The sequence below is a fragment of the Bos grunniens genome, chromosome 13 (genome assembly GCF_055505025.1).
Source record: "Bos grunniens cultivar Pamir isolate PY7600 chromosome 13, Bosgru_T2T1.0, whole genome shotgun sequence".
NCBI lineage: Eukaryota > Metazoa > Chordata > Mammalia > Artiodactyla > Bovidae > Bos > Bos grunniens.
In genome coordinates, this window is record NC_141177.1 from 41,664,300 (window position 1) to 41,735,461 (window position 71,162).

Here is a 71,162-nt window from a genome sequence, read left to right on the forward strand (position 1 = left end):
CTTTGGGGGCTGGGTCCTCACCATCCACCCAGAGTGCCGAGAGTCATGGGTGCCCGTGGGTAGGGGGAGCCAAAGGGGGAGGGTCCAGTCCCCTCCCTTCTCTGGGGAGACGGATGTGTGGTCTGCAGGTCTCCTGAGGGTTCCAGCTGGAGTCCCAGGTCACCTGCTCAATTTAGTGTCACCCAGTGCTGCCCGCTTCCTTGGCCTTGTCTCACTCCTCCCCTCTCAAATAAACTGCATATCCCAAATGTTTGTCTGGGCTCTACTTCTTGGGGACCCCAACTGGTGACAGTCTCAGTGAGCAGAACACACTGTCATCACAGGAAAAGAACTCTTCAAGGGCCTCTGTGAGTCGCTGTGCGGAAGGAGGTCAGCCGTGGCCTGGATGGATTCTGGGCTCAGACCTCCCACCCTTCCGGTAACCCTGAGCTGAGGAAAAACAGGCGCACAAGTCTCGGCCTGTGAGGTCAAAGACATTTTCATCTTTTCCTTTATGATGCTTTCTGCGAAGCTGCCACATCACAACACAGCATTTGCACTACAAAACCCTGAAAACTGCCAAATTTCACCCAATTGAGTTTAACGTTCTCAAGGAGGGAGCTTGGCATTGTGTTAGAAACTCAGACATTCCCACGGCCCAGTTCCTATTTTAAAATTGCCTATCTATTTAAAGTTCACGATGAGGGGACACAAGAGAAAAAAGACTCTCAAAGCCAAAGGGAACATGAACGCGCAAAAGGAGAGTCCAGTTTGCTTCTAAAAAAGGCTGAAAATTATAACCGTCGTGTCTCAAGTCTGAGGATTTTTTTTCTTTTCCTCTTCTGGTTGTTTGCAAACCAAAGTGGAATTTTATTATGGGTTATGAAGTGAGTTTCTCAAGTTCCTGGCCCCCTCCAAATCTCTACTCACTCCGCGGCGTGCCCTCACATGGAAGGAGGAGGGACCCCCAAATAAAGGCGCTGGTGCATGCAAGCCACAAACGTCTCCCCACCCCCATCGCCGCTGCATTTCCTTAGCCCGCACCCAGCGACGTTGCCTGGCTCCTTTTATGCACAACAAAACCGTGATGAAGGCTGCAGGAGTCAGAAGCTATTCAGCACAGGAAGCCCCTGTATCCGGTGAGGAATAAGAAGTGCAGCGGCAGGATGCGCCTTGGGTCAGGGGGCCGCGGAAAGCCTTCAGCCTTTGTGTCCTTCTCTGTGACGGAGCGTCCACGTCTGAGCCCTCGGCTCCCCTCGGAGCTCAGCTTGGGCTGCCGCTGTCACCGCCGGGGCGTCAGCCTCCCACCCAGAGGGACACAGAGGCCACGATGGCCAGTTCCGCTGGCCTGCTGCTGCTGCTGCTGCTGCTGTCGATCCAGTCCCGGGCAGAGAACACCACTGACTGGGAGGCCGTGGTCTGCGCAGGGTCTGCCTGCTACACGGCCCACAGGCACAAGCTGAGTGCGGAGGATGCCCAGCTCCATTGCAGCAAGAAAGGGGGCAATCTGGCCACGGTGAAGAGTGAGGAGGAGGCCTGGCACATCCAGGGTGCCCTGACCCAGCTCCTGCTGCTGGGGCCGCCCCTGCAAGAACGCCCGAAATTCTGGATTGGGCTCCAGCGAGAGAAAGGCACTTGCTCGGACAGCAGCCTACCTCTGAAGGGCTTCAGCTGGCTGGGCGATGGGGAGGACTCACAGTACAACAACTGGTACAAAGAAGTTAGGAGCACCTGTACCCACAGGCGCTGCGTGTCCCTGATTCTGGACCTGTCTGTGCCGGGCTTGGCCAGCAGCCTCTCCAAGTGGGTCGATGGTCCTTGTGGGCACTCCGGGTTTCCTGGGATGAACATCGAGGGCTTTGTGTGCAAGTTCAGCTTCAAAGGCATGTGCCGGCCGCTGACCCTGGGGGGCCCAGGTCAGGTGAACTACACGACCCCTTTCCAGGCTACCAGCTCCTCCCTGCAGGCCGTGCCCTTTGCCTCGATGGCCACCGTGGCCTGTGAGGACGGGAATGAGGGCAGGCAGCACTACTTCCTGTGCAAGGAGAAGGCCCCCAGCGAGTTTGACTGGGACAGCTCAGGGCCCCTCTGTGTGAGCCCCAAGTTCGGCTGCGACTTCAACAATGGAGGCTGCCAGCAGGACTGCTTCGAGGGCGGGGATGGCTCCTTCCGATGCGGCTGCCGGCCGGGGTTCCGGCTGCTGGACGACCTGGTCAGTTGCGCCTCTCGGAACCCTTGCAGCTCCAGCCCGTGCGGAGGGGAGGCCACGTGCTTCCCCGGGTCCCTCGGAACAGACTTTACGTGCCACTGTCCCCCAGGCTACCAGCTGGACTCGACTCAGCGGGACTGTGTGGACGTGGATGAGTGCCGGGACAACCCCTGTGCCCAGGACTGTGTCAACACCCCTGGGAGCTTCCGCTGTGAGTGCTGGGTGGGCTTTGAGCCTGGCGGCCCTGAAGAGGGGGCCTGCGTGGATGTGGACGAGTGTGCCCCTGGCCACTCGCCCTGCGCCCAGAGCTGCACCAACACCGAGGGCTCCTTCTATTGCTCCTGCGAGGAGGGCTACGAGCTGGCTGAGGAGGACGGCACCCAGTGCCTGGACGTGGACGAGTGTGAGGTCCAGCAGGGGGGCCTCTGCGACAGCCTGTGCTTCAACACGGAGGGGTCCTTCCGCTGTGGCTGCCTGCCGGGCTGGGAGCTGGACCCCAACGGCGTCTCCTGCACTGGGGGGCACACGTCATTGGGACCACCGACCGGGTTTCCCCTTAGGGAAGACACGGGAAATGGAGAAGGGAAGCTCCAGTCTTCTGCCACTGTGTCCAGTCGCAGCGGGGACAACCCTGAGGGTACCTCCACAGTGGTGCCCTCCAACAGGAGACTCTCCCTCCCAGCTAGGGTCCCCACCTCCCTGCCCCCATCGGAGATGCTGGCCCCCAGTGCGACGCCTGGGGTCTGGATGGAGCCCAGCACCCATTACCCCACAGCCACCACCGGCCACAGGGAGTCTGCAGGCGAGGATTTCACAGCCAAGCAGAGCGAGCAGGGCACAGACGGACAGCAGCTGCTCTTATTTTACATTCTTGGCACTGTGGTGGCCATCCTGCTCCTGCTAGCTCTGGCCTTAGGGCTGCTGGTCTGTCGCAAGCGCAGGGCCAAGAAGGAGGAGAAGAAGCAGCAGCCGCAGAGCGCAGCGGACAGCTACGCCTGGGTCCCCGAGCGGGCTGAGAGCAGAGCCATGGAGAACCCCTACAGGTGAAGGAGGCTGGGTTGCCCGGGGGGAGTGTGGCAGGCACGGGGGCGGGGTAGGGGCGGCAGTGACCATGGCACGCAGCAGGCAGAGATGAGGGGTAGGCTCGGGCCCCCCTGGGATCACCTCGAGGCCCACATGTGCCCTCTGGGGGTGCCACCCTGCCCCGTGTCCCCACGCCCAGGGTCCAGATGACATGGCCCCGGGGCAGCAGCTTCCAATGTGTTGCCCTTTGTTCCCATAGTCCGACGCCGGGGACAGACTGCTGATGCTGATGAGGCCCCTGGACACTGGCAGCGACCACCATCCTCAGAGCCAGGAGACCATTGAAAGCAGGACCCCCACCCTCCTGGAAGACTGGACTGGAATCTTAGCAAGTAGTTGTCAACCTTCTCTTTAAATGCCTGGCAGCTTGAACCGTGCAGGTATCACACATGTGTAGTGTGGAAGCGGGGGAGGGTCAGGTGTCAGTTTAGGAATTTCGTGCGTGTTAACAATTCTCCTTCCCTCTCCTGCTGAAATTCAAATGTGACTGAGTTCATATCACCCCTGATCCTGGATCGCACTTGACATGTCAGGTGCTAACAGGCTCCCTTTGAACTGCTTCTCTGCCTGCATACACCTCTAATAACAGGACACAAATCAGGGCAAATTTGGACTGAAATGATTTGTGCCTTCTGGTGTGATGAAGCCTGAGTCTATCTGTTGTCTGATTATGTAAGAAGCTCTGTTTCTGATGGAGGGAACGTGTTCAGGCTGGAGGCATATTTTTTCCATTCTTGCGTTTCCATCCACTTAGGTGGCAGAGGCAGGGCGTTTAGAAATCACATCTCTCTAGCTCTTCGGGTTCTAATTGTCTTCAGTTTATTTGCAAATGAAATCTGAACAACGTGGGGAAAATCGTACCAAGCGAGTAAACAGTGACTCTGGAAACTAAGGTTAGAAGGCAGGGTTTGTTTCAAAACTACGTGAGTCAATTTGTCTCAATAAATGTTCCCATGTTCCACCCTGTGTTTGACTGGTGAGACCGACATTCGTGAGGTCAAAGGTTAAAGACCACTGGTCTCCGGGGCCAAGTGGCCCCACGCCCTCGATGCCATCCTGCCGTCTCTGCGCTCTGCCTGGGCTTGGACGCTCTGGTGGTTTCTGGATGATGTGAGGGGCTGAGTTTAAAAGGTGCTATAACAGCATTTAGCACAGTTCACGGTGGTGGAGGCCTCCTGAGAGCTGAGCCCATCTTGTGGACACCGCACAACCAAGTCAGGACTCGTCCCCTGGGTGCTGGCCCAGTACTGCGTACAGCACAGGTGTCCTCTGGCCCTTTTCCTTAAAAAAAGAAGACAAGAGGAGATGGAGAGAGAATGAGAGTATAACTAAGATCTTGTGCAACAGCAGACACTTCTCAGAGCCGTTTTAATTTATAACCTTGTCTGTAAGTGCCCACTAGCCAGATTTCCCACAACTAAGACTGCTGTGGTCGGTGGTGCTTGGTCCCCATCACTTCAGCCTGGGTCCCTGGAAAGCAGCCCAGAATTCACTGTGGGGCAGAGCCCTTAGAAGCTGCCTGAGCAGCACAGGAGGCCTGGGCACCTGGAGAAGGTGGGACTGGGAGTGAACCCCTTGGCGCACCCCTCCCTGATGCTCCCCTTCCCCTGCAGGACAGACCGAGGAAACCATTTCCGGGATCCAAACTCTGCCCCAGAGGTCAGCACCCCACATGCTTGGCCTTCAGAGCCAAGTAGATGCCTTTTGCCAATTTCGAAATGAAGGTGCTATAGCTCACATTGAAAAAAAAGAAAAAAAGGAAAAGTGGAAGGGGTTGGGGGAAGGAAGGAAGGAAGGAATGATGGAGGTCTGAGACTGTCTCCTCAAACAGGCCTGCTCCTGAATTTCAGGAACAGTCTCTACAATCACTGCTCTTCTCTCTTGCTGGCCATTGGGAGGGGCTGAAGCAGGAGGACAGTCCCCTGGGAAACTGGAGTGTAGACAGCCAAGGATGGGCCATTCTCCAAATTTGCCTTGGGCGTGGAGAACCTGGGGAGTGTCCTTTGCATGATGAACTCACGACTGCTTGGCTGGGTGGCCTTGAGGCAGAAGTAACCTTGCTGGTGTCACTTTGGTGCCTGTCCCCTGTCCCCAGAGGCACTTAGGGTGAACCCACCAGCTCTGGCCTGAAGCCGGGAGGAACTCAGCCTGTGGTGACCACCAGGCCTGGCAAGGCCATCTCAGGCTTGAGTGCCTGTCGCCAATAGACTAGCAGCCTCTCCAAAAGGTTAGTCTTCACATCTTTCCCCAGGCTCAGGTGAAAAGTGAAATAAAAATCTAAACCTGTATGTGAGTGTGCTTCCGTGCAGCCTTCAAGAGGAGCAGAGTTGGGAGTGAAACTCTCTCCCACACACGCATGTGTAGCTGTGTCTTTTATGTTCTGGTTGTGAGCTTTGTTTGAGCACATTGTGCAGGGCCTAGATGTGGATTTGATCGTTAGCTACTTTTATTCCTACTGTCTTTCCCATATAGATTTCTATAAAAACTAAGAACAGAGATGAGATTTGACTCTGAAAAAGGTACCAAATTAAAAATGATGCAGTTTTTTAAAAAACAAATAGAGGAAAGCCTTTTCCTATTGTTTTTCTTCTTAGTTTCTCCATTGTCTAAATCAGGAAAACAGGAAAGCACTGCTTTCCAGCAGCTGCAAAATGGTGTAATGTCCCCTACACATTTCCACCGTTGAAAACAATAGGGTTAGCATGGAAATCAGAGACAGAAAATCCCTGAAAACATCTGTCCCTCTCTGGCTGCAAAACCCAAGGCTTAAATCTGTGTGGTTTGTGGAGCCTGTCAACCAAAAGAAAGAGGATGATCAAACTCTCCATGGGTTCAGTAATCAAGTCCCTTAGTTTGTTCCAGATTCCGGGAGTAAAACTCACTGAAATGCTTTTTTTTTTTTTAAACAAAATGAAGTGTGTTTTGGTCTGTTCATGGAGATAACACCCACTCGTTTTAGAAAGAAACTCTGGAATTCCTTTCTCTCATTGTTCCTCTTATCTGCAAGGGGGCAAGTGTTTCCTTTCAGCAGAATTTGCCCACCATTCCCCTGGCCTAAAGCTCTTTTTGCATATTTGGCTTAAGCTAGAATTAGATCATAGGTGAGGTCTTGCATGAGGATACAATTCAATGCGATTGTAAACATCAACAGTCCCTCCCTGAGTGCTAGAAGAGAACACCTAAGTCTCTTTGAATGTGTGTATTTGAAGTTTGTTTCACTGATGCTGGAATCACAGGCTTTCTAGACAGGGTCATTTCATCCCAGGGTCGGGGAGGGAGGGCTGGACACTGAGCTGCCCTCAGGCCTCTGAAAAGCTGAGTGGCACCTCCGGGCAACCTCGGAAGTGGGTTGTCATCCTTTGTGCTTTGTTACCCACATATCCTAATAAACTCCGGAATACATTGCTGTCAATCTGTTTTAATATTTTAATATGCTTCACAACAGCTCAAAATACACAGCAGGAACTACATTCAAAAGTACCTGTGCCCGTTGTCAAAGATACATCGACAACCTGCGTCTTTACTCACTGGAGATGGCACTGGCCTCAGGGCACCGAGGTGGGGGGAGGACATTGTAGGGAGGCCCCCAGGCCCAGATCCGCGCTTCTAGACTCTGCCCTCTGACCCTGAGCCCTGCTGCACGCCTCCATCTCCACTGTCTTATCGCCTGCATTGTTTTAGTTGTGTGGGAGACGCCTGGTGCAGGATTAAATGTGTCTAACGGGTGCAATTTGCAAACACCATTCTGTAATGATCACAGGAGCATTTTCGACCACTTGGGCACCAAACCTTTTCCAGTATATTTAACTAATTGGACAGGCCGACAGCTCGCTCAGTGTTCTGCCACATAAACCTCACCGTGACTGGAGGCCGGAACAGCAGATGGTGGTTGATTCCCAGTCGACTTGCTTTCCAGACTGTGGACTTTGTAAAAACAGGGCTTATGGGGAATCAGGGGCTCTCCAGTGATGCTAATGGCCTGGACACTTGTGATAACCAGTCATTACCAGGGCTCAATAAAACTTATTCTTGAGCTGTCTAGTCACTAACAAAACCCATTTGGAAATAATATCTTAATATGAAGAACTGTGGCTGCCTCCTCCCCAACATACACACACACACAGAGACACGCAACACAGGCACACACACACACAGAAAAGCACCTTTCACACAGAGAGACACAAAGAGACACACAAATACATACAATCTAACACCCTCTGTTTCATATTGAAAAACCTTGAGGCCAGGGTTTCCTGATTTATAGGAAAAGCCCATGAACAAACATGCCACACTTTAGCAGCAATTCCTCTTAGAGACTTAGAGTGATGTAAATGCTAGCAAATCTTTCAAATATGACTGATTCACACACACAAAAATGTATAGAGAATTAAACCTATTGTGCAAAACAAGTACATCTGTGACAGAAAACCCATAGATTAACGTGAAAGAGCCACATACACGTCATGTACCTTCCACGGCTTTAACATGGACTGAAAAAGTCCATCCTGATTGAGCTGACTCCTCAATCTATTCCGTATGAGGAGGAAGAGACAATAAACCCCAAACCAAAAAGCCTCCGCTCAACAGTGTCTCATCTCTTTTACACCCTGGATCATTGTTTTCAGAGGATATAAAGGCCAGGAGTGGTGAAAACTGAAGAAAGAGAGGAGTGAAAGGTCAAGTTGGAGGATAAGCCCTGGGGTCAACAGTCTCTCCCATGAACTTGACCTGAGGCTCTTCTCTTCATAGCAGGGACCACATTCTGCCTGAGCCTCCAGGAGCCGGCAGCCAGAGCTCCCCAAGAGCTGCTGCCCCGGGTCCTATTTGCTGGGCTTTTTATTTGAGTTTTATCACCATTGATGCTGGTCCTCCCTTGTGGTTAAAATCCATAGATTTCAGCTGCCTGGAGGGAAGGATGGGAGCGGTGGAGCATAAACAGAGAGGAAAGAAGGGAAGGAGAGAGAGGGAGGGAAAAGGGTGGGGGATGCTGGATGAAGGTCAAAGTGAAGGTCGCTGGGCCTCAACAGCACATCTCGGCTTTCAGTTGGAGACCATGCAGGGCTGTTTTCTCTCCATGCCATCTCTAACCTCCCGGGTCACACGGCGGAACAGCCAGGCTCTTTCCTGCTGACCCCCATGGAGGACCAACACCCTCCTCATCAGGCTCTTGTCACCTTTCCCTGCAAAGCACTGTTACCTCGTCCCCTCTGCGTTTCACGCTTGTCCTGGTATCATAAAGGCTTAAGCTGGGTCCATGACATCTGCTCTCTTGAGCTCCTTCTGTGTTCAAATATCCAGTGAAAATAATGAGACTTATGAGGTGGAAAGAAATAATTGTACCTTTTACCTTCTTTCTCCAGAGTCTTCCTTTCCGAAAAAGATTAAGTCCCAAACCTAAATGTTCACTTCCTTGTCAAACCTGTCATCTCTGAACCAGGGCATGGTGCCCTGTGTGTCCCAGTACCCACCCTCATGGTCACGGTTAAGGTGTTGGTGTGTGCACTGGGGGGTGGGGGTGCAGTCCTGTACACCCATCATACCAGCTAGCCCATCCTCTTTCTCATCATCTCCCATGGGGATCAGCTTTGTCACTCCTTGTATTTCTATCAGTTCTGTCTTCTCCTTGATGGCTTAGTCACTCAGTTGTGTCTGACTCTTATGGCCCCACGGACTATAGCCCGCCAGGCTCCTCTGACCATGCGATTTCCCAGGCAAGAATACTGGAGTGGGTTGCCATGCCCTCCTCCAGGGGATCTTCCCGACCCAGGGATTGAACCCAGCTCTCCTGCATTGCAGGCAGATTCTTTACCAGCTGAGCCACCAGCAAAGCTGCACGATTGGGTGATTGATGTGCATTTGGCATTATCCCTTTCTTTACCAATATGAAATGCAACCTTCTGGACATCTTCACCTCCAATTACATTCTGTCTAAATCTCCAAACTGATACACTGCACTAATTTGTGGCGTTTTATGAATACAAATGATTTCTATTAGAATATCTCTGTTTTCAGCCTTCTTTATGTTCGTCTCACTGTGTTCCCATCCTGCCTTGCTCTGGGGCTGCTCTCTCCATCTCAGGGGCCTGGAGCCCCCACAGGGCCTCTGCCCAGAGTGGGCAAGTCTGGGTTGGAGACTGTGAGACTCTGCATTTCTAGCAGGTTTCTGGGGGAGACTGCTGCTGCTGGTCTGGGGGCTCCCCCGGAGGAGCTCTGCTTTATCTGTTTGGGGGTGGTTCTCTTGTGTCATTATTGGGAGTAGGCCCTCCTGGCCACTCTCTTGACTCTCTTATTCTAGAAGTGATTTTGGATGGGGCTCCTTCCGAGTCTCCTGACTTTCCCCTGCTCTTCTCCTTTCTTGTCTCCTGAGGTGGCTGTGAAAACTCACTTTCTCTCTAGCCCCCACCCCAGAGACCCCTGTCCTGCCCAAAGCACTACTCACCTTCTAACATGGTGTATCATTTCTTCCTGTGGTTAAGATTTATTGACTTATTGCCTGTACTTACATATATGTAAGCACCTCTAGGGCAATTTTTGTTGTTGTTGTCTGGTCCCTGGTCCCTGATGCTCCCTGGGCCTGGCACACAGTGGCGCTCAATAACTCTGTGTCTGATGCTTGGCTGCCCTGGGGTCTTGGAGCAGAATGGCAGGCAGGGGGACACAATGGGGGTCCTATTTGAATCTCTGATGCTGTCTGTGGCCTTCATCTTTTACGGGCTCCTCACCCCAGGCCGCTCCCTCCACACAGGGCAGTGCCCACACTCAGGATGTCCCTATTGCTCTTGAACCAATGCTGTCTTGTCCATCTGTTCTCCAGGCTCCTTTTGCTCCAGAAGCAGACCTGGAGACAAGGATTCCAGTGAAGTAGTTTAACGGGAAAGATGGACATTAACGGTAGGGTCATGTGGAGGCGATGCAACTGTGGAAACACTAGGAAATGTCATTCCACCAGAGGGCTGAGGGAGCCGGGGTATTGATAGACTGACTTCCATCCATCGTGGATGGGGCTGCTGCAGGGGGATGGGTAATTCCCGGTACTTCCAAAGGGGCTCCACTCTGGGATGGGGGAAGCCTTCAGGTACAGAGATGCAGACGTGGGAGGATGGAAGTTGACCCGAGCACAGACACAGTCTCTGGTGAACAGTCTGGCTGAATCCCCGCCTGTCCTCATCGTCCCCCACACCGAGCAGAAACAGCCCTTCCTTCCTCAAGTCACAGCTGATTTCCTCAGGAGGCAGCTGGGACCTTGGGGAGAGAGCTATCTTTCCAGATTTCTTTAATGGCCCACACCCCTCTGTTCTTGATGTGATAGCTCAGTGGCTCCGCGTCTGTCTTCCTGTGAGGCTGGGAGGCACTCAAGGGAAAGGTGAGCCTCACACACAGTTTTACACACAACTTGATCTCAAATGTGGCCAACAGAAGGCCACCTGAATAGTTCAGTTCTTGGGACACCTTATTAAAGCAACGTGACAGGAAAATTTACCAAACTTTTACTACTATCAGATAAAAAGTGCAACTGATTTATTGGGAAACAGGCAGAATTACTCTCCCCACTTGATAGGTAAGGAAGTGGAAACACAGACAAACTGGGAAATTTGCTCACGGCCCCAGCTGACAAGTGGTGAAGTAGGGCTGTGAAACCCTGCGGCCTCACCTGGATTGCTAGGTCTCACCACCTCCAGCTAACTTCAGGGTGTCAAACAGTAGACTCCTGAGGAGACAAGCTGGCTTTCATCCTGTGTGAGACAGGAAGGTTGAACACTGAGCAATGATGGGTATTTCTAACAATAACTTATGTCCAACCGAGCACCTCTGTATTCTTGCACTTGAGTATTCCCCCAGGCACACATGTGTGCATGTACACCACACACACACCCACACACACACACACATAAACACACACAAGTACCACTCAAAAGCTCTCTGCCATCCCCTGAGAACTTGTGTACCCGAGGCCCACCGTGATCTGAGGGTGGGGTGTGCCTGCGGCCTCACTGACCCCACAGGGGCTTTCCTGCCTCTGTCTTGGTCACAGTGGCGCCTCTGTGCGTCCTGGAGGTGGAGGTGTGACTGCACCCTGCTGGCAGAGACCACTGCTCCACTGCACCCCTTGTGCACAGTGCCGGGACTGCCAGAGGTGCCGCTTTGTCAAAGACAGTGGGCTAGTTTCTAAAAAGCTAAACATACACACACATGACCTGGCAATTCTGCTTTTAGACATCTACTCAAGGGCAATGAAACCATGATGCTCACAGTCTTGGCCACAGGTATTCACAGGAGGTTTATTTGTGAGCATGCGCCTGGACACAACTTCTGTTCCCAGTCTTCTCTCTACCTCCCTCCAGGGCAGCTCAGGAATCATGAATCCCATTCATTTTCCTGGCCTCCATCAGAAGGGGCACATACCTCACTAAGAAGTGGTCTTTGCCAGCCCCCGCTTGCACCACCCCAACTCCCGCCGCCCACATCTTGCTGAGTGTTCTCTTTTCACAGTGTCCTGTTTCTTCTTTTATCCCCTTGCCTTCGAGCTATCTAACTGCATTTCTCTCTGAGCAATGGCCACAGTCAAACCCTATCCTTTGTCTTCAGGTCCTGCCCTTTTAGGGAAGCATCTTTTACTATAGAAACAATCTTTGGTGTTATTTTAATTCATAAGTAAAAACAACCTTGGAAAAGCTCCTGGGCACTGCAGGTGCTGGTGTCAGCAGTAATGTCATGGCCTTTCTTTAAGAGGCTTCTTCTGACCAGATGCCCAGAATGGCTTTGATGCTTGGAGACTGGATTTGGTGCTTACTGATTTGTGGCTGAAATGAAAAGCTGTTAAGTTCAGTTATGTGCCAAGTGATCTTCAACATGAGGCTTTTTTTTTTTTTTTTTTTTTGAGCATAGGAAAAGATGATTCATTTGGGCCTTGTTATTTCAAAAGTTGGAGTCACACAGTCTGGAATCAACTCACGCATTAACTTAACAAACAAGAAAACAAACCAGAATGAATGAATGAATAAAGTTTTGCTGGGGAAATGAGGTTCATACGAGATTTTTAGCTGAGCTATGTAGCCTACCAAATTAATCTTCAGGGGCTTATCGCAGTGTTTACATCCATTTGTGTGGAATAGACAGGAACTAGAAATGATTCTCACATGAATGCAAATGAATTGGTGTTTTTCAATATCTATTCTGGGTATTTTATTCTCCTTCTGCTTTTATGTTAAGTGAACTGGTAGTATTCAGTGGTGAATTCGTCTACCTGAAATAATGCCTGATTAACATAATGTTTATTTTCTCATATGATGAAGGGTCCAGAGATGGGAAATCTCAGGCTGCCTTCTGTCTTTTTGGTCCTTCATCACCAGCCTGTGACTTTCATCCTCATGCTTACCACATACAAAAAAAAAAAAAAAAAATTCTTTTATTTTTCTCATTCATAGGCAGAGAAAGGCACCAATCCCAACTCGACAATTTGCTGAGTTGTGATAAGAGTACAGACCCCATGACTAGCACTTCAATCAGGAAGACCTTCCACTGCCCAGCGGGTCTCCTATGTTCCTCCCAGTCTGTTCCCACCCTGTCGATCAACACTGCTTCACTTCTTATCCATATTCAGTCCTTTCACCTGTTCTAGGAATTTAAACAGACGAAATCAGAGTTTATAAGGGTCAAGCCTCTTAAGTTACTTGCTTTCTGCCTTGCCCACTTCTTTTTTTACATCTGATGCCTTTTTCTTGTTTTATTTTGGATCAATCAAGTATTATTTTTCATTATTGGATTTTTTGAGCAATTTTAGGTTTGCAAAAGAATTGAGTTGAAAGTACAGAGAGTTCCCCTATAACCTCTCAACATTTTTAGTTCAGTTCAGTTCAGTTCAGTTGCTCAGTCATGTCTGACTCTTCGCAACCCCATGAACCACAGCATGCCAGGCCTCCCTGTCCATCACCAACTCCCGGAGTCTACCCAAACCCAGGTCCATTGAGTCAGTGATGCCATCCAGCCATCTCATCCTCTGTCGTCCCCTTCTCCTCCTGCCCTCAATTTTTCCCAGCATCAGGGTCTTTTCCAATGAGTCAGCTCTTTGCATGAGGTGGCCAAAGTATTGGAATTTCAGCTTCAACATCAGTCCTTCCAATGAACACTCAGGACTGATCTCCTCCAGGATGGACTGGTTGGATCATCCTGCAGTCCAAGGGACTCTCAAGAGTGTTCTCCAACATCAATTCTTCGGCGCTCAGCTTTCTTCACAGTCCAACTCTCACATCCACACATAACCACTGGAAAAACCATAGCCTTGACTAGACAGACCTTTGTTGGCAAAGTAATGTCTCTGCTTTTTAATATGCTGTCTAGGTTGGTCATAACTTTCCTCCTAAGGAGTAAACTTCTTTTAATTTCATGGCTCCAATCATCATCTGCAGTGATTTTGGAGCCCAGAAAAATAAAGTCAGCCACTGTTTCCAATGTTTCCCCATCTATTTGCCATGAAGTGATAGGACCAAATGCCATGATCTTAGTTTTTTGAATGTTGAGCTTTAAGCCAACTTTTTCACTTTCCTCTTTCACTACCATCAAGAGGTTTTTTAGTTCCTCTTCATTTTCTGCCATAAGGGTGGTGTCATCTGCATATCTGAGGTTATTGATATTTCTCCCAGCAATCTTGATTCCAGCTTGTGTTTCTTCCAGCCCAGCGTTTCTTATGATGTACTCTGCATAGAAGTTAAATAAGCAGGGTGACAATATATAGCCTTGATGTTCTCCTTTTCCTATTTGGAACCACTCTGCTGTTCCATGTCCAGTTCTAACTGTTGCTTCCTGACCTGCATAAAGATTTCTCAATTTCCTATTACTAAGACTGGGCTTTGGTGTGGCACATGGGGTACAATCTGTGAGCCATATTGACACATTATTATTAACTAAAGTCCATAGTTTACATTTGGGTTCACTTTTGTACTGTACCTTAAATATTGTTCAGTTGCTCAGTCCTGTCCGACTCTTTTGCAACCCCATGGACTGTAGCATGTCAGGCTCCTCTGTCCATGGAATTTCCCAGGCAAGAATGCTGGAGTGAGTTGCCATTTCCTTCTCCAGGGGATCTTCCTGACCCAGGGATTGAACCTGGGTCTCTTGCATTGCAGGTGGACTCCTGACCATCTGAGCCATGAGGGAAGCCCTGCACGTGGGTGTCTGTGTGTATATTGCACTGGGTCTTAGTTGCAACATGTGGGATCTAGTTTCTCTGACCAGAGATTTAACCCTGGCCCTTTGCAGTAGAGATATAGAATCTTAACCACTGGACCACCAGGAAAGTCCCCAATCTATGGGTTTTGAAAACTGTATCCACCATTGCTTGTATCACACAGAATAGGTTCCCTGTGCTCCACCTGTTCACCTTATCCCTCCTCCCCAAATCCTGGCAACCACTGACATTTCACAGTCTCTGTAGTGTTGCCTTTTCTAGAATGTCATACATTTGGCATCATATAGCCTGTTGCATTTTCTGATTGGCATAGGAAACATTTAAGTTTCCTCCATGTCTTTTCATGGCTCAAGAGCTCATTTCTTTTTAGTTCTGATAATATTCCATTGTCTGGATGGACCACAGTTTATTTATCCATTTACCTACTGGAGGATATTTTGGTTGCTTCCAAGTTTTGGCAGTTATCAATGAAATTACTATAAACATCCATGTGTTTGTGTGGACATAAATTTTTATTCATTAGTGTGACTACCTAAGATTGTGAATAATGTATGAGTGTGTTTGGTGTTGTAAGAAATTTCCAAATTGTCCTCCAAAGTGAGAAAACCATTTTGTATTTCTGTCAGCAATGAGTGAGCATTTCTGCTGCCCCACAACCTCCCCAACATTTAGTGTTGTCAGTGTTCTGGATTTTGACCATTCCAATAGATGTGTTCAGCTCAGTTCAGTTCAGCCGTTCAGTTGCGTCTGACTCTTTGCGACCCCATGAATCGCAGCACGCCAGGCCTCCCTGTACATCACCAACTCCCACAGTTCACTCAAACTCATGTCCATTGAGTCAGTGATGCCATCCAGCCATCTCATCCTCTGTCGTCCCCTTCTCTTCCTGCCCCCAATCCCTCCCAGCATCAGGGTCTTTTCCAATGAGTCAACTCTTCACATGAGGCGGTCAAAATATTGGAGTTTCAGCTTTAGCATCATTCCTTCCAATGAACACCCAGGACTGATCTCCTTTAGGATGGACTGGTTGGACCTCCTTGCAGTCCAAGGGACTCTCAAGAGTCTTCTCCAACACCACAGTTCAAAAGCATCAATTCTTCAGCACTCAGCTTTCTTCACAGTCCAACTCTCACATTCATACATGACCACTGGAAAAACCATAGCCTTGACTAGATGGACCTTTGTTGGCAAAGTAATATCTCTGCTTTTTAATATGCTATCTAGGTTGGTCATAACTTTCCTTCCAAAGAGTAAGTGTCTTTTAATTTCATGGCTGCAGTCACCATCTGCAGTAATTTTGGAGCCCCCAAAAATAAAGTCTGACACTGTTTCCCCATATATTTCCCATGAAGTGATGGGACCAGATGCCATGATCTTCATTTTCTGAATGTTGAGCAGTATCTTACTATTGGTTTAATTTGGATTTCCCTGATGACATGAAGTAGAGCATGTTTTCAAATGCTTATTTGCCATCTGTGTATCTTCTTTGGTGAGGTGTCTGTTAAGGTCTTTTGCCCATTTTAAGTTTGAGTTGTACTGCTGGGCATGCATACGGAAGAAACCAGAATTGAAAGAGACACGTGTACCCCAATGTTCATGGCAGCACTGTTTATAATAGCCAGGATATGGAAGCAACCTAGATGTCCATCAGCAGAAGAAAGGATAAGAAAGCTGTGGTACATATACACAATGGAGTATTAGTCAGCCATTAAAAAGAACACATTTGAATCCATTCTAATGTGGTGGATGAAACTGGAGCCTATTATACAAAGTGAAGTAAGTCAGAAAGAAAAACACCAATACAGTATACTAATGCATATATATGGAATTTAGAAAGATGGTAATGATGACCCTATATGTGAGACAGCAAAAGAGACACAGATGTATAGAACAGTATTTTGGACTCTGTGGGAGAAGGCAAGGGTGGGGTGATTTGAGAGAATAGCATTGAAACATGTATATTATCATATGTGAAATAAATCGCCAGTCCAGGTTCAATGCATGAGATAGGGAGCTCATGGCTGGTGGACTGGGATGACCCTGAGGGATGGGATGTGGAAGGAGGTGGGAGAGGGGTTCAGGATGGGGAACACATGTACACCCATGACTGATTCATGTCAATGTATGGCAAATCCACTACAATATTGTAAAGTAATTAGCCTGCAATTAAAATAAAAAGAAAAAAATAAATAAAATTGGGTTGTCTTCTTACAGGTGAATTTTAATGGCACCCCACTCCAGTACTCTTGCCTGGAAAATCCCATGGATGGAGGAGCCTGGTAGGCTGCAGTCCAAGGGGTCACTAAGAGTCGGGCACGACTGAGTGATTTCACTTTCACTTTTCACTTTCATGCATTGGAGAGGGAAATGGCAACCCACTCCAGTGTTCTTGCCTAGAGAATCCCAGGGACGGGGGAGCCTGGTGGGCTGCCGTCTATGGGGTCACACAGAGTCGGATACAGCTGAAGCAACTTAGCAGCAGCAGCAGCAGCAGCTGTGTATTTTAGGTATCAGTCCTTTATCAATTTTTTCTTACAAAGATTTTCTCCAAGTCCATGGCTTGTCTTTTCATTCTCTTAAGGGGTCTTAGTTGCCCCACACCTCGTAAATTGAGAGTATGCTTGGGATAAAGTATGAATAAATATGAATCTCACCCAAAGTGGTTTCCTTCTTTAAAGGGATAAATCCCTCCAGTTTCTATCTGAGGCTGGTCACTACCCAGTGCCTTCAAATAGCTGTTTTCATTTTTTTTTCCAGAATTATTATTATTTTTTTTTACCAGAAACAGATCCTATATTTGTCTTTTTTGAAAGATCCTTCAGATAGCCCTCCAAGCAGTTTTGAAAAATATTGTGTTGGCTAAAATTGAACAACATGACTATCTGTAGGCTGATCACTGGGAGGGTCATTAGAGAGCAAGGTTGTGAAGGGTTGTGGATGGGAGGGAGTCAGCCAACCAAGAGTGTCTGCCTTGTTGCCCTAAACATTCTCTCATTCAGACTTTTCACATTTGCTGACCCACTTTCCTTCCTTACCCAGCAAGACAAACACATGCTCCTCTATCTCATCTAAATGAATGAGATTTGACGAAGTAATTTTATTTTTTCCCATGCCTCAGTTTCTCTATTTATTGTTGACACTGTTAATTTTAGATTAATATTAAAGAGGAGTCCATTAGTTGTGTATGACCTTGGTGTGTAGGTTCTTGGAGGTGATCATATGTCCTCATGAGCTTGAAGTTTTGAGGGCCATGGACCTTCATAAAATCTTCTGGCCAGTGAGACTTGGATATTGGTATAAATAGAAGTGTCATTGCTGACAGCAGCATACATAGCAACAGCTGTTTTATGGAACAAATACTCAATACTTGCCCCACGGATCTGTCTGATTCCCCTGCCCATCCTGAGTGTCCATGAAGCAGACTCAGAGATTCATCCTAGGATCCAGATTTTGTCATCTAACCCTAAGATGTAGCTCTTATCCTCATTTTGAGAAGAGAGGTTGAGTTTCAGGGAGCTTATCTACCATAGAAACAGAGCTAAAAGCAGTTGGACTTATTCAAGTTCATCTTATGTGCCCACCATTGTGATAAAATATTGACTACCCGTCCCTTTTGTTGACCTCTGGTTTGAGGGATGTGACCTCGTGAACATATAGAAGGTACTATTTAATGATGATATTTGACTAAAAATAGAAATCAGCTTTTAAATTTAACTAAATTAGACCAGAGAGATGGCAACCCAGGAAGCTACACTTTAATTTATTCACGTTTGCGCCAACTGGGCAGGTAGTCAGCTGCACGAATAATCCAATTACAGTGAAGGAACCAAACAGACCCAGGTGTCTGGGCCCAAGCCCTGGAGTTTCTGACTCAAGAGGTCTGTGAGGGCTCAGGAATTTGCCTTTCTGACAAGTCTGAGGTGATGAACGGTGTTTACAGAGATAAGATGTAATGGTGATGCTGCTGGTCTCAGGGCTCCTTTCCACAAACTAGAGAGGGTCAGTGAACCTCTGTGGGAGGCAAGCAGGGAAGGGGCTGGTTTACTGCAAGGTCTCAGTGAGGCCATTCTGCTGCCTGGCTAGGTCCTTCCCCAGAACAACTTATTGGCGGGGGAAGTGTGTGCCCCCCACGCTCCCAGGAGGGGGTCTTGTCAAAGGCAGATCCTGATTCGGGAAGCACAGGGTAAGCCCATCAGAGATGGCACATTGGAAGCAGTCCCCAGACAAGGATGCTGGTCTGGGACCTCATGTTGGGGAGCAAGGCAGCCACTTGGCTAGTAGATTCCTTCCTTTCCCTCTGCCTGTTTCCAACCCCAGCTGCCACTCACTCGACCAGAGCTGGCAATGCACGAACGTTCAGTCCACATTTTTGTCACTTCCACTGAGCTCTGGGGACTGACTCATTTAAATGACATTTTCAACTCTTTGGAAAGATGCTGGGCCAGAAATGGAAACAGCGGCAAAGACTTTCTGGGAAACAGGAAGCCAAATAGATATTTTTTCCAATCATGATTTCCCCCAGATTCAGAGACTGCTTAATTCACCATGAAACAAGACTTTTAGATAAAATACAAAAATCTTGTCCATCCTCAAGACCACGGGAAGACAGCAGAAGAGTAAGTACTGCAAGAAAACAGCCATAAAGTGTCTCTGTGGCGTATTTCAAGTTCTGGATTTTCTTGTTACCAGCTGTGTGTATTTATTCCGGCTGTGGTAGGACCAGCTGGAGTTTTAATTGTGCACCATGGATGATGCTGCCAGGATTTTCCCATGCATCTGTTGACTCCAAGTTCTTCAGTGGCCAGCTGGCCACCAGAAGCTTAAAAGTGGCATCCAGCTCCAAGGAGGAAGCTTCTGTCCTCGTCACCTGTTGGAACATGAGGTAGGTAGGTCCTCTTTCCTGGGAAGGGTGTTGTAAGGGACCCCGGAAGGCTGGGTCTTGCTGAATGTCCCCAAAGTCCCTTCCAAAGGAGAATAAACTCTAAAGAGAAGCCTTTGCCAGCACTTCTCTTAAATCTGGCTTCAGAATTATTCCCAGCCTGAAGAGCATTCCCAGGGTTTGGGTGTGGGTGAATGCTTCCCTCTCCTTCTGTGGGTGGGCTAGCTCTGGGTGCAGGTGATTGAGGTCAGGAGTTCCCAGCGGGGAGCTGCTCCCATCCCCCTTCCCACAGAGCTTGACCGAACGCTGGGCACCCCCTGGACCTGTGACTCAGAGTGGGATTTCTGAAGAAAGGATTCAGTGTTGGCAGCCCTTGACCCTGAGCAGAGCTCCCCCCTAACAGCTGCTCTCTGTGACTCCTTCACTCCTCAGGGCCCCCTTCTGCCCAACTTCCAGATGGTCTCACTCCATCACCCGGGGGGCTACCAAAGCATCCTGCAGGTCTGTTCTCAGACCCCCAAGGACTGGATAAGGGGGATAAGGAAGTTATCCTTATCCCCCTTATCTGGATGAATGGATAAGAAAGTTGTGGTACATATACATGATGTACTCAGCCATGAAAGAAACATATTTGAGTCAGTTCTAATGAAGTGGATGAACCTAGAACCTATTATACAGAGCTAGGTAAGTTGGAAAGGAAAAGATAAATACTGTATTCTAACAAATATATTTGGAATCTAGAAAAATGGTACAGAAGAATCTATTTATAGGGCAGCAATGGAGAAATAGACATAGAGAATAGACTTATGGACATGGGGAGAGGGGAGGAGAGGGTGAGATGTATGGAGAGAGTAACATGGAAACTTACATTGGAGAAGGCAATGGCACCCCACTCCAGTGCTCTTGCCTGGAAAATCCCATGGATGGAGGAGCCTGGTAGGCTGCAGTCCATGGGGTTGTGACCATATGTAAAATAGACAGCCAACAGGAATTTGCTATATGGCTCAGGAAACTCAAACAGGAGCTCTGTATAAGCCTAGAAGGGTGGGATGGGGAGGGAGATGGGAGGGAAGTTCCAAAGGGAGGGGATATATGTACACTTATGGTTGATCGAGGTTGAGGTTTGACAGAAAACAACAAAATTCTATAAAGCAATTGTCCTTCAATTAAAAAATAAAAATTAAAAAAGAATCTGAATAGATATTCGTCTAAAGAAGACATACAAATGGCCAATAAGCACATAAAGATAGATGGTCAATGTCATTGGTGGGAAATGTAAATCAAACCACAGTAAGATACCAGTTCACTCCCACTAGGATGGCTACAGTAAAAAAGACTATTCTTTCCTCCATTTAACTGTCTTGCCATCCTTGTAAAAATTGACTAAATTGATTAAATATAAAAATTTTTCTTATTGAGCATCTTTTCATGTGCTTATTGGCCAAGTGTATATATTCAAAAGGTTTATTTTTGGACTCAATTCTGTGCCAAAGACACTGATTAGGTCTTTTCTGATTCCAGAACCACACTGTTTTGATTACTGTAGCTTTGCAGTAAAATTTGAAATAAAGAAGTGTGAGTCCTCCTGTCTTGTTTCTCTTCTCCAAGATTACTTTGTTTTTTCAGAGCCCCTTGAATTTCCTTGTGAATTTTAGGATCAGTATGACAATTTTTGCAGAAAAATCAGCAGATATTTTAATAGAGATTGTATTGACTCTGTACATTAATTTTGGGAGTTTTGTCAGCTTAACCATATTATATCTTCCAATCCATAAACATAACATGTCTTTTCCTTTATTTAGGTCTTTTAAAATGTCTTTAAACATTGTTTGTAGTTGTCAGAGTATGTACTTTGCACTTCTTCTGTTAAATTTATTCCTAAGTAATTATTTTTAATACTGTTGTAAATGAAATTGTTTTCTAATTTCATTTTAAATTTGCACATTCTTACTATATAGAAATGCAAATGGTTTTTAGGTATTGATTTTACTTCCTGTAAGGCTGAAATTGTTTATTAGATCTTATTGTTTTTGGATAGTTTTCTTAGGATTTTCTGCATATAAGCAAGGCAATATGATCAATAAAGAGATAATTTTATGTCTTCCTTTTAAATCTGGATGCCTTTTATTTTATTTCCATGCAGAAATGCCCTGGACAGAATCTAGCTAGAACCTCCAGCACCCTATGGCAGGAACAGGCACCTTTGTCTGGTTTCTGACCTTAGGGGTAGAGCTTTCGGTCTTTCACCATCAAATATGTTATCAAATATTGGGTTTGGGTAGATGCAACACATTTTCTTTTATAAAAATAGGCCGACAAAGGACTGTCAATTTTCATCTTGCTTCTTGAAGAAAGTCTGGCTGACAGCAAAAATGTAGTAAAATCTGCACCTTGCTAGGTGCCAGGCTGTTGTTTATGGAATAACATTTGCTCACCAGGCATTTAATTTCCACTTCTAGAATCATATGTTGATGCATCATCACAGAGACTTTATTTTTGTGTCTTCATTTTAATATTGTTATGGCTTATACACATGATGTTCTTACCTTTTAAATGTCTTTCTTCTTAATACTTAAATTATTATAATTAACATCCAGGTTAAACATAATATTGATGTACTATCTTACTGTTGTTCAGTCGCTAAGTTGTGTCTGACTCTTTTTGCGACTCCATGGACTGTAGCCTGCCTGGCTCCTCCATCCATAGGATTTTCCAGGCAAGAATATTGGAGTGGGTTGCCATTTCCTTCTCTAGGGAATTTTCCTGACCCAGGGATTGAACATGCATCTCCAGCATTGGCAAGTGGATTTTTTACTACTGAGTCACCAGGGAAGCCCAATGTATTCATTAGTTAAGTACCAAGGAGATCAAATCAGTCAATCTTAAAGGAAATCAACCCTGAATATTCATTGGAAAGACTGTTGGTGAAGCTGAAGCTTCAAAACTTTGGTTACCTGATGTGAATAGCTGACTCATTGGAGAAGACCCTGATGCTGGGAAAGACTGAAGGCAAAAGGAGAAGGGTGTGGTAGAGGATGAGACAGTTAGATAGTGTCACCGACTCAGTGGATATGAATCTGAGCAAACTCTGAGAGATAGTGGAGAATAGAGGAGCTTGGTGTGCTACAGTCTGTGAGGTTGCAAAGAGTCAGAAAGGACTTAGCAACTAAACAAAAATAAAAACAGTTTCTACACTCTTCTTAACATTTCCCTTCTAGACTCTGATGACAGTTTTTACAACCATTATCTTGAAAACAACGATTGTAAGACAGTGTACTTGGAATCTTAGAAGGGATACTCACGTGCCCCCACCAATATCTTCCTTGAGATAATTTGTGTGGACCATGCTTTACCATCTGAGCCACCAGGGAAGTCCTTGTGTGGGCCAGCAGGGCCCAAAAGCAGTTCCTGTGATGATCAAGTGTTTTCTCAGTAACATCTAATTTATAGTAACTAGCCCCCACTCCAGTACTCTTGCCTGGAAAATCCCATGGACGGAGGAGCCTGGTAGGCTGCAGTCCATGGGGTCACTAAGAGTCAGACACGACTGAGAGACTTCATTTTCACTTTTCACTTTCATGCATTGGAGAAGGAAATGGCAACCCACTCCAGTGTTCTTGCCTGGAGAATCCCAGGGACGGGGGAGCCTGGTGGGCTGCTGTCTATGGGGTCACACAGAGTCGGACACGACTGAAGCGACTTAGCAGTAGCTGTAGCAGTAGCAGCAGCCCCTATAGTGGGGTACTTGCTGTAACTAGGGAGACTGAGAAACTAAATTTCTAACTTTAATAAGTTTTAGTTTAAATAACCATAGGAATTCCAGTTGAGCTATTCCAAATCCTGAAAGATGATGCTGTGAAAATGCTGCACTCAATATGCCAGCAAATTTGGAAAACTCAGCAGTGCCCACAGGACTGGAAAAGGTCAGTTTTCATTTCAATCCCAAAGAAAGGCAATGCCAAAGAATGTTCAAACTACCGCACAATTGCACTCATCTCACATGCTAGTAAAGTAATGTTCAAAATTATCCAAGCCAGGCTTCAGCAATACATGAACCATGAATTTCCAGATGTTCAAGCTGGCTTTAGAAAAGGCAGAGGAACCAGAGATCAAATTGCCAACATCCAGTGGATCATGGAAAAAGCAAGAGAGTTCCAGAAAAACATCTATTTCTGCTTTATTGAATATGCCAAAGCCTTTGACTGTGTGGATCACAATAAACTGTGGAAAATTCTGAAAGAGATGGGAATACCAGACCACCTGATCTGCCTCTTGAGAAATTTGTATGCAGGTCAGGAAGCAACAGTTAGAACTGGACATGGAACAACAGACTGGTTCCAAATAGGAAAAGGAGTTCGTCAAGGCTGTATATTATCACCCTGCTTATTTAACTTATATGCAGAGTACATCATGAGAAATGCTGGGCTGGTAGAAGCACAAGCTGGAATCAAGATTTCCGGGAGAAATATCAATAACCTCAGATATGCAGATGACACCATCCTTATGGCAGAAAGTGAAGAGAAACTAAAAAGCCTCTTGATGAAAGTGAAAGTGGAGAGTGAAAAAGTTGGCTTAAAGCTCAACATTCAGAAAACGAAGATCATGGCATCCGGTCCCACCACTTCATGGCAAATAGATGGGGAAACAGTGGAAACAGTGTCAGACTTTATTTTTCTGGGCTCCAAAATCACTACAGATGGTGACTGCAGCCATGAAATTAAAAGACGCTTACTCCTTGGAAGGAAAGTTATGACCAACCTAGATAGCATATTCACAAGCAGAGACATTTCTTTGCCAACAAAGGTTCATCTAGTCAAGGCTATGGCTTTTCCTGTGGTCATGTATGGATGTGAGAGTTGGACTGTGAAGAAGGCTGAGTGCCAAAGAATTGATGTTTTTGAACTGTGGTATTGAAGAAGACTCTTGAGAGTCCCTTGGACTGCAAGGAGATCCAACCAGTCCATTCTGAGGGAGATCAGCCCTGAGATTTCTTTGGAAGGAATGACGCTAAAGCTGAAACTCCAGTACTTTTGCCACCTCATGCGAAGAGTTAACTCATTGGAAAAGACTCTGATGCTGGGAGGGATTGGGGGCAGGAGGAGAAGGGGATGACAGAGGGTGAGATGGCTGGATGGCATCACTGACTCGATGGACATGAGTCTCAGTGAACTCTGGGAGTTGGTGATGGACAGGGAGGCCTGGCGTGCTGGGATTCATGGGGTCACAAAGAGTCTGAGCGACTGAGCGACTGATCTGATCTGATCTGATCTGAACCATAGGGGATTATGGTTATTGTATTGCATAAGCTATACATCCCTCCTTCCCCCACATCCTCAAGTGCTAATGACAGTCGTTTCCATGGGTGGGGAGATTTTATCACCAACAATTGGGAGCCAGCCCTGCATCTCACCGCCTGGAAGCCCTGAGCACCTGGAATTGTGTATTTCCACCCATCTCCCCACCTCAGAGGCTTAAATTCTAAGTCAGAGCAGGGACAGCTGCCCACGTGCTTCGGAGAGAAACAGTGCCAAGCAGGATCTGCACCAGTGGGTGGGGTTGGTGGTTTAGTCACTCAGTCATGTCCGACTCTGTCAGCCATAGCCCACCAGGCTCCTCTGTCCATGAGATTTCCCAGACAAGAATACTGGAATGGGTTCCAAGCATCAGGGGACCTAGGGGTTAATACATCTAAGAATAGGTGTTCATGTTGGAATTAGAAAGTTTGTTTGTTTGTTTTAATGTCTCTTAAGAAAAAAAGTTGCCTCTCACACTTGATAAAGCTCTTTGGATATTTATGGGAGAACCCATCCAAGAAGTGACCCACCTTGGTGGGGGCCAGACCTGACGCTAGAATGTCCCTCAACTCCTTTAAAGGTTGGCGCGGGCTCAGAGGGCCCCACCCTTTGTTTGAGGCTTCCTCCAACACAGTCCTGAAATCCTTTGTAAAAGAGGCACAAAGGGTGTGGCTAGCCCTGCCTCCCTTCCTGTCTCAGGCATCCACCTTTGAGGTCTCTAAAGTGGCGAGTTCCAGCCTGTGTCTGGAGCCCCGCCCCGCCCGGCCCCGATCGGCTGCACCGAGACAACCTCTCCAGGGTGGCCGCGCACGGAGTCGTGGCCCCTGACTTGGTCCCGAAGCCAGTGGGATGTCCGGCCAGTGCCTGCCCGGATCCACCCCAGGCTGCGAGACTCTCCGATCTTGGGCTGGGGGCGGGGAAGGGGGGTGTCTTTCCTTCCTCCTCTAGGTGCAGTCTGGCCCAATCCTGCTCTGCTGCTGCTAAGTCGCTTCAGTCGTGTCCGATTCTGTGCGACCCCACAGACGGCAGCCCACCAGGCTCCCCCGTCCCTGGGATTCTCCAAGCAAGAACACTGGAGTGGGTTGCCATTGCCTTCTCCAATGCAGGAAAGTGAAAAGTGAAAGTGAAGTCGCTGAGTCTTGTCCGACTCTTAGCGACCCCATGGACTGCGGCCCACCAGGCTCCTCCATCCATGGGATTTTCCAGGCAAGAGTACTGGAGTGGGGTGCCATTGCCTTCTCCGCTGGCCCAATCCAATGTCCGTGTCACTTTGCGTGGGGCGCGGGGGTAGCGGGATAGTCAAGCGTGCCTCCCCCCACCCCCTTGCACTTTCGGGGGTGGCCCCGCCCCGCCCCCTTGGTCACTGCAGACAGTACGGTCCATCCGCCAGCGGGTGTCTGTCTTCCGCACGTGACGACACCACGCTGTCCTGCTCTTTAGCAAGTTCTGGGCTCTGCTGGACGTGGCGGGGCCCGACCCCAGGATCAGAAGGGGATCCGCGAGTCCTGCCCGGAGAAAGGACTCTGCATAAGGAATCCTTTCAGCCCAGCTTCGGGGATCGCCAAGTTTCTTTGGCTTCGTTTAGAGTTCAACAGCGCCGCCACCTGGCGCATCGCTGTGAGTGACCGCAGCGGAGGATGGCACAGGGTGTTAAAAAAAACACACACACACAACAAAAAACAAATTTGCCACTCTCGATTGGGCTGTGGACTGACCCCTCTGCATTCCTGACAAGTGAGTAAGCGGATAAGGTCGCGAAAGTGACAGATTCCAGTCTCCTCCTCCCAGCGCTCCCCACCCCGCACGCGCGCTTAATCGACCCTCGTCCGTGTCCTTTGCGGATCAAGTGGCATCTCTGTGCGCCCCTGTATCCAACTGATCTGTTGGGGAAAAGACCCCAACAGACAGACCCTCCCCGCGAGGGCACCCCGTGCGTCCCTTTGGGGGTGTGAATTGCACTGCCTCTCTGAGATGATGAACAAACTCAGACCACTCAAGCTAACTCGCTCCCCTACAGGGGTCCGCAGGAATTCGTCTGCCGCCACTTCCTAAAGGTGACGAGATTTGGGGCCCTGACAGTGTCTCCGCGACTTCCTTACGCAACGAGATGAGGTCTAGCCGTGGTAGCTTGCGCTTAGGGACTCGTGGGTCCCCCAGGGTCCGAGTGTTAGGCCAGTCCTCCTCCTTGGCAGAAGGTGGCCCCAGCCACGCCCTCTGTCTCCAAGCACCTCGGTCTCCTGAACTAGGCGCCCTGGCGGATCCGGTCGGCTAGCTCCCCTTGAGAGCGCGTTTGTGTGTGTGTGTGTGTGTGTGTGTGTACGCAAGGCCAAGCTCTAGGCAGCCCCTCTCCAAACCCTCTGGGTGGCGGGCACCTTCTCCCGAAGTCCTGTAGGTCCTAGGCATTACGGAACCGCCCTCCTCCGCCCCCCATTCTAAGCCCTTCTCGCCCAGTCTCGTCTTCCAAGAGCTCCGCAATCCAGGCTTTCCTTGAATTAGTTGGTAACAACACACTGATGAAGGAAAAGAGGACAAGGAGATTCAGGAGGGTAGCGTGTTAAGCCCCTCATAGGGCGGCGCGCCTGGGGCCGGTTGGCGGGGCGGGTCCCCCTTGACAGAGGTGCGGGGCCCCCCGGGAGCCTGCGCGGCCGGCCCCGCCCGAGGACCTCGCAGGCAGGGCTGAATTTACTCATCCTCGGGCGAGGTGATCCCGGGCGCGAGGGCGGGCGCAGGGCGCCAGGAGGACCCAGTAATCCGAGAACGCAGCATCAGCCCTTCCCACCAGGCACTTCCTTCCTTTTCCCGAACGTCCAGGGAGGGGGACCGCTCACTTATAAACTCGAGCCCGAGCCTGGTGGCCTGTCAGAGACTGCCTCGCCACAGCCGGACGCGCCGGGTCGGAGACAGACGCGAGCAGCTGTCGCCGGGGGCTCCCCGCGTCTCTCTGCCACAGCCGGGACTCTGTGCGCGGCGTGCGGACACTATGCTGCGCGTCCTGCTCCTCGGCGTGCTGGCCCCCGCCGGCCTGGGGCTCCCGGCACCCCCTGAACCGCAGCCCCTCGGCGGCCAGTGCGTCGATCTTGACTGCTTCGCCGTCTTCCGGGGCCCTGCGACTTTCCTCGCCGCCAGCCGAGTCTGCGAGCGCCTGCAGGGCCACCTGATGACTGTGCGCTCCTCGGTGGCGGAAGATGTCATCTCCCTGCTCCTGAGCGGCGACGGCCCGCGCCTCTGGATCGGTCTGCAGCGCCCGCCAGGCTGCGACGACCCAGAGCACTCCGGGCCCTTGCGCGGCTTCCAGTGGGTGACGGGCGACAACCGCACCAGCTTCAGCAGGTGGGCGCGGCCTCACGACGACGGGGCGCGCCTCTGCGGTCCGCTGTGCGTCGCCGTCTCGGCGGCGGCCGGGGCGCTGGCACCGGGAGAGCCCGCCTGGGAGGAGCGGCCGTGCGACGCGGAGGCCGACGGCTTCCTCTGCGAGTTCCACTTCGCCGCCTCCTGCAGGCCGCTGGCTGTCGACCCTGGCGCCACGGCGGCCGCGGGCCTCTCGATCACCTATGGCACCCCTTTCGGAGCCCGCGGCGCGGACTTTCAGGCGCTCCCGCTGGGCAGTACGGCCGCGGTGGCGCCCCTCGGGGTGGAGCTGGAGTGCGTGGCGCCGCCAGGGGAGACCGAGGGGCGCTGGAGCAGGGAAGCCCCGGGCGCCTGGGCCTGCGGCGTCGAGCGCGGCGGCTGCCAGCACGAGTGCAAGGGGAGTGCTGGGGCTTCGAACTGCTTGTGCCCGGCGGACGCCGCCCTGCAGGCGGACGGACGCTCCTGCGGGCTGCCGGCCGAGCACCCGTGCCACCAACTCTGCGAGCACTTCTGCCACCTCCACGGGCTCGGCAACTACACGTGCATCTGCGAGGCAGGCTACCAGCTGGCCGCCGACCAGCACCGATGTGAGGACGTGGACGACTGCGCGCAGTTGCCCAGTCCGTGCCCGCAACGCTGCGTCAACACGGAGGGCGGCTTCCAGTGCCACTGCGACACTGGCTATGAGTTGGTGGACGGCGAGTGCGTGGACCCCGTGGACCCATGCTTTGACAATAACTGCGAGTACCAGTGCCAGCCGGTGGGCCGGTCCGAACACAAGTGCATCTGCGCCGAGGGCTTCGCGCCAGTCCCCGGTGCCCCGCACAAGTGCCGGATGTTCTGCAACCAGACTTCGTGCCCGGCTGACTGCGATCCTCACTACCCGACCATCTGCCGGTGCCCCGAAGGCTATATCATAGACGAGGGCTCCACGTGCACGGACATCAACGAGTGTGACACCAACATCTGCCCTGGCCAGTGCCACAACCTCCCCGGCACTTACGAGTGCATCTGCGGGCCTGACTCGGCCCTCTCTGGCCAGATTGGCACCGACTGTGACCCCACCCAGGTGAATGAGGAGCGGGGCACCCCGGAGGACTATGGCGGCTCTGGGGAGCCCCCGGTCAGCCCGACTCCGGGCGCCACCGCACGCCCCTCGCCGGCACCTGCTGGTCCCCTGCACTCGGGCGTGCTCGTGGGCATCTCCATTGCAAGCCTGTCTCTGGTGGTGGCGCTTCTGGCCCTCCTTTGCCACCTGCGCAAGAAGCAGGGCGCCTCGCGGGGGGAGCTGGAGTACAAGTGCGGGGTCCCCGCCAAGGAGCTGATGCTGCAGCAGGTGAAGACTGAGCGGACACCTCAGAAACTCTGAGAAGCCTGGTATCCAGACTTCCTTCCCTCCTCCTGGCCCCGCAGCCCTTCTCTCCCCATCCCCCGCCCCAAGCACCTTAGCTGGCGTCAGAATAGAAGACCCCTCGCCCCTCTTCTTTCACTGCTTCTGCGCTTGGCTATGGAGGAGAGGAAAGGGGGCGTTGGAAGTTTGGCCCCAGCCACTTCCATGATGTCATCAGACAAGCGAGCAGGGATGACAGCTTCATTGTGACAGGTTGCAAAGTGTCCTGTGCCCTCACCAAGGGGCTGGGGTGGGGGGGTGTGTGTTCTTGGTTGGCAGCCTGGGGGCAGACATCATTCCAGCGGACTGATGAGTGACACTGAGTCAAGGATAATGACCCCAATATTTATTTTTTGTTCTTCTGCTTTTTCCCCTACCCTGTGTGTGTCCAACACCAGCCTTCCTCCCCTCCCCTCTCCCTCCTGCTCTATTTATGTGTGTGCTCCCATTTGTTATGGGATCCTTACACTATCTTGGTGAAGTTTTTCCAGCCCTCTTGTGTTTATGAAGCTAAGCCCCATTTCATCCTTTTCATTTCTCCCAACTTTCCCCTTCCAGGAACTCGGCTGACCTACCTGAGCCACCCTGTCTCTATTTGGACCCTATTTTTCTGCTCTTAGCTGTCTGCTTGGGCAGAACTGCTTTGTGAAACAGAAAGAAAAACACTAGAAATAAGAACGGTTGAGAATCTGTTCTTTCACCAGAGTTGCTATTTTATCCTGAGATTTCAGGCTTCCAGAGCAATAGCATTTTAAGAAAGGTTAAAATATAAAGGGCATTTATTAGACTCATGTTGCTGGACTGACCTAGGAATTCAACCCAAGATTTTCATTTTTATTTTCAAACAATGAACCTGGGTTTTACTGTTGTTGTTGCTGTTTTGATTTGGAAAGTAGTCATCATTAAGCTTCTTATGCAGTGTCTTTTCCTATGATTATTATTAGTTATTTGTGAAAATATTGAAAATGGTTGCTCTGAATTGAGAGGAGATGGAAGCCCATCCCAGGAGACAGTGTAAGAAAGTTTCAGCTGCAGAATTCACGCCAGTGGCCATTTGGACTCTCATGGTCCTTGTCATTTGTGGGCCCAAATAAAACCAGCTCTACTGGTTTTTTGAATTTGGGAGCTTGGGGATGGAAGCTGCAGCATGGCCGGTTAGGGCCTCTTCTTGATCAGGCCCTCCAGGATTTCTCCCACGTTGGAGGAAGAGTTTTCTGAGCCCAGCCATTTGGAATGCAGTCCAGGAGGTGGGAGCTGCCCCGGCAAGCTGGTTAGAAATGCCCTCAGGCGCCATCCCACCTACTGCACAAGAATCTACATTTTAACAAGTTCAGCAGGGGGCTGTCTGCTCCGTATATTTGAGGAGAGCTGTTCCAGACAGCTGCCAACGTTCTGGAACAGATTAAATATGAGTAATAAGTAGCAGGCCAAGTCAGGCCCTATATTCAAGAAACTGAGGAATTAACTGAGGAATTTTCCTTTTATAGCTTTGCTTTCTGGTAGAAGAGCCTAGGTACACACCTTTAGACATTGCTACACAGGGTCTTTGGTTCAAGTAAGCTAGGAATGAAATGCTTAGTGTATGGAAAAAAATGTATCATGTAAATGTATCTTTTGTAATGCAAAGGTTTTCCTCTATTGTTTTGTAAACTCAGCACATTTGTACATAGTTATTTATTTATTGGAGATAAACTAGAACACGGGCAAAACTCCTGCTTATGATGTCACTTGTAGAGAATAAATAACGGTGCTCTTGGTTTTTGTGTTGGTTCACCTCATTCCCACAGCCCCTTAATTTTATGCTATTAAGCAAGGCTTATGAAAAATGCAGATGCCAAGAGGTGCGTTTAAAGGCTGCCCCCTACTCCATTACTAGCTCCATCCACTTCTGGCTCATCGCTGACTTTCGAAGGTCTTTCCAGAGGAGGTTGTTTTCACTGTAGAAGGATTTCGTGTTATATCTGCGTGCACAAATATTTATTTTTCTTCTGTAACCATGACAACTTCATACACAGGACTTATGCCTATGTGTTTTAAAATACATTATAGGAGTATTTGTTGGGCCGAGTTAAAGAAGCAGTCCTTCTTGGGGCATCTCCAGAATCTTGGCCCTGTATCCCTCAACAAATGATTTGGCATTATCTGGGCTCAGAGATACTCAAACACAAAAGTCACCCTGTGGCTCAGAAACCAAGGTCTCATGCAGTATGAAATCATCCTCGTTTCTCTTGGAGATTACAAACACTGTCTTTTTAATACATGCATATCTTGGGTCCCTCTTCCTGGGATGGTGAAACTGGCTGAATTTTATATGCAGTGTTTGAAAGTTTTCAGAAAGCAGAAGTTGGAAGAAAATTGGACTTAGTCAAATATCCAAATATTTTTACATATTTGGATCCTGCTGAATTTCTTAGTTTTAATCTGAGTAATTGGTGTCATAGAAATGCAAGATTTCAACACCCTGTTCTGGATGAAGGAGATGGCTTTTGGGGTGTGTGGGAGCGAGGGGGATGGTGGTGAGGGTTGGGTGGTCCCAGGTACCTTCCCGAGATGACCAGAGCAGGAGTTACACTCAGTAGTTGGAAGCCTAGCGAAAAACCAGATTCAATAATAGGTACATATGAAGAAAGAACTCCATGAATTGGGGCAAAGCAGTTGCCAAAGAATCGTGCTGGGGTGGGGAGGGGAGAGTGACACCTTATCTATTGTCCTCACTACCCAGCCTTCTATTTTTCCAAAGGGTCTGCTTCCAAGGAGCTGTCAAACTAACTTTCAAAGGCTCATTGCTTGGCATTCCTTGGCAGTCCAAGGAAGACTCCTTGCTTCCTCTGCAGGGAGCATGGGTCCCATCACTGGTTGGGGAACTAAGATTTTAAATGCCGCCCAGTGTGGCCAAATAAATATCATATAAGTGTCTTTCTTTTTTTTTTTTTTTAAAAAAAGACTCATTGCTTTAGGATGTCTTCCTCCAAAGAGGGATATTTTTTCAAGAACACAAGAAAACCAAAGCGAGTGCTCAAGACTCAGAGGCGAGAACTGTCACCGGGGCATCTTGGACCCGAGAACAATGGTGGGGTGGGTGTCGGCCTTGCTGAGGCCCTTCACTTTCTATCCCATGATAGAAGCACCTCCCCACCTACAGGCTTCATCTGAACTTGAGGTTGTCAAACCTCAGCCTCTCTCTGAAAAGACCCCGTATGAACAAGTCAGTTAACCCTAAAAACAAGTCCTCAGCACCTCAGACCAGAGTGGGTGGCCCTTGTAAAACGGGCCATAAGCCCTGCCTTCTGTTCACGTGGTTGACATCCAGGCCTCCTGGTCTCAGCAGGGTGTGTGGTGTGTGTTTGTGGGTAGTGTTCCAGGGCTCACAGGGCCTGGGGAAGGAGGCCAGGCTGGAGGAGTCAGAATTCAATCTGACGGCTCATGTGGCTTTTTTTTTTTGTTCTCAGACCAAACCCTTTGGATCAGTTCAGCAAATATTTATTGAGCATGTGCTTTGTGTCTTGAGGGGTTGTGGGGGACACAGTGACCAACCCCCTGCCTTGAGAAGCTCGAGTTCTTGTGGGGGAGACATCATACAACCAATGAGCCCCTCCTGACCACTGCAAAACTGTATTTGCCTCTGAAACCACGGTGGGAGCGGGGAAGAGGAGCCCAGAGAGACAGGGCTGGAGAGGCCACTGGGCCAGCGGACACACGCTGGGCTGATGGAGGAGCAGGGTTGGTCCCAGGCAGAGCGCAGGGCAGAGCAGTCCGGGTGGTGGGCACAACAGGCACAAAGACCTTGTGCTGGAAGAGTCTTGGCAGAGGGTGTGGCGTGAGGTGGGCGAGGAGGAGGGGGTCCACGACAAGGCTGCAGAGGTGGGATGCAGAGAGAAAAGTGGAAGGAGGCCGTAGGTCAGCTTAGAGATGTTAAATTCTATTCTCTGTGCAAATGTGCCACTCAAGGAGTCAGTCTCGTTAAGAGCAGTTGGATGATCTGTTTACCCACTGAAATCATTTGAGAAGACCACAGCTACTTCTAGACTTAGTTACATGTCCCCACGGGCAACATACGCACAGTCTGCATTCTAAGCATCCTTCAGGGCCAACAAGGAGTACGGGTGTCATGCACCCCTGGATACGAGTTGGAGCCTGAGATGGCGGTCACACGGCCACAGGCACCATGCAGCCTCCAAGGCTGGGACTTCCCTGGTGGCCTAGTGGTTGGGACTCGCTGTTTTCACTGCCATGGCCTGGGTTTAGTCCCATGGCTGGAGAACTGAAATCCCACAAACCACAGGCCCAGCCAAAAATAACCCTCAAGCTGTAAATAGGGTGTTGTCAGGGCCCCCTGGATTTTGCAAGAGGACTGGACGAGGGGAGCTGGCCTGGGTCGGTGCCCCATAATGTAGCATATGCAGCATCGAACTGGTGGGTGCATAAGTGGGGAAAGAAAAAAAGTGTTGAGATCTGGAGTGCCTTGAGGACAAGTGCAAGCTTTCCAGCATGTGGCAAGGGTTCTTTCCAGGTGCCATGTGGTCACTTGGAAGGGCTGCTGCTTCCTAGACACGTATCCTTCTGGGATCTCAGGCATGGGGCAGAGCAGCAGGTGGGGAGGGTGACACAGCAGAGATGAAGCACGTCCTCAGGTGTAAACTCCATCTCAGAGCCCCACAGGCCCCTCAGAGAATGGGGTAGCAGGGGCCCTCCTTCCCCCCTCCTCCGTGCTCCCAGGGAAGCCACAGAGGAGGGGCAACCACAGCCTGAAGCAACTCCCACTCCAACTGCCACATCTAGTCACACCAAAGGGGAACCTGCTGAAGAGGAAAGAATCTTCAGTTCAAAGCAAGGGACCGGCCCTGTGTCCATGATGGTCACGGAGGGACCCAGCCCTTCCAGCCGTCTGTCTGCTACAGGGCACACAGCACTGGGCTGTGGACCTGGGCACCCAGCCCCCAGCCAGGGAGTCACAGGCCTCTGGGACTGAATCTCCAGTGGCCCATCAGAAATGGCCACTCAGACCAGCTCCTGCTGCCCCCTTCCTCCTCTCAGGGAAGGCAGTGCCCTCGTGCCACGAGGGGCTTTCCGGCCACCCCAGGTCCCCTGGTTGCCGTCCTCCTCTCTGTAGGGAAAGAAGAGCCTAAGGCCCGAGGGGCTTTTGCCTGCTGCTAAGGGACCAGGAGTGTTAGTATCTGCAGGCCCTGGTGGGTGGGGGTTAATGCCTGTGATTTCTTCTTCAAACCACCGTACAACTGACATACACCCAAACTCGTCCCCCTCCCCCCTTTAATTTGGCAAATATTTCTACGAGTCCTGAAGAACACACATTTGTGGAGACACTGCTGTCATCACTATACAGAATATTTTCATGACACTAGAAAGTTTCCTCTTCTGATGTTGGGCTCATCTACACGACAGGCCACACAAAGTTAGTTTCCACTCTGACACTCCTTAAGGCCTCCTCCCGCCCCTCCATACAATCTCCCCAAAACGAGGGTCTTGTGTTGTCACGTTCGAATCCAAAGACAAGATTTTCCAAGGATTGACCAGACAGACATCCTCTCTTCCCTTTCACCAATAGGTTTTAACAAAACCCAGCTCATGTGTCTTCCCAGACCCTGCTCAATCTCCCCGTGCTTGGGCCCAAATCCTTACAGCCCACTGGAGAGTGTGAAGACGCAAAATGAGACATTTCAGAGAACAGGAAGTAAGGATGTGCTGTTCAAGATGCCCCATGTGCCCCCCCACACCCACACAGCCACAGCCCCTCCTGAGGCTCCTGGGTGTGACCTTCTCATGTGGACAGAGCAGGGGACAGAAGACCCCTAAGTTCACATTGATTGTGTGTTGAATCAGGGTTAATCATTATGTCATCCCTTCACGGAAAACCGAGGTCACAGAAAAGATGGAAAAACACGTCTCCATGGTTGTCCTGACTCAGTGGGGGACAGCAAGCTCATCTGAAAACATCCCTGACTTTCTTGGCATTTCTTCATAAAACAACACAGGCTACCCCCGCCTCTGCCTGTCTGTCTTATTCAGAACGTGTGCCCGGGTTCAGTGCTGTCTCCTTTTGTTTTGAGAGCGCCCTTCTTCCTTTTTTTGGGTCAGCAGGTTCAGATGTAGGCAAACAACAGATTTCCTCTCACCAGAGAAATGAAATATTGTTTTAACATCAGATTCTAACAGAATCAAAATCCTCTTCAGCATGTTTTGAAAGTGTGATTGCGAAAGATAGAAGGAGCCCTGGGGATGGTTAGTTCAGTCACACCCTCTGGAAACAGTGGAAGCGAATGGGGTGGCAGAAGTGGAAGGGTTTCAGGAATCCAGTGAAGAAAGCCAGGATTCCAAACTGGGGTCCATGATGTTAACGCCCTCCACCCGAGGGCAGACATCTGCCCTGCCTACACCTGAAATAACCTTACCCTGGACAAGACTCCCTCCCTGGGAAGCCCCTCTACTGCACACTCAACTTCAGGCGGGGTCTCCTTGTCCTCCTGGAATCTTCTGTCATCACCTGGAGACAAGCCTTCTCAGTGTCAAAACGTGTAGAACCATACACATAACAGGAGTGAATTTTGTTGTTGTTGTTGTTGAATCCTTCAGTCGTGTCCAACTCTTTGCAACCCCATGGACTCTAGCCCACCAGGCTCCTCTGTCCTCCACTATCTCCCAGAGTTTGCTCAAATCCATGTCCATTGAGTCAGTGATGCAATTTTACCATATATAAATTATACTCCCATAAAAATGGTTTTGAAAGAAATCACAGCCTTCTCGGAATGGCTAAAGAAAGCTAGATGCAAAAAAATATAGAAACACCAATGGGAACTTGCTGTTTGACTCCGGGAACTCAAAGCAGGGTTCAGTAACAACCTAGAGGGGTGGGATGGGGAGGGAGGTGGGGGGGATGTTCAACACGGGTAAACCTGTGGCTGATTTGTGTTCATGTTAGGTAGAAACCAAGACAATGCTGTAAAGCAATTACGCTTCAGTTAAAAGTAAATTTGTAAAAATTACAAAAACAACCAAGCACAATCCCCCCAAATACCCCTCAGCTCTCTGGAGCATCCCCCGATCCTCCTCCTGTGCCACTGGGTCTCCATCTGAGCACCGAGCCTCCCAGGCTGGCCCCGCACACCCAGGCCGGACACTCTTGTTCTGCCCTGTCTCCAGGGGTCCCGCAGCTTCCTTGTGGCCGTGCTGGGTCAGTGACTAGTGACCCATTCCTGTTCCATGTCCCCAAATCTGTCCTCTCACCTGGCTCACTGTCCACACCTCGCCAGCTAGGAAGCCTCAGGTCTTATTTTGGTGGTCAGGGCTCCCTTTCTAGGCAACATGGTTGATGATTTTGGATTTTTGTTTTTAATTTGGTTCCCTCGTTTTCCAAAAGAGGCCCACCCTGATAGACACTAGGCCAATCTAGTCACAGGACCTGGGACCCTACCTCCTTGGTGATAAAATGATTTTAAAGCATTAAAATGATGAGGACAGACTCCTTCGGCCAATCTCCCCCTGAAAAATGGAGGTACATGTACCCCGGTTTTGTAGGGACTTGGAATTGTCCATGGGTTCTTGGCCAGGTGGACCCATGCGTCTCATTGTCACCGCTGTCCCACGGCCTAAGTCCCCAGTGGGGAGCCTCTGGTCCTCATCTGCCAACGTGTCCCAGTGATCGGCAATCACTGGACTCTGTTCCTGTCCCACTGGACACTCTCAGTGCCTCCTTTCCCGGCCGCTGGGACCCATCACCCCCTCTGCTTTGGCCCTTCTGCCAAGCCCTATGGTCCTAGTGACTCCCATGTAGCCCATAGAGGACGTGGCCCCCCACAGCCTTCCTAGGGAGGCTGCCCTGCACAAAGTAGGGTCCTGGGTGCCTCACCTTGCCAAGGCCTGGTCCCTGATGCTTCTTATTTTGGCCCAGAAGTGTACTCTCGTTCCTGGGCTTATCTGATTAATGCCAGTTCAGTTCAGTTCAGTCGCTCAGTTGTGTCCAGCTCTTTGCAACCCCATGGACAGCAGCACACCAGGCCTCCCTGTCCATCACCAACTCCCAGAGCTTACTCAAACTCATGTCCATCGAGTTGGTGATGCCATCCAACCCTCTTGTCCTCTGTTGTCCCCTTCTCCTCCCACCTTCAATCTTTCCCAGCATCAGGGTCTTTTCCAATGAGTTAGTTCTTCACAACAGGTGGCCAGAGTATTGGAGTTTCAACTTTAGCCTCAGTCCTTCCAATGAATATTCAATACTGATTTCCTTTAGGATGGACTGGTTGGATCTCCTTGAGGTCCAAGGGACTCTCAAGAGTCTTCTCCAGATTCAAGATTAATTCAAGATTAATGCAAGGGGTGACCATTAAGCAGCCTCCAGGCTCCAAGAGGGCAGGGCCCCATCTACAGAGCCTCCCCTACCACCCTGCCCTGATAGACTTGGTACGTGATGTGCGGTCAGCCTGCCTCCCCTGAACTCTGCACTTGCCTTCCCAGAGCAGAGCCACGGGGCATGGTGCCCGCTGACCAGGTGCAACAGGACAGGTCTCTGGGTTCTGACATTTGTGCTGACGGAGTTGGAGGTTATTCGGTTATCTCCTCAGGGAGAGGGAGGGCGGGGTGGGAATGATTCACAGTTTCAATGGCCTGGCGGAGAACAGCTTCGATGGGCAGGTTTGCAGGAATTTTCCCAGCCACTTTTCAAGCTGCCAAGTCTGATTTCTCGATTTCTGAGGTAGCAGAGCCAACACAGACCTCGTGTGGTTGTTTTTCCCTTTGATATCAGTGTTGGCACCTACCATGTGCTAGGTAGGGCGATTTTATGGTGAAAGTGAAGGCAAGAATTTAAAGATAAATGTGCAAACTGCATTCATGTTTGCTGAAAACATAGTGCTGACCAACTGGGCAAGAATTCTGATGAGTGATCACCTGTCACGTGTGAATACCATCTTCCTGATCATCTGCAAAAAATTTAACGCCTGGCTGGTCATTGCACAGTAAATCAAAGGCAGTTTTAAAATGTAAAGCTAGTTCACTGGTGGAAAGTGCCTGAAGGCTGTTTCTACCTGGGATAAAAATGTTTTCATTCCTGATGCAGCCGCAAGCTGGGACCTCCTGGTCTTGATAAGTGGAGCAGGACTGGGGTCAGAGGGTGTCTATATGGCCGATGCCCCAGGCCAGTAAAACGTGCAGGTATCCTCAGAGCTCAAGGGAGGGTTTTATGCAGTGAAGACCCTTGTTACTACAGCTGGCTCTAGTGCTCTAGTGCATTCCCAACAAACGCTTGGCATGACTCGTAGCTGCTGAGTTGTTAAACCCGAGAGTTGAGAAGGCCCTGCAGCTGACAAAGAAGACAGCCCAGCAAGACACCCCCTCTCCACCGCATGATTCATGATTCCAAGGTCGAAGGCAGTGTCAGTGCTCATTTTTAACAAGTGGTGAAGAGAGCGGTACACACAGAGGAATGCCGTAATCCCCTCCCACCGCCTCAGCACCCCACTCCTGCTTCCTTGATGAAGTTGTGTTGCAGCTGGGAAGAACTCAAAACTCAGTCTCAGGTGGGACCTGAGGCTTTGTGCACATTTCAGGTGGGAAACTGAGGCTCAGCGAGGTTACACTGCTATCCACTGTGTTAGCTGGCGACGAGGTCCCCTGCTTTCCATCACCTTGTTTTTAATCATCACCAACTAAGTTGAAAAGGTTGCATTTATTCAGGGGGAAAAGGCCCTTTCCCCCCTGTGATAATAAGTTACAGTATTCGGAATTATTCATAATTCAGGTGAAATTAAAATATAGACTTCAGGACGTCCAAAGAATCAGAATAGATGTTTGTAGAGGACTGGGTCTCCCTCCTGCAGGATGAAAGAAAGTTGTATTTAGACTTCAGTCTGTTAATAACACAAAATACTCAGGCAGAGGGAATTCCCTGGTGGTACAGTAGTTAAGAACATTCCTTGCAATGCAGGGGACACAGGTTCAATCTCTGGTCTGGGAACTAAGATCCTAGATGGGAATTAAGATGCCGTAGGGCAATTAAGGCTGAGCACCACAACCAGAGAGCTCAGTGGAGACCCAACATAGCCACAAAAAAAAATTACTCAGCAGAGCATGAGCGTTGCCAGGGCTCTGGATCAGTGCCCAGTCTGGCATGTCAGAGAGTGTGCCCCGTGAGAGTCACTGCGGGAGGCTGAAGAGAGGCCTCCAAGCCCCACTCAGGACTGGGGCAGAGACCTGGAGCTCAGGCCCATTCAGATCACTGCCTGCGCCGGGGAACCATGTGCCTACCTGGAACCACATTAACCTGTGTGGTTCATGCAGCTCAGCTCAACCACTTGTACCAAGTGTCTGCACTGCCAGGCATCACCAGGCACCAGGGAACAAAGACAGTTGACTTTCAAAGGCCGCCAGGAGGTTACAGTTACACGCAGCCCCAACAACTGACTGACTCCTGGTGTCCAAGGTGATTCCAGGGCATACTGCCAGGTCGGGGGTGGTCTGTGTGCATGTGTGTGTGTGTGAGAGCGTGTGTGTATGTGTGTGGGTGGGGTTCACGCCTTCATTAGGAGCTTCCCGCCCACAGCCACGTCTCCGGTCTATAGTGCAGACTTGGCTACATGTTTTCTCTCTGAGACAGATGGAGACCACCCCCGGGCAGATTTGAAGCATCTGTGCCTCCACCTGGAGAAGGAAATGGCAACCCACTCCAGTGTTCTTGCCTGGAGAATCCCAGGGACGGGGGAGCCTGCTGGGCTGCTGTCTCTGGGGTTGCACAGAGTCGGACACGACTGAAGCTACTGAGCAACTTAGCAGTGCCTCCACCTAGACTCCAGCCCACGCTACTCACTGATCCCCACTGATCATTGCTTCCAGGTCACTGGGCTGGCTGGCCGCGTGAGGGAGTAAGTGTCCAACGGTCACTTTTAAGGCTGTTTCTTTTTTTCATCCAGTAAAGGAGAAAACGGCATCTGCAGCCACGTGGAAAAGTCCCTAAGGTTAGGCTGGGGATGGCTCTCTTGATTTTACAGGCAGAACTTGAAGGCCTAGGTTCAGCCACTGGCTGGGTCACAGGACACTGGATCCAGGACCAGAATTCAGCTCTCCTGCCCATTTCTAGAACACCAGGTGCCCGCTCACATCCGTGAAGCCTTGCTTTGGCCCGAGAGCTTCAGGGGAGGGTCTTGTTCTGCTTTCCCTCCTCCCTGGCTTTGAGGGAGGCGTCCTTGCCCGCCGGGGAAGTAGAGGGTGGTGGTGGAGGGTTCCCCTCTGGCCTTGCCCCATCCTTCGGGCTTTTCTTTAGCCTTCCAGCACCTGTGTCCACCTTGGTGCCTGCAGGGTGTCTGAAGAGACCCAAGTCCAGCAGGTCCTGGGCTAAGGCAGGCCCAGGATGCTTTCTCTTGAAGCTTTCCTGCCAGGAAGCTGTGAGCTCCACGAGGCCGACACTCGGGGGAGTGGATGGGGCCTCTCCTCAGGGGCCAGCTCCCCTCCAGCCCTAGTATCTTCTTCTTGCCGCCAGGACCGGCCAGCCAGACCCACAAGTGTCCTTGGCTGAGCTGAGCCCGTTTGCCGTCCAGCCCCCTGCAGGAGCCCCGCACGCATCTCTGCAGCCCCCGCCTCCACTTTTGGCAGAAAACAGGACTGAAGCTCCTCTTAAGCTGACTCTGTCCTTTGGGGAAAGATAATTTATCCTTGGGTTAATATCAGGCAAAAAGTTATGGCCTTTTACTGTGTTCAGCCTCCATCTGTTTATTATCTACATCTGGCTGATGTTTTACTGAATGTCGACTCTTTTTTATTAGCGGGTGATAGAGCTGCCTCCTCCATCCAAAATCCGGGCTGGTTTCCATCTGCCTCCCCAGATTCCCCCCACGGCCATCACCGTGTGCATCGCTGCCATGAGGAGGTCTCTTGCTCTCACACCAGTGGGTGGATGGGTGCAAAAAACCCTATCGTCGGAACGAGATGGCATTTATGCTCCTGGCTTCTTCGTTTTTACTGACCTGGTTTCATGCCTCATGACAAACCCATGCCAGGTTTCTCCAAATCTTTTCTACTCACAGGAAGCTGGCTGCTGGCCCATGACGACCAGGGTGACACCTGTGATTGCAAGCAGACATTGGGGCCCTGGGGGGTTTGACAAAGTCGGGGTCCCGGGCTGTCACACACCAATACCTCTCTGCACAAGGGCCTTGGAACAGTGGCCAAGGGGGAGAGTTTGGAGGCATTTCCCTTCCACCTCCTCTTTCTGAACATGCTGTATCCCCACCACAGGCAGAAAGTCTGGGCCAAGCAGGGGTGCTGGCTGCCTCCACCCTCCAGATGGTTCTCTCTCAGGCAGAGTTGCTGTAACAAGTCACATACGTGTGGCCACTCTTCCCGGCACCCTCTGTTCCTTCCCCATGAAAAACAGCCAGAGTTTCAAGAACGATTCACATCCTAGACCAGTTCTCAGAGGGTCCTGCCCCCTTGCAAACTTCCTTCTAAGAGTCAGAATCCTGGGGAGAGGGGAAGCCGGAGGGGCTCTGATGCTCTTGGGGCTGGACACAGACTGCATGAAGCAGGTGGTTTTCAGGGGAGCACCCTGCACGGGTAGTCTTCTCCTAAATTCCAGAGAGTGTGACTTCACACCCCGAGGCTGGACTATCTCTGGCTGGACGCCCGTCCAGTAGCCCCCAGCTCCAGCCCTCTCTGCTAGTGTGTACAGAGTGCGGAAGAATTTCTGAATTAGGGGTGTGCCCTGAAAAGTTCTGTAGCAGGTGGTGCTGGCCCTTGGGAACCCAGCCTCTGGAAGCAGTGGCCTCCTGGTCCTCCCAGCTCAGTATTGATGAACTGGCTCCCAGATGAACCTGGAATCCTGTGGATCAGAGGAGGTGGAGAATGGGGACTCGTAGTGGTGTCACTGTCTCTCCAAATTCTGTGTTTATAGAGAAGAATCAGAGAGGCAGTTGAGACAGAGGCCACCCCACAGCAGTGACTTCTCTAGAGGGTGAGCACACAGGCACAGGTTTTCCTCCTACGGTGGACTTGAGGGGACACAGGCCCCCCGCAATGGGCTGGTCCTGAAATGGACAGTCTTCTGTGCAAGTTCCATTTCCTACCTTGCTCTCACGTCCCATCATGCCGCGAACCCCAGGCCCAGGTTGGGAGTGGGATACAGTGATATCTTAGCTTTGAAAAAATGACTCAAGTGAGGAAAACAAAGTTGAGTTGATACCAAGTGTCACTGTCCTTGACCCAATGTCATCATGTGACTAAGCTTCATGGACGTGAAGAGTAAGAGATGGGGAAGTCCCGGGTCAACGTGGAGGTTCTTCCTCAAAGTCAAGAAAACGTCACTTGGCTGACCTACCAGGCGTTTGGTTGAGTTGACGGTGTTGGGTGGGGGCTGGGGACAGAGTCGTTTTTGGAGATAGCTTAGCATAAGGTCTTGGTCTGAGCCTCCACTCCACTGCCCCCTAGCTGTGTGGTTCTGGGCAGATTACCCAACCTCTCTACAAAGTGGTACATGGGCTGCCCTGTGGGCTAAATAAGCTAATGTATGGGAAGCAGTTACAACAGCTAGATGTGATCATTAACACCCCAAAACAGGGAGCTTGGTAGCTCACAGCTCCTGGGTGCGTGTGTGTTTGCCCCAGGTGTGCTGACTTAGGCAGTTGAGTACTTATCAGTGCGGGTGAGCTGGGAGGGGCAGATGTCACTCCTGGGACGTGGAGGCTGCTAGTATCTGAGAGGCTAGGCTCAGAGCCTGCTAAGGCTGACCGTGGACCAGGCGGTCCCATCCCCACTGGAGCCTGGGACGGAGGGTGGGGGTCTGACGTAGCCTTGGCTTTCAGGAACTGTTTCCCAGAGAGCCAGGTCCTCTCTGCAGTGTGAGTAGTTGACACTGGCTGTATGTTGGCACTAGCAGGGAGCCCAGGCCTGTCCCAGACACTCTAAGTTACTTGGTCTGGAGGTGCCCCAGGCATCTGAATGGGAGGCTTTCTGGAAAATCCTAAAATGCACCGATGCAACACTTTTATTTTTTAAATTTAAATTAATCAGTTTATTTGGCTGCGCTGGGTCTTAGTTGGGCATGTGGGTCTTAGTTCCTTGACCAGAGCTAGAACGTGGGCTCCCTGCGTTTGGAGCTCAGAGTCCCAGCCTCTGGACCACCATGGAAGTCCCCTGAGGCAACTTCTAATTGAATGGAATTATGGAAAGGCAGGAAGCCAGGGGCCACCCTGGGTGGGAATCACTGTGCCCCCAGGAGGGGCTGCAGGGAGAGCCTGGGAGCAACCAATCAGAGGCCCTTCTGCTCAGGGGAGCAACCAATCAGAGGCCTTTCTGCTCAAGGGGGTTAGCCTGGTGTCCTCCTGGCTGGAAGAGGCTGGGCCTCAGAGCTGTGCGCTCCCTGGCCGTAAATGGACATCGGAAGGGGAACATACACTCCGTTTCCCAAGCAGGAGAGAACCCAGTGTGACAATCACGCAGAGTACAAGGGGCGGGAATGAGGCCACTTGTGTTGTGTTTCCAGCTCACCGGTCTCTTCTGTGCAGGAAGTAAATATGCGGCCGGTTTGGGGTCTGTTGACTGAATGTCTGATCTCAGGCTCAGGGCTCCCCTGCGTATGATTATAAGCTGTGCAGAGCTGGACCTGGGGTGGGTCTAAGGGACTTTCTCCTTCAGGCTGTGGAAGGGCCACCGTGGGTCCAGCCTGTCCTAGCTGCCCAAGGACTGGAGGGGGTTCCAGACCGAGTGATGGGCAAGAGGGTGGAGCTGAGGCCTCAGAGTCCCTCCTTGAGTCGAAAGGGACGGGAGCGGCTCCTTTCCTGGGCACGGTGTCATCTCGTCTATTTCCTCAGGCCCCTGGCCGGCAGTTCTCAGGAGAAGCTTCTGCTCAGAGGAGTCCCTGAGGGGAGGCTTGGCGCTTGGCTGGGCAAGGTCCTGGGAGCGTCTGTCAACTGCTGATCAGAAAACTGTCTGAAGTGCTTTCAGCGTGGCTTTGACCACTTCTGCAGTGAGTGTGTTAAAGGCATAATTCACCAGGCCAGGTGCCCAGCTCTGTCAGTCAGGAGTGATTTACATCCTCGCCCTTCTTCACATGCCCTGCTGAGATCCGGTGACATCCAGACAGCGTGGTGACAACAACCCCCTCTGCCCCAAAGACCCAGCCATCGCACTGCATACAGGGCTCCCTTTAAGAACTTATTATTTGTTAAATGAATTCCTCAGAAGAAACTGAACCTACAATCATAAGAAGAACAAAAGGTCAGCATGAGAAAGGCACAGGTTGAGGGTGGGGATGAGTCTGTGGTGTCCGGGTGGCAGACGCTGCTGTCGGTCTCCAAATTGAGGACGTTGAGGGGTGTTCTCTTTGGGGGTTGTTTTCAGACTGTCTCAGCATCCTGGTCTCACAGCTCTGTGTGTAGAAGAGAGTGGGCTGGAGGACAGAAAATGTGGACTTAATTCTAGACCCTTTTCTTAAGAGGAAGTGGGCTTGGGTGGCTGCCCTGAGCAGTGCTCCTTCAAGTATGGCCTCTCATCCTTGGCTTGCTTAATCAGAAGAGGAAGGGTGGGGACCAGCCCTCCAGGGACTCTGGGTGGGGACCAGCCCTCCAGGGATACCTTGGGCATCCGGCCCACCTTCCAGAGCTGGAAACCAGTGTCAGGAAAGACAGTTGGAAGCAAAGGCTCTGAAATCCCTAGAGCAGTGCAGACCACATGGGGTGCTGAGCAATTGAAATGCAGAGATGAGTTGTGGGTGCCAAACACACCCCCAATTTCAAAGCTTTAAGATGAACAAAAGGAGGTGAAGTATATCAGTGATATTTTTTGTATCGATTATGTGTTGGAGTGATAATATTTTGGATGAAGAGATAAAGTGTAGATAAGAGTTCAATTCAGTCACTCAGTCATGTCCAACTCTGTGACCCCATGGACCGCAGCACATCAGGCTTCCCTGTCCATCATCAACTCCTGTCCAAAGTCGGTGCTTGCTTAAGCTCATGCCCAAGTCAGTGATGCCATCCAGCCATCTCATCCTCTGTCGTCCCCTTCTCCTCCTGCCTTCAATCTTTCCCAGCATCGGGCTCTTTTCAAATGAATCAGTTCTTTGCATCAGGTGGCCAAAGTATTGGGGTTTCAGCTTTAGCATCAGTCCTTCCAATGAATATTCAGGACTGCTTTCCTTTAGGATGGACTGGTTTGATCTCCTTGCTGTCCAAGCGACTCTCAAGAGTCTTCTCCGACACCCCAGTTCAAAAGCCTCAATTCTTCAAAATAAGAGTGGTAGAAAATGAATTTTAGTTCTTCTGTTTCCTTTTATTTACGTGGCTGTTGAAACGGGTCGAGTTCTGCGGCGCCTCATGTTACATTTCTAGCCCACCAGCGCCCTACAGGCCATCTCAGTGCCTCCAGCAACACCGCGGACATGCTGTCCCTGCACCATCCGGGCTGTGGCCACCAGACCTGGTGGCTCTTTGAATGCCATTTGACTTAAATAATAAATTCAGCCCTCCAGTCACATGACGTATATTTCAAGCACTTAAGTCACACATGGCTGTGGCCACCATGCCACAGGGTGGAAATCTAGAATGTTCCATTGCAGTGGAGAGTGTAGTATGAGGTTGAGAGTATGGTGTCCATGCCCTGGGTCCAGTCTGGCTTTGACAGGATCCTAGCCATTATTGCACACCTCCCAAGTCCATGCTCCTCTTCCCCATGGCCAGATCTCTGGTTTCATTTAGGGCTTCTTTTTTAGTGTACTCAAGGTTTCAAATTGGTTCCCCTCTCAGAATCTGGTCTGGCTTTAGAGGTGGTCATGTGCCCTGAGCTTGGCCAATGAGACATGAGGTGGCATCACTGAAAATGCAGGGCTGACTTCTTTTTATTTTGTTTTTATTTTTGGCTGTACCACAAGGCTTGTGGGATCTTAGTTCCCAACCGGAGATTAAACCAGGGTCATGGCAGGGAAAGCACCAAGTTCTAACCATTGGGCAACCAGGGTTAGGTGATGGTTTCCTATAGGGGCAAATTCTAGGGAAGATTTGGCTGTTGTCCTGTGGGAATATATGGTTTGGAGGAGCTGCAGCCACTTTGTGCCTGTGAGGCAAAAGCTTATTTGATATGTTGAAGACAGTAAGACAGGAAGAAGGAAAGAACTAGGGGGTTGGGTAACCCTGATTGTTCATGAGGCCACCAACTCTGACACGGTTCCCACTGAACTCCTTTTTATGTGAGGTGGTCCACTTGCTTGGTTTTAGTGCATTCAGATGTGTTTTCAGTATTTACACCCACAAACACTCTACCCCGTTATCCTTGAGCAAGTCACTGGCCTTTCTAAACCTTGCTTTTCTCATCTCTAAGACATGAACACAGGAGTTCTTACCTCACTGAATGAACTACTGTGATGATAACACCAGGAAACATTCATGTCATGCTTGTTGCATGGCAGCCTCTGTTTAAAACATACGTGAAACACTCAGCATAGGATCCTGAACCTTGTGTGTTCTCAACACTCATCCTTACAATTGTCGTTGTTACAGAAACCAGGCCGTTAGTCTGAACATTCTGTTCCCAGACACTATTTTCAGCAGGAAGAAATAGCCTTCCTGTGGTCCCTCCAGACCCCAAGAGGGGAAAGTAGCAGGAGCACTGGAAAGATATTTTTGCCCCATGTCAGTTTTAGAAATTCAAACCGTCTTCCAGCTGTACAGTATAGCACTTGGTACGTAGGAAACTGTCTTCCTGGTGGTCAGGTTACAATGCAGACATTTAGAAATAGACTCAGGGCAAGTTCCTGCAGATCCATCTGGAGACCAAAGGAGCACAGTCTGAGCGCAGTCTGATTCTGGACGCAAACCAGAATGGACTTGCCCCGCTCCCTGGAGCTCAGGACTGGACTTGCCCCGCCGGCATGCACACCACACAAGCCTGCCCACGTCCTGCACCGTGAGCAGCTTGGTCTGTTGCTTAACTTTCAGGCAAGAACTGTGAAGGTCTGAGGGCTTACACTACCTCCCTGCTCCCCAGCCAGCCCGCCATGGTCTCATGGCAGCTGGCAGGGGACAGAGACTCCCAGACAGGGGATGGTGAAGGACAGGGAAGCTTGGCATGCTGCAGTCCATGGGGTCACAGGGACTTGATTGGTCAGGGTCCAGCGGGGCTGAACTGCACAGTCCCCGCTTGCTCACCTCCTTCCCCACCGCCTGCCCCCCAAGCTTCTGAGGGTGATGGGGGAGGGCCCAGGTGGATCCTGTGCACACCAGGGGTTTACATCAGAATCAAGGAGCCCTGAATCTAAGCATTCTTTGTCTTATAAGGGGCGATAGAAAACTTGCCCAACTTTCCTGCAGAGAGAGTTGTTATCTTTATTCCTCTGATCAGGAATCCATCTCCCCATAGCCCCCAGGGCATGTTGTTTCTGTCTCTAAGGCCATCACTGAACAAACAGCCCTGCAAAGACTATTCAGAGCAAAGTGGTTAGCACCTTGCCTCACAGGATGTTGAAGTTCTTTCACTTGGTGGTTCCGACTCTTTGCGACCCCATGGACTGCAGCACGCCAGGCTTCCCTATCCTTCACCATCCCCTGGAGCTTGTTCAAACTCATGTCCATTGAGTTGGTGATGCCATCCAATCATCTCATCCTCTGCTGTCACCTTCTCCTTTTGCCTTCAATCTTCCCCAGCATCAGGGTCTTTTCCAGTGAGTTGGCTCTTCACATCAGGTCGCCAAAGTATTGGAGCTTCAGCATCAGTCCTTCCAATGAATATTCAGGGTTGATTTCCTTTAGGATTGACTGGATGGATCTCCTTGGTGTCCAAGGGGCTCTCAAGAGTCTTTTCCAACACCACAGTTCAAAAGCATAAGTTCTTTGGTGCTCAGCCTTCTTTATTGTCTAGCTCTCACATCTGTACATGACTACCGGAAAACCCATAGCTTTATGGATGAGCAGAAATAGGAGAGGCTGAGGTGTGTCCCCTAGGCCCCTGCTCTTATCACAAGGCAGAGAAAACCCCTCCATCTCCTGGCTATGTGGCTCTCTGCACAAATACCGTTTATATCTCCAAGCCGCTTGCTACTGGTTTTGGCTCCAGGCTTCCCCTTTCCCTTTTGGTGGCCCATCACTTTCTTAGTGGTGCATGTTCAGAGGACCAGAGAGGTGTGATGGATGGGTCCAGCCTGGGTACAGTTCTGGGTGGACTGGCCATGGCCAAGGCGGGTCAGCTGACATAGACCCTCGGCCTGCCTCTGTGGATGGATGTGGTGGGGCAGAGTCTCTCGGGGTGAAAGCAGCTTCCCTGAAGACTCATTCACAAATATTATTGCACAACTGTTGTCACCATCCTTAGCAACAGCAGTCCTTCAGATGGGTTTCATTCACTCATATTGAAGAGTCATCTGATCTGACTCAACTACAGCAGGAAACAGTCCCCACAATAAAGCTATTTAACTATATGGTCTGCCTGAGAAGTGGGTCTCGCCTTCCTGCTGAGTGGATTCAGAGGGAAGCTTGACAGCTCCTTTCATTGCTCACAGCTTGCTGCTTCTTGGAAGGTGCCAGAATCATTTGTATTACCATTCAAATGTGCTGTTTATGGAAATCCTACTCAGAACAACAGAAAAGCAATTGCAAAGCCAATCCAGCAGCCAGAGGAAAGGCCGCCCAATGGAAAGAAATGAAAGGGAGAAGACAGTGGAGTTCGTGAAAGCAGAGTTGGGCACAGCAGGGCCCAGGAGAGAGAGCTGAACCTTGAGGCTGAACGTGGAGGGAGGGGTCAGGCAGGCTAGCCCTCCCATCTTTACGGACAGAACGGAACTCTCCCCACTTGCCACCACCAGCCTCTCAGAAGACAAGAGGCTCAGAGCTTGTGCGTGTGCGCTCGTGATGAATGACTCTCTGTGGATTTATCCGCGATGTAACTGTTCTCCCTCAAGGAAATGAAACAGCCATTCAAGCAGAGAAGCCCAACTAAAGTCTGGCCAAGTGTGTACACTTGATCAACACCAGTCTCCGGTTTAGCAAAATGTCAAAAACCAGTATGAAAGGGCACTAGGGGGTGAGGGGTGGGACTAGCCTCCTCTGCCCCTGGAAATGCTTTGACCCTCTGGCTTCCTGCCCTGCAGCCAATAACTGGAGAGCCCTCGCCTCTGCCCACCAGGTCACCTCTGCCCAGGCTAGTTATTTGCAAGCATCCTGTGTCAGACAGTGAACATCCAGCCTGCTTTCCTCCCAACACACAGAGCTGACCTCCGGCCTCCTGCCTGGACCCTACTCCCACCCCCACCCCTACCCCCACCCCCCCGCCCCTGCCACCCCTGGCGTCTCTCCTTCCTGCTTTGCTGCCCGGGGCCCTGCCCTGGCTGTTGTTTCCAGGCCTGGGTCCTTGGGGATTTGTCTGTCCCTTCATCGAGGTGAAGTTCCAGCCATAGGACTCAGCATTTTAAGAGATACTGTCCACTGTGGGAGGGAGACAGGGGGGTAAACAGATGCTTCCAGTGCAAGATAGCCTGGCTGGAGGCTGAGGTGGGCTTCAGGGGGCACTGAGGAGGCCTCCTTCAGCTTGGGGATTCTGGACAGACTACACAACGGGGGAGAATTTGACCCCAACATCAGAGAAGAAGGTGTGAGGGGCCCTTTCTGAGGATCTTGAGGCTAGAGCAGAGGTCCCCTCACCGGTCTTTTCTGGTCCCCGCTGCACCCTGGTGGGCTTACCTCCTAGGACAGCACTTTTCTCATTACTTGAGGAGCTCGGATTAGACTGGTTGGTGCCTGCCTTGGAGGGCCTTTGAATATTGACGCCATCAGTACAGTTTAACGTGGTTAGAAAAGCATGCACGGGGCCAGAGTGAAAGGAGGTATACTGAAGATTCACATGTGTGTTCTTTTTGCTTATCTGCCAGCCCTAGAAGCCGGGCGGGGTTACCTTCAAAGGCAGTGTATGGACCAGCCCTGGGAGATGTATTCTTAGCACTGGAGACATCACACCAGCAAGTCCCGTGTTTTACCAACACGATTCATGCTGAAGAGCAATATTTGCCTAGTGATGGCTTGACTGCAAGGAGATCCAACCAATCTATCCTAAAGGAAATCAGTCCTGAATGTTTGTTGGAAGGACTGATGCTGAAGCTGAAACTCCAATAATTTGGCCACCTGATCTGAAGAACTGACTCATTTGAAAAGACCCTGATGCTGGGAAAGATTGAAGGCAGGATGAGAAGGGGACAACAGAGGATGAGACAGTGGGATGGCATCACTGACTCAATGGACATGAGTTTGAGTAAACTCTGGGAGTTGGTGATGGACTGGGAGGCTGGTGTGCTGTGGTCCATGGGGTTGCAAAGAGTCGGACCCAACTGAGCAACTGAACTGAACTGAACTGATGGCTCGAACCTCACCTGGCAGAGCCCCGAGCATGCCAGAAAATGCTTCTCAGATTTGCCTGGGCTGTGTGGTCCAAGGCCAGCCCTGTGGCCCACTGCTGACTTGAGAACTCTGGGGAGAGATGGGGTCTTGTGCTCTGGCATCTGCATTTTTAACACACTTCCCACATGATTGGAATGAACACCACAATTTGAGAGCCTTACTCTGGAAAATGGGTAAAAGGATCTTGTAAAGGAAACAGCAAATTTGGAAAACTCAGCAGTGGCCGCAGGACTGGAAAAGGTCAGTTTTCATTCCAATCCCAAAGAAAGGCAATGCCAAAGAATGTTCAAACTACTGCACAATTGCACTCATCTCACACGCTAGTAAAGTAATGCTCAAAATTATCCAAGCCAGGCTTCAGCAATACATGAACCATGAATTTCCAGATGTTCAAGCTGGTTTTAGAAAAGGCAGAGGAACCAGAGATCAAATTGCCAACATCCGCTGGATAATCGAAAAAGAAAGAGAGTTCCAGAAAAACATCTACTTCTGTTTTATTGACTATGCCAAAGCCTTTGACTGTGTGGACCACAACAAACTGTGGAAAATTCTTCAAGAGATGGGAATACCAGACAACCTGACCTGCCTCTTGAGAAATTTGTATGCAGGTCAGGAAGCAACAGTTAGAACTGGACATGGAACAACAGACTGGTTCCAAATAGGAAAAGGAGTTCGTCAAGGCTGTATATTGTCACCCTGCTTATTTAACTTCTATGCAGAGTACATCATAAGAAACACTGGGCTGGAAGAAGCACAAGCTGGAATCAAGATTGCCAGGAGAAATATCAATAACCTCAGATATGCAGATGACACCACCCTTATGGCAGAAAGTGAAGAGGAACTAAAAAGCCTCTTGCTGAAAGTGAAAGAGGAGAGTGAAAAAGTTGGCTTAAAGCTCAACATTCAGAAAATGATGATCATGGCATCCGGTCCCACCACTTCATGGGAAATAGATGGGGAAACAGTGGAAACAGTGTCACTTTATTTTTTGGGGCTCCAAAATCACTGCAGATGGTGACTGTAGCCATGAAATTAAAAGACGCTTACTCCTTGGAAGGAAAGTTATGACCAACCTAGATAGCATATTCAAAAGCAGAGACATTACTTTGCCAACAAAGGTCCGTCTAGTCAAGGCTATGGTTTATCCAGTGGTCATGTATGGATGTGAGAGTTGGACTATGAAGAAAGTTGAGTGCCAAAGAATTGATGCTTTTGAACTGTGGTGTTGGAGAAGACTCTTGAGAGTCCCTTGGACTGCAAGGAGATCCAACCAGTCCATTCTGAAGGAGATCAGCCCTGGGTGTTCTTTGGAAGGAATGATGCTAAAGCTGAAATTCCAGTACTTTGGCCACCTCATGGGAAGAGTTGACTCATTGGAAAAGACTCTGATGATGGGAGGGATTGGGGGCAGGAAGAGAAGGGGACAACAGAGGATGAGATGGCTGGATGGCATCACTGACTCGATGGACGTGAGTCTGAGTGAACCCTGGGAGTTGGTGATGATCAGGGAGGCCTGGCGTGCTGGGATTCATGGGGTCACAAAGAGTCGGACATGACTGAGCAACTGAACTGAAAGGAAACAGAAATGGCAGCAGCTAATCCATGTGGTAGCCAGTTACGTTCCTCTAAGATGTTCTCATTCCAGTGTAGATTCTTGGGGATCCATCTCCACGGGCTAGAGTCTCTGGAGTTGGAGCCCCAGAGCCTACACTTTTGATAAACACCTTACTGAATGTGTAGACATTTGATAAACACTTAATCAATTGTGTAGACCTTACCTACAAGTGTGGAAGGGATGACTTTAGAGCTCAGAAGCTGGAATAGATTTTCAATTTTCTTAACATCATAAATTCTTTTTTTTTTTTTTAATTTGAGCTTGATTATTTGAATGAGATGAGTTTTCTAGCCAATAACAACCAGAAGTGATGCGAGTGACCAAAGACCTCTCAGGTGAGCCCAAGGACAGGACAGCTCCTAGAGCAGAAGAGCCCAACTTGGGAAGGACGCTGAGGATTCTAGAGCAGTGGTTCACCAGGTGGGATTCAGAGAACAGCAGCATCAGCATCTCCTGAGCTTTGCTAGAGTCACAAATTCTGGGCCCCACCCTGCTCTGAATCCTAAACTCCAGAGTTTAGCAGTCCGTGTTCCTGAACCCTCCAGAGGACGCTGATGGTCTCCGAACTTGAGAACCAGTATTCTGGACATTAGTGGACAGTTTTTGACTGTCTGGTGAGGGTTCCCTCTATCCTCAAGTGTGTCCCCTTTCTCTCTGCTGCCTGATGGGGTGGAAGATGTGACACCTAGACCTCCTTTTCTGGTCCCCACACTGCAGAGACATAGAGCAAACATCTCAGACCCCACACCCACACTTTCTGGACCTCTGTCTTTCACAGTTGGGGGGATTCAAGCAAAGTTCTTGTCTTTAATGGAAGAAAGATGCTGTCTAAAGTCTTAATAACATTGTTGATTGATATTACCTAAAATAAAATTTTTGCTTTTAAAGACTGATGTATTAAGGGGGGAAACAGTAACTTCATGCTGGGGAGACCTGGCGAACACCACCTTAAACCAGGGAACAAAAGTCAAACCAGCAACTTTGGGACCAACCATCTTCATAACACCTGACCCAGCGTCTTGACATGGGCACCAGGCAGGTCCGTGGCATTGCTGCCTAGAACACACAAACCGAGTCAGTTCAGTGGGAAACATCAGCCAAACGCACTGAAGGATGTCCTACATTGGCCTAACTTTCTAACACATCAGGGTCAAGAATACATTGTTCAGTGTCCACAAGGCTCAAGAGAGCTGAAAGTTGGAGACCCCCATGCTCCTGGATGAGAATCAGAGGGACAGAGCCATCCAGGGCACCAAGGGACAAGTGACAGGGGCTAAGTGTGGCCTGTGGATTTGATAGCAGCACTGCTCGGTGGTAAGATTTCTGAGTTTGATTATTGTACTGCGGATGCAAAAGAGATTGTCGTTGTCCTCAAGAAAACCCAAAAGCATATGTAGGGAGGATCCTATATGCAGAATTCTATGACTTATTTTCAAATGGTTTAGACAGAGAGGAAGCAAGAGAGGATGAGAGAAGGGTAATGGGGCAAAAGGTAAACAATCGATAACTCCAGGAGAATGGGAAGGAGTTCTTTGAACTCTTCTTACGACTTTTCTGCAGAAACAACTTTTTAAAAAGTGAATACAGATTTAGAGAGATTATTCAAGTGACTGTCATGGTAGTTTTGCATCATGGGATTACAGGGTTGGGGGGCGTATTTCTTTGACTTTCTTAAAATCTGTTCAGCCTCCAACATTCTGTAGTATGAAACTCTACTTTTCTACTTAAAATCAGAAAAGAATGAATGACATGATAAAGATGATTCTTTCTTTTCATACATATTCCAGTTGTTTTCTTTCCTTTCTGCTGGTAAAAGGAATCCATATCTACTTCTCCAAAGGATCTGAGATGGCTCAGAGCCAAGGACACACACAAATCCCAACCCAATGACACTCAAACCATATCCACAATTGGGTGGGGAGGAGAATTTAAATCGTGGGACTCTTGGCGAAAGCCTTTTGCTCCCTTTTTCTTGGAAGCCCGAATTTCTCTAGTCTGCTGGTGGTGACTACTCCACATGCCTAATTAGCTTGTTTCCTGTAGGGTTTCACTCCCAAAGGATGAGCTTTCTTCTGCTCTGTATGCGCCTCTGTCCGGCTGTGGGTGAGGTCGCCGGCTCTTTGGGGAGGCACCAGATTACCATCCTTTCGCTTTTTCCTGCCCTGCTAAGCGTCTCAGCGGTATTAAGGAGATCATTATCTTTCCCAATCATTTTCGCATTGTTACCATGAAGATTTAGACAATACTTGGCAGACCCCAAACACACGAGATAATGGCTGTTATTTTAAGATCTTCCTCCTCTTCAAACACGGTTACTAAGATAACACATACAAATTACAGACCTCCTGTCTACAATGAGCTTGGATATTGAACATGTAAACAGTATGATACAGGAGCCTCTGGATTCGCTTGAAGTCTGTGGGTTGAAATCAGATCTTCAGATCTGCCAGGCGTGGTGGATGTTCTCAGATTTTCCTTCCAGACAATGGGTGGTGAGCCGGAAGGAAATCCCTCCAGCAAAGCCTTGAACTTGAACGCCCTGGCCTGTCTTAAAGGGCAACAGTGAGACCTTCCCAGCTTTTACGGATACCTATTTGTATTTCGGCTTAGGTTTATTGCTACTTGGTCAGTTAGAAATAACACAGTTTCTTAGAAACACTCACTTATAGTAACTTTCCAGAGCTCTGTGGTCATATTCAAAAGAAGGATTTGTATAGTGATTGATGTAAAACACACCCTACCTAGGTTGATCATAAAACAAGATAATTTTATCATTAAAGGGATGGTTGTAGATAAGCTTCACCTCCTGCACTCTTGTTCAAGAAACACCTGCTGAAGGCATAAAGGAATAATTGAGTGTCTAACCCACTGTGAGGAGCTCATGTTCTTTAGCAGAGCTGGGGTTTGTGGATAACATGTGCTCACAGCTTTCTGTGGCAGAGATACTTGGTCCTCTGAGCAGCAGCCCTGTCCTTGGCTGGGAGCTTAGCAGAGATACAGACCCTCAGGTTCCACCTGGAGCATCTGAGTCATAGCATCCCCGTAGGTTTGAACTTGGCTCATGAGAGGGTGCTGCCTGCATGCATCTGGGCCGGCAGATGTCATCCTCCTGGAGTAGGCAGGAAGGCTGGGGCCCCAGAAAGGCTGACTGAAGAGCAGACTGCTCATGGGAAAGGCAAATGTTGCCCCCCAAAACATGGAAAACGATGTTCATTTTCAAAGATTGAAGACGAATGTTATTTGAAGGTAGCCTGTGGTGAATGTTCTTTGCTGCAGGAAGGAGGAGAGTGGTACACTTATTTCAGCTTGTTGTTGTTCAGTCTTTGTGATCCCATGGCCTGCAGCACACCAGGCCTCCCTGTCCTTCACTGTCTCCCGGAACTTTCTCAAACTCATGTTCATTGGATTGACGCCATCCCACCATCTCATCCTCTGTTGTCTCCTTCTCCTCTTGCTCTCAATCTTTGCCAGCTTCAGAGTCTTCTTCCAATGAGTTGGCTCTTCACATCAGGTGGCCAAATTATTGGAGCTTCAACTTCAGCAGCAGTCCTTCTAATGAATATTCAGGGTTGATTTCCTTTGGGATCGACTGCTTTAATCTCCTTGCAGTCCAAGGGACTCGCAAGAGTCTTCTCCAGCACCACAGTTGAAAAGCACCAATTCTTTGGTGCTCAGCCTTCTTTATGGCCCAACTCTCACATCTGTGTATGCGACTCCATGGACTGCAGCATGCCAGGCTTCCCTGTCCTTCAGTATCTCCCAGAGTTTGCTGAAACTCATGTCCATCAAGTCGGTGATACCTGACCATCTTATCCTCTGTCACCCCTTTCTCCTCCTGCCCTCAATGTTTCCCAACATCAGGGTCTTTTCTAATGAGTCAGCTCTTTGCATCAGGAGGCCAGTATATTGGAGCTTCAGCATCAGTCCTTCCAATGCATATTCTGGGTTGATTTCCTTTAGGTTTGATCTCCTTTCAGCCTGAATGTGTGCTGAATACTGCCAGAAGCCAGTGTGAGGAACTCTGCCCATGGCAAAGGTCATGAGGAAGGAGGCTTGGCATACGCCAAGGTGGGATCGAGCCTCAGGAGTCCCCCTGGAAATTCTTGAGCATCTACCCCCAAAACCAGAGTCTGCCTACTTTACTGCTTTGTGCTCTCACCTACACCTCTGACTTTACGGGCGGGCTGTCCCCCACCACCTCTCTCTGAAAAAGAGTTAAATTACAGCTCCAGTTAATAAAGTTCCTGGGCATGATAAGAGTGTTTTAGTTCACAACCGTGAGAGGCATGAGATGTTCTGTCTAAATACAGATTCCTTTGAGCAGTTAAAAGATTGATTAGAAATTGTATTGGTGAAGGGTTTTTTACTTGTTGGGCCAATGTTTGCTGCTAAGTCTCCATATCCCCTACCTACTGTGTCCCTGGCAGTGTATTGATTGATATAATTGGTGTATAGGAATGTAAGTAGTAGCTTTAATGTTTGTAACCTTGGACTCTTGAGTTAATTCTTTTTCTTGTTATAGCCCACCACACCTTTGCCCTGTAGGAATGCAACTTTATCTAATGCTTTTGGAGGGTGGCACCTGACTAATCACCTTTAGAGAAAAATAAGTTTTCTGAAGAAAGGGTCTTAAAATGTTAACAGGCCTCCAGGCCAGAAGATGATGCAAATCACCTAAACTTTTGCATATGATAAGTTTGCAGGAAGAAAGCCTGGCTTACTGCGTGACTCTACCCCTTCCCCCATTACCCTCTATGCATAACTTAAGGTATAAAAACTACTTTGGAAAATAAAGTGCGGGCCTTGTTCACTGAAACTTGGTCTCCCCATGTCGTTCTTTCTCTCACCTTCTGGCTGAATTATTTAGCCTCTTTTCTCCACTGAATTTCCTCACTGAGCTATCCTTATTTAACCACTCTTTATATCCTTAATTAACGTTTAATTAAGCAATTATTTCCTGATCCTCGCCGACGCCGTCCCCGCTTCAAATTCCCTGGATCCAGTGGGGCTGCTTAATACACCTGTGTGTATGTGTGTATGTAACACATAGCTGTGCATTTACTTATGTGGGTACACATGTGTGTGTGTATATTTTCTCTTCTTATCACCCAGGCCCTTGGCTGCTAGAACCACTTTATAGATTAAGAAGGTAACACTGGGCCAGGGAGGGTCAGCGACTTGTACATACAGAATGAGGTACCAAACCTGCAGGGCAGTCTGGCTGCCATCCAACCCATGTCCTGCTGGTTCTGCCTCCCTCCCTCCTTTCTGCAGAAAATGAATCATTGTCCTCTGATCCCAAGCACTTCCTGGTCTGTTCTGGTCATCAATGCTATGGGGGGAGGAATGAGTGGGAGGTGGGGAGTTCCAGTTACCATGGCTGAGAAGGAAGTTACCTGGCTTAGCAAATCTCATGTTTACTGGAAAAATCTAGCCACACCCGCTGCACTGTGGGTTCCTGGTAGGGGATCACAGCAGGGCCATGCAGAGGAGTAGCAGCACCTGGTCATTGGTCCTTTCTCCCCTGCCTTCCCAGTCTCTGCAAGGTGACCATGCACCCTCTCTGCCTCAGTTTCCTCTTTTGTAAAGTGAGCAGAAGCGGCCGTGGCTCCTTTGACTACCATCCGAGAGCATCAAGGCTGGATGAGGTGGATACCAGAGCATGTGCACAGACACTGCTTCCGATGCTGTGCCCAGGACAGAAGGTGCCCCTGGGCACAGCAAGCACACCCTGTGAGTGGGTGCTATTACCATGGGTGTCAGTGATGATGCTGATGTGAGGATGTTGAAATCGGGGAGGAGGCACTGAGGATATGTGGGGAGGGTTGCGTGGTTGCCAGGCTGTGAATGAGGTCAGAGAAGTGGCCCCCAGAAGTGTCCAGGAGCTTCCTCTGGACTACTTCAGGGTACCAGACACATGCAGGCTGTTTTCCCCAGGATGGAGGAGCATTGGAGCTGGTCGTTCCTGACTTTGGTCCATGGAGCCAACCTCTGGGCACCATATCATCTTATTCCTGGGGTGCAGGGTATAGAGAGAAGTATCAAAGTCTAGTGCCTTCTTTGTGTGTGTGTGTGTGTGTGTGTGTGCACGCACGCGTGCTAAGTCATGTCTGACTCTTTTCGACTCTGTGGACTGTAGCCCACCAGGCTCCTCTGTCCATGGACTTCTCCAGGCAAGAATAGTAGAGTGGGTTGCCATTTCCTCCTCCAGGGGATCTTCCTGACCCAGGGAAGATCCTGACCCCCCCATCTCCTGTGTCTCCTGCAAAGACAGGCGGATTCTTCGCCACTGAGCCTCCTGGGAAGCCCAGTGTTTTCTTACTTAAGACTTTAAATATAACAATATTATTTTTTGAAAGATAAATTCAGCTGAAATACTCCCCTTTCCAAGGTGACCGTGGAGCACCATGTGCCTTTTCATCTGGTACAGAGAAGTCTCCAGTTGTTGCTGAGCTGAGGTCTTGAGCAGTGTGGCCTTTTATATATTTAAATAAACTCCCGTCTTGTGATTTTTCTTTTGAATCCAACAACTAAGATACTCGGACAATTTTGTAGAAATAAACAACCCAGGCTGAAGAATTGCTGGATTAAAAAAAGATGCAGGTGGTTTTTAAAGACCTATTGAACAAATTCCAAGCCTTTTACCCCAAGTCTATTATGTCCACCGAGTCCCTGCTTGGAAGGAAGGTTTGCAGCCAGCTCAGTGGGCCAGCTGGGGTTGGCTGGACCGCTTCCTCTGGTCAGGCTGCTGTTCTGTCCCTGAGAAGAAGCAGGGGCTGAGGGCAGGATGAGACCTGGGGCAGCCTGTTTCAGCATCTGTCCCGAGAGATGGTGGGCTGCATTCATGGCTGGGACCCTGCTGCTCCCACTGCTGTTCTGTGTCTGGACATGGCTTGGTTGGTGGGGGCAGTGATTCAGGGGCCAAGACACTGCAGAGCAGGGGTGGTTCACCATTTGCATAGCTGACGACCACTGACTGATGCCGACGTACAGAAGGCCGGCCTCCTCCAGCTCCAGGGGGACACTCTGGGTGCTGCACTTGCTGAGGGCTTAGACGGCTGCTCTCCTGCTGATCCCATGTCCTGGCTTAGCTTTATTTCCCTCTGCCCTTCTAGTCCTAAATGGGCAGGAATCCACGTCCCAGGCTCTGCTTCTAGAAACCTGGCTCCAGCGCTGCCCCTTCCAGGTGAGTGCCCCTCCCAGGTGTGCGTGAGCCCAGAGCACCAAGGCCAAGCCACTACCCACCTCCCAGATTAGGTTGCCAGACAAAATACGGACACCGCAGTTCAAGGGTATTTCGTGGGAAAAACCCTAAAAAAAAATTATCTAAAATTTTACCATAGCCAGGCATCCTGTAATTTGATTTACTAAATCTGACAACTGTAGCCCTGAATGATTTGAGGACATGTTTGTTACAACCACACACAGTGCCCACCCCCCCGCCCCCGATAATAACTGTAGTAGTAACAGCAATGTAGTTGTAATAATAGCAGCAGCAGCAGGAGTAACAGTAACAGTGGTAGCTGCTGCTGCTGCTGCTAAGTCGCTTCAGTCGTGTCCAACTCTGTGCGACCCCATAGACGGCAGCCCACCAGGCTCCCACATCCCCGGGATTCCCCAGGCAAGAACACTGGAGTGGGTTGCCATTTCCTAAGGCATATCTAGGGAGTACTGTATTCCAGGCAACATTTCATTCTCAGAGTGTCACATATATTATTAAATTCCTGTTCTCTCCGTGAGATTCCACCACATTTCACAGATGAGAAAAATGAGGCTGCTCAAAAGAGAATTGACTCGTCCAAGGCTGGTAGCCAGTGGGGTGAGCTCCAAACTCAGACCATCCAGGGTCCATGCTTCTAACCACAGCACAGATTGGACTGGTTAGCGGACTCTTAGAAAACCACAGGATAGCATGAGTTTTCCAGAAGTCAAATCATTTCCTGACCAAGGCCCAACGAGGAGGGACAGACAGACAGGCAGGGAACAGTTTCTTCTCCTGGTCCTGCCACAGGATGGGTAGCTGGTAAGGAGACTGTCTGGACCGGGATGCAATTAACCAAGATGGGGTAGAAAGGAAGCCCTGTTTGAATTATAAATGCCCAGGGCTGTGCCGTCCAACACAGAGGCAAGACCTGTGGCCCTGAGCCTTGAACCCACAGCCCGTTGGAGTTGAGATGTGCTGTTAGTTAAAATACAACCTGGATTTCAAAGACTGAGTACAAAAAAATGTACACGTGTCATTAATAATTTTCATGTTGATGACACATGGAAACGATGTTTTGGATATACTGGGTAAAATATATTTTTACAAATCAAGTCCTCCTGTTTCTTTTTACTTTTTAAAATACAGCTATTCGACAATTGAAAATCCTGTTTGTATCTGTTGAGGGGGAAAGAAGAAATAGGAAAGGAGTGGGGCTTCTGGCCTCAAAGAGAATGATGCCTACTTGTGGGGTCTTTTCTTGTCTGAAGCCTGGATTTTTCTGATTTTTATTTTCCCCAAGAAGAGCAAGAGAGGGTGAGTCGAGAGGAGAACGAGGCCAATGCACCACCAGCCTGGGAGTGTAAGGGCATCACAGGCCACAGCCCCAAGGGGCAGGGACGACCCTCCAGGCACAGTGCTCCCCCACTCCCCCTGCCCCCAGAGTCGAGACTGTACTTCCATGGGCAGGGGGCAAGGCAGGAGGCCACCCTCCTCAGAAAGCACTGGATGACGGAACCTTAGCTGCGGCTTCAGGTTCAGCAACTCTGGGGTGTGGCATTTCTCAGTCTTTGTTCCCCAACCAGAGATGGAAAGTGTGCTCCTGAAATGTAAGTGCGGAGGCTTAACCACTGGACCACCAGGGAAGTCAAGTCACTGTCTGATTTACCTTTGTAATGTCTCCCCTCATGGGCACACGTATTTGTGGATGTAAATCAACTCTTCCAAGCCTAATGGGCAATTATTCATAAGCAATTTAGGGCAGAATGTGGAAGTGAAGATTGAACAAGTCCTGTATTCCTCTGGGGCCCTGTCTCCCAGGAGGGCTGCTGGCCTCAGGGTGAGGGAGGGTACCCATGTCTTTGCATCTGGTGTGTGCCGAGCTCTGTGCAAGATACAGAGTCCCCTCCCTCACTTACACACAGTCCCCTCCCTCCTGGGTGCCACCTTAAGGATGCAACATGAAGCAACTTGGGCAAGTTAGGCAACAGGAAAGTGGCTGGTTGGTTGGTGATAACCTCCACGTGGTCTTGCAGCTCAGCTGAGTTTCCGCTCGGGTGCTGCAGGGAGAGCGTGGCGTTGCCTGGCACCTCCAGAGCTCATGGCACTAGCGTCCGTCCGTCCACTGCCCCCCAGCAAAGGAGGTTTTACTTTCTTCTTCCAAGTCCTCAAATCAATGTTCTCTGCAATCCTGAGGCCATCACCGGCTGCCTTTCCGCATCAGCTCAGCTTGTTTCAGCCCATGATGACTCTGCTTTCCTTTCAGCTGGAACGAAATGGGAGGAACCACAGCTCCAGGTCCCCGAGCTCTGCTTCGCTGGGACCTGCTGGAGCCCCCTCCCCAAGCCCCACCCAAGCACCTGTCTAACTCTGTGATCCTCTCCATCCTCTGAGGGCTGCCACCACAGCTGAGGAGAGGCCACACGCCAACCCGAGGTGTGGACACAGCCTAGAGAGGAAGGACAGGGGCTCCAGGCCCAGCTGACCTGGGGTGGGTTCCTGCCAGTGGCATTTACCGACTGTGTGACCCTGACCTTGAAGCCATGATTTACCCTCTTTGAGCTCGTGTTTCCTGTTCAGTAAAAGCCGGTGGTGACTAAGCCATCGCCCTCCTCCTGGCGTGGCTGCAAGCCTAAAATGACAGATGGATTTAAAGTACTTAGCAACGGGACTTCCCTGGTGGTCCAGTGGTTAAGATTCCACTTTGTGGTGCAGGGAATGTGGGTTTGATGCCTGGTCGGGGAACTAAGATCCCATAGGTCTTGGAGTAACTAAGCCTGCTCTCCACAACTGGAGCATCCATGCACCACAATGAAAGATCCCGCATGCAGACACTGCCAAATAAAATAAATATTAAAAAAAAATAATAACGTGCTCAGCAGGCCTACAGAAGGTTTTGGAAGGGAGTCAGCACCGGGAAGAAGGGCACGGCCCAGTCCACTACAGGTCCAGCTTCCAGCTGAGGGCAGGCCGGGGAAGTGAAACTCTAGTGAGTGGTTTGCTTCTCCAGTGGCTTGAAGAGCTGGAGGCCAAAGTTCAGGGTAACTGAGCTGCTAGAAGGTGAGAGTCCAGGGTGGGGATGGGGGTTCCACATTCGGGGTGTCAGTCTACCTGCTTCTCTGCTGAGCCCTGAACCACAGGCTCCAAGCAGCCTGCAAAGATCAAAGTGCTGAGCTATGGTTTGCTCCTGTCAAATGCATGCAGGCTAAGTCACTTCAGTCATTCTGACTCTGTGTGACCCCATGGATTGTAGCCCGCCAGGCTCCTCTGTCCATGGGATTCTCCAGGTGAGGATTCTGGAGTGGGTTGCCATCCCCTCCTCCAGGGAATCTTCTCAACCCAGAGATCGAACCCCAGTCTCCTGCATTTCCTGAGTTGGCAGGCAGATTCTTTACCACTAACGCCACCTGGGAAGCCCCAAGATTTTCTCCTGCTAGAGAAAGAGGGTTTCAGTCAGAGCCTGGCTGAGTTATTCTCCTGCTAAAACAATCATATATACACACGCAGACAAACAATTGTAAGCACTCTCCTTAGAAAACAATTGACTCTATAGCCCTGTGATCACAATGTGAGAATATATCTTTTTTTTTTTCATTTTTACCCATACCACACTGCATGTAGTATCTTAGTTCCCCGACCAGGGATTGAACCCACACCCTCTGCATTGAAAGTTGGAGTCTCAACCACTGGACTTCTGGGGAAGTCCCACAATACCAGGGTATAATCCCAAATCACCCAGTATATTAAGAGCCAAGAAAATGACAATGACAGAAGCCAATCTGGAGATGACCCAGATATTAGAACCAGCTGATAAAAGTTTTAAAGTAACTGTTGTAACTATACTCTATGAAGTAAAGGAAAACACACTCATAATAAAGAAAATTTTGGTGGACAGATGGAAGCTATGTAAATTGCAAATTGAAGAACTATAAAATGCAATGTCTGAAATAGGCTGCTTATCATTTAATGGCAGGCATCCTAAAAATAGGTAGATATTAAAGCGACATAGAATGAAAGAGCTCTACAGTTTTATCAGAACTGAACTATAGCAGAATAGTGTGCACCTGCAGACAAAAATCAAAGTTATTCAGACATTTATTGTGGCAACTGTCTTTCATTGTGAAACTGAATTCTTCCTCAGTCATTTTTTAAAGAACCATCTTTTAGCAATTGAACCACATCAAGCTGCTGCTTCGATAAACAGTGGGTCTTGGTGTGGCCAGGAGCTGGGGTCTGTGGTTTAGCTAAAAGTCAACGCATATCCACAGCACAATGGAGGGAAAAGTGTGCGCTTCAGAGGGAGATGTTAGTGCAAGGCCCAGGGCGTCTTCTAGCTGCTCTGTGACTCTGGTCAGAATGCTTTGTATTTTTGTGACTCTGTTTGTACTTGTTCTTTGTTTTCATCTATAAAGTAGACCTTATAAAAGTTGAGCTTATACAGGAGTTAATATGAGCACCTCTAGCATGTATGAGCCTGGCACATGACGTCCCTGTGTCTGCAGAACTGGAAACAGGAGACATACTTGGGCCTTCCCTGGAGTCATGCCCTGAGCCCCCTGGCCTTACCTGGGTACACAGAACCCAGAGGAACCACTGTGGGGGGCAGGGCATGACCTTCAGGTCTCTATTTACAAAATCTTCTTTGCTTGGGGACCAGGATCAGCCCAGGCCCTGGAGCAGATGGTCTTGTGGGCAGTTTCATTTCAATGGCCATACACCTGAGTTCTGGGGAAAGAGAGCCAAAGGGAATATTGCGGAGGGGATGAACTCTGTTCAGTGAAGGAATTGGGACAGGAGCCTAGTCTGGAGGCCTGGGTAATGCAGTGCCCCAGGATGGCCTGGGCGCATCTGTATTTTGAGAGCAGCCCAGAAAGCCTCCCAGAGTATCTCAGGCCCTGCAGCTGTGCTGCCTCAGACACTCCGCTGTGATGGCCACAGGCAAGTGCTGCCCCCACGTGGCTGGTGGGGCAGGACCAGTAGAGTGACCGTCCTCCATCCCTTCTCCTCCCTCTCATCCCCCAGGCCTGGGCAAGAGCTCCGGAAATGAGTTCATGAGGGATGCAAAGTAAGTATCATTTTTAAAATAGCTTTTACTATAACTTCAGACCAGTTACAACTGAAGACTGAGAACAAAATATCCGCTGATAACATTTATACATTAGCTCCATCCTCTTTTAAAACAGATCAGAAAATGCCAGTCCTGGGCTCAGAACCCTGAGGCTCCCTGTGGGCCTGAGAATGTCATCCTGTTTCTTTAACCAGACCTGCAGGACCCCACGTACCTACAGGCCTCACCTTTCACCTCTGATCCCTTGCTAGCTCTGTCTTAGGCTCACAAACAAGCTTCTGTTGTTTCTGACCCGGCCAGCCCTTCCTGCCACAGGGCCTTTGGACATGCTGCATCTTACACCTGACACTTCCTTGACCTCACATCTGAGTGTTACTCCAAATGCCCACCTTTCCCCTGCCAGTTCCTGCCTCATTTCACCAGCATCTGTGTATTTCTTTGTCTGAGAAGCTTTTCCCCACCTCCCAGGCTAGGTTGGACTCACTTTCATCCTATTTTATTAGGATGAGTCAGTGCAGGATAATTCAGTTCAGTTCAGTTGCTCAGTCATGCCCGACTCTTTGCGACCCCATGGACTGCAGCACACCAGGCCTACCTGTCCTTCACCAACTCCCAGAATTTACTCAGACTCATGTCCATTGAGACTGTGTTGCCATCCAACCATCTCATCCTCTGTCGTCCCCTTCTCCTCCCACCTTCAATCTTTCCCAGCATCAGGATCTCTTCAAATGAGTCAGTTCTTCGCATCAGATGGCCAAAGTATTGGAGTTTCAGCTTCAGCATCAGTCCTTTCAATGAATATTCAGGACTGACTTTCTTTAGGATTAACTGATTTGATCTCCTTGCAGTCCAAGTGACTCTCAAGACTCTTCTCTAATACCACAGTTCAAAAGCACCAATTCTTCAGTGCTCAGCTTTCTTTACGGTCCAAGTCTCACATCCACACATGACTACTGGAAAAACCAGAGCTTTGACTAGACAGACCTTTGGTGGCAAAGTAATGTCTCTACTTTTTAATATGCTGTCTAGGTTGATCGTAACTTTTCTTCCAAGGAGCAAGCGTCTTTTAATTTCATGGCTGCAGTCACCATCTGGAGTAATTTTGGAGCCCCCCAAAATAAAGTCTGTCACTGTTTCCACTGTTTCTCCATCTATTTGCCATGAAGTGATGGAACCGGATGTCATGATCTTAGTTTTCTGAATGCTGAGTTTTAAGCCAACTTTTTCCACTCTCCTCTTTCATTTTCATCCAGAGGCAGGATAATTAGCTTGTAATTATGTGCTTACTGGCCTGTTTTGGCTGTGTGATGGCAGAAACCTTGCCTTCTTGTCCACTGCTCTGCTCCTAGGGACAGTCAGATGTGTGCCAGGCCACGCAACAACCGCCAGCCCTTCAGTGGTCCAGGCTTTGTCTTAATTTCTCCCTCTTTATCCAAAATTGCTTCTAGGAAGAAGTTGATTCCCCTTGATATATTCATTGAGGACCACATGAGTCTTGCTGCATTAAATAATTTTGCAGTTTGAACAAAATTGTATACCTTTGTAAAATTCAGATTTTTGTTTGCACACAGCTCTCTTACGTGGGGGCCATTGGTGTGCGGTGATCCTGGTCTCTCAGTTACACACTACTGCACTTCAAGAGCAGTATTGTTAGGTCCAAAGCAGGCTGGACAAGGGGTCAGCCTGCTGTGCAGCTTTGGCTCAGCTTTTGGGAGAAAAGGGCCCACAGTGCTTCCCCTATGACACCCAAATGGGTTCATGGAAGAAATGGAGTGAATTTGGAAGTGCAAGACAAACAGACTGAAGTTTGTGCAAGACTAAAAAAGACTGAATTTTTAAATAACTTTTTTTGTTGTTGTTGTCTAGTCTTTAAGTTGTGTCTAACTCTTTGCAACCCCATGGACTGCAGCATGCCAGGCTTCCCTGTCCTTCACTATCTCCCAGACTTTACTCAAATTCATGTCCATTGAATTTGGAGATAAGATGTTACCCAAGGAGCAAGCATCTTTTAATTTCATGGCGGCAGTCACCATCTGCAGTGATTTTGGAGCCTAAGAATATAAAGTCTGTTACTATTTCCACTTTTCCCCTTTCTAGTTGCCATGAAGTGATGGGACCAGATGCCATGATCTTAGTTTTTTGAATGTTGAGTTTTAAGTCAGTTTTTTCACTCTCCTCTCTTACCCTCATCAGAAGGCTCTTTAGTTCCTCTTTGCTTTCTGCCATTACAGTGTATCATCTGTATATCTGAGGTTGTTGATATTTCTCCTGGTAATTTTAATTCCAGCTTGTGATTCATCCAACCCTGTATTTCACATGATGTACTCTGCATATAAGTTAAATAATCAGGATGACAATATACAGCCTTGATGTACTCCTTTCCCAATTTTGAACTAGCCTTGCTACATGTCTGGTTCTAACTGTTGCTTCTTGTCTTGCATACAGGTTTTGCAAAAGACAGGCAAGGTGGTCAGTATTCCATCCTCTATACATTCAAAGCCAGTTATGCATGGCTTGTTTGTATACCCTTTGCTCCTTTTTAAAAAATTGTAGTTGATTTACAATGCTCTGTTAATTTCTGATGTACAGCAAAGTGAATCAATTATATATATACATATATCCACTCTCTTTTAGATTTTATTCCCATCTACATCATTACAGAGTGTTGAGCAGAATTTCCTGTGCTATACAGTAAGAACTTACTATTAGATATGTAATAGTTTGTATCTGTTAACTCCAAGCTTCTAATTTATTCCTCCCCTTTGGTAACCATATGTTTGTTTTCTGTATCTGTGAGTCCATTTCTGTTTCATAAGTAAGTTCAGCTGTATTATTTTTTAAGATTCCACATATGAGTGATATCATATGATATTTATCTTTCTTTGTCTGATTTACTTCACTTAGTATGATAATCTCTAGGTTCTTTCATGCTGCTGCAAATAGCAGTGTTTCATCCTTTTTTATGGCTGAGTAGAATGCTATTGTATTTATATATATGTTTCACATCATTATATATATATGTGTGTGTGTGTGTATCATGTCTTCCTTATCCATTCATCTGTTGATAGATTTTTAGGTTGCTTCCATTTCTTAGCTACTGTAACTAGTGCTGCTATGAATATTGGGGTGCATACAATTCTTTGAATTTCATCTTTTCCAGATATGTGCCCAGGAGCGGGAATGCTACATCATATGGTAGCTGTACTTTTAGCTTTTTAAGGAACCTCTGTCCTGTTCTCCACACTGGCTGCAGCAATTTACATTCTAGCTCTTTTTATGTCATTTCAGTTTTTCTTCCCCAGACTTGAACTTTATTTATTTTCTTTCACTAACCCAAATCCCCAGTTTTTTCATGGAAACCATCTCAATGCACCCAGCCTCAACTCCTCCTCCCCTTGCCATAAATCAGGGAATGACACTTTCACATCTGCTCTCTAATTTTTTTTTTTGTATGTTTATTGAAGGAAAATGGAACATACAAACAGGGAAAGAGAAGAAAATAGACACCATAAATCCCACCATAAGTCTACCATAAGTCTCCCAGAGAGAGAATTTAGTGTCTATCCTTCACTTCTGCATACATAATGGCCTTCCCTGGTGGCTTCAACAGTAAATAGTCTGCCTGCAGGGCAAGAGACATGGGTTTGATTCCTGGGTCGGGAAGATCCCCCAGGGAAGGAAATGGCAACCCACTCCAGTATCGTTGCTTGGAAAATCCCATGGAGAAGCCTGGAGGGCTACGGTCCATGGGGTTGCAAAGAGTTGGACACGACTGAGTGACTTCACTTTTCTGCATACATAGCTACATCTATTTATTTGTTTAAAATGATAACACCATTTTTGGAGAAGTTTTAAGTTTATTGAAAAATGAGGGACTTCTCTGGCGGTCTTGAGGCTAAGACTCCATGCTCCCAATGTGGGGGGCCCGGGTTCCATCCCTGGTCAGGGAACTAGATCCCATATGCCACAACTAAGACTCAGCCCAGCCAAATAAATAAATAAATAAATATTTAAGAAGAAAAAGGAGCAGAAAGTACAGAGAGTCCTCCTTTGCTGCCCTTCCCTGGTTTCCTCTCTTGATATTATCTTTCATTAATTTGATATATATGTTCAAAGGATGAGCCAACGCTTATATATTGTTATTAACCAAAGTTCATAGTGTACAGTGGGGCTCACTCTTGGTGTTGTACATGCTGTGGGCTTTGACAAATATCTAATGACATGTATCTACCATGACAATATCACACAGAATCCACTCATTGCCCTAAAAATCCCCTGTGCTCCATGTATTCATCCCTCCTTCCATCTCTCCCTTCCATCTCTCTCTCTTTTCCATCAGTCCTTACCCTCATAAACCCTTGGCAACCACTGATCTTTTTACTTTCTCCTCAGTTTTGCTTTTTCCAGAATGTCATAGAGTTGGAATCGTAAGAGTGTATAGTATTTTTCAGATTGGCTTCTTTCCCTTTTCCATTTAAGATTCCTCCATCTCTTTTCATGGCTTGACAGCTCATTTATTTTTATCACCGAATAATATTACCTTCTCTGAATGTACCACAGTTTATTTATCCACTAAATTATGAAAGATATATTTTGGTTGCTTCCAAGTTTTGGCAATTATGAATAAAGTTGCTATAAACATTCACATGCAGGTTTTAATCTGAATCTAAGTTTTCAACTCTTTTGGATAAATACCAAGGAGCCTGACTGCTGGATCAAATGGTAAGAGTATGTGCAGTTTTGTAAGAAACTGTTAAGCCGTCTTCCAACGCAGCTGTGCCATCTTACATTCCATGGATCCACGGATCTGTTTCTTCAGCAACACTGCACTGTCTTGATTGCTGTAGCTTTGTAGTCAGTCTTGAAGTCAACTCTCCTCTTCTGGAGCTCCCTAATCTTGTCTCATGGGAATTTTATGTTCCCAGCTACACTGGTCACTGCTTGAGGGCAAGGCCTTGTCTCCTTTCTGGGTCCTCTCCCGAGGACCCAGAAAGCCAATGGCTGAACAGCTCATTGAGCACAATCGTCTGTCTTGAGGGCATGACACCATTGTCCTTGGGCCACCACTATTTCAGCCAGCCTCTCAGCTGCACTTTCTATTCCTGGCCCTGGTTAAGGATCTCCAAATGGAGACAGAGATGGACAAACCGATCCCCAAATGCATGTTGGCAAGGCAGCCCGGGCTCAGAACAAGGACAGATGGGGATTGCCGACTCTGTCATGTCCTGGCTGGCTGCATCATTGCCTGCGGCTAAAGCAGACTTGCCTGGGGATGCTTCACAATTGCATGATGGCTAAGAGAAACGCTGAGACATTACTTTGCAAACAAAGGTCCATCTAGTCAAGGCTATGGTTTTTCCAAGGCTATGGATGTGAAAGTTGGACTATAAAGAAAGCTGAACACTGAACAATTGATGCTTTTGAACTGTGGTGTTGGAGAAGACCCCTGAGAGTCCCTTGGACTGCAAGGAGATCCAATCAGTCCATCCTAAAGGAAATCAGTCCTGAATATTCATTGGAAGGACTGATGCTGAAGCTGAAACTCCAATACTTTGGCCACTTGATTCAAAGAGAGCTGACTCATTTGAAAAGACCCTGATGCTGGGAAAGATTGAAAGCGGGAGGAGAAGGGGACAACAGAGGATGAGATGGCTGGATGGCATCACCGACTCAAAGGACATGAGTTTCAGTAAACTCCGGGAGCTGGTGATGGAGAAGGAGGCCTGGCATGCTGCAGTCCATGGAGTCGCAAAAAGTCAGACACGACTGAGCAACTGAACTGAACTGAACTGAAGGGAAATGAAAGATTCCCCTGTCCGATCTTTCCTTAACTACCTTTTTTAGTTCTGAAACAAATTTTACTCATCCAAGTTATATACAGGTAGAGGGTGGCTTTGAAACAAAAACAAAAAAAAAAAATGGCTGGGTTTCCTTTCAGTAGACTGTTGCATGCAGTAAACTATGCCAGAGTCTGTGGCCGAAGACAGTAACATCTGTTCCTGTTTGCAGAGCTCTTGGCTGACTGGTCTCCGCTGAGCACTTCCTCTGGGTCTCGGGTGTCGGTTGAGGTCCCTCACTTTGCTGTGCTCCTTGGGCTGCTGGACTTGTGGCCAGGAAGCCTTCACCACGTGACTGGCTCTAAGTGCTGCCCGCAAGGCTTCTCCAGGAGGCTAAAGCGATCCGGATGGTCTCAGGTGGCCCCTGAGGACTGACTTCAAAGAGAAAATTGGGAACTGCAGCCCCACGCAGCCAGTTCCAGGACTGGCAGGGTGTTACCCTGCTTCACGTGTCAGTCAAAGCAGTCCCAGGCCAGCCCAGATTTGGGGGTGACCACAGATGACATGTCTCGTGCCAAAGGGCGATGACACTGCTGAAGACCTATATTACAGCATCAGAGGTTAGAGTCAGCCTGGCCTCGTGATGGTTGGCTGTGAGGCATGGGGCCAGGTGCTTACCCTCCCTGAGCCACAGTCTTATTTCTTAAATAGGAGGAATGTTCACTGGGCAGGAAGCAAATAATATGCATACTTGTTATAGTGG

The 71,162-nt window shown here is 49.1% G+C and overlaps 2 protein-coding genes across 2 annotated transcripts; both read left to right on the forward strand.

The window, feature by feature from the left end:
- Window positions 1–1,154: 1,154 nt before the first annotated feature.
- Window positions 1,155–4,232, forward strand: CD93 (CD93 molecule). The gene is made up of 2 exons (XM_086333676.1): window positions 1,155–3,231; window positions 3,471–4,232. Exons 1-2 carry the CDS (start codon window positions 1,310–1,312, stop codon window positions 3,493–3,495), a joined length of 1,947 nt encoding a protein of 648 aa, XP_086189802.1. The 5' UTR covers window positions 1,155–1,309; the 3' UTR covers window positions 3,496–4,232.
- Window positions 4,233–27,487: 23,255 nt separating this feature from the next.
- Window positions 27,488–31,124, forward strand: THBD (thrombomodulin). Its single transcript, XM_086333677.1, has one exon. The coding sequence runs from the start codon at window positions 27,610–27,612 to the stop codon at window positions 29,344–29,346; it is 1,737 nt and encodes a 578-aa protein (XP_086189803.1). The 5' UTR covers window positions 27,488–27,609; the 3' UTR covers window positions 29,347–31,124.
- Window positions 31,125–71,162: the final 40,038 nt, after the last annotated feature.

Coding starts and splice junctions, on each gene's coding strand:
- CD93 (XM_086333676.1), top strand. CDS start 1,310: ATGGCCAGTTCCGCTGGCCTGCTGCTGCTGCTGCTGCTGCTGTCGATC. Junction 3,232..3,470: donor GCCATGGAGAACCCCTACAG/GTGAAGGAGGCT, acceptor TTGTTCCCATAG/TCCGACGCCGGGGACAGACT.
- THBD (XM_086333677.1), top strand. CDS start 27,610: ATGCTGCGCGTCCTGCTCCTCGGCGTGCTGGCCCCCGCCGGCCTGGGG.